General features: G+C 41.0%; 2 protein-coding genes across 2 annotated transcripts; both read left to right on the top strand.

The window, feature by feature from the left end:
* Nucleotides 1-15,469: 15,469 nt before the first annotated feature.
* Nucleotides 15,470-52,290, top strand: LOC134475022 (zinc finger protein 69-like; the record flags this gene model as incomplete). Its single annotated transcript, XM_063244388.1, has 2 exons — nt 15,470-16,225; nt 52,246-52,290. Coding segments are annotated over 2 exons (801 nt in total), but the record flags the coding sequence as incomplete, so codon positions are not given.
* Nucleotides 52,291-68,049: 15,759 nt separating this feature from the next.
* On the top strand, nt 68,050-69,051 carry LOC134475040 (zinc finger protein 709-like; the record flags this gene model as incomplete). The annotated part of the gene is made up of 1 exon (XM_063244406.1): nt 68,050-69,051. A coding segment is annotated over one exon (1,002 nt), but the record flags the coding sequence as incomplete, so codon positions are not given.
* Nucleotides 69,052-72,089: the final 3,038 nt, after the last annotated feature.

The raw sequence follows: 72,089 nt of genomic DNA, 5'->3' as shown, positions 1-72,089 counted from the left end.
CCTTTAGCTCTCCCTAGTTCCCTTTTAGTTTTCTCGTCTGAAACAATCCAGTCCCCATTCCCGGGGTTTACAATTATAATCGAGCACCAAGCCAAATACCATAGTACAGACATAATTTTATGGCTGAGAGTCCTTTACAAACTTTAACTTTAACGGGTTACCAGTCCGTTGTACTGTCCATCGGGGACCCTTTTCGTCGTCTGTAGCTTCCAGTTGTTTGACTTGTGTGTGGTGGATCCACGCAGTCTTTCCTGCTACCTTGACGGAGGTGGGAGTGCTGAGCACCACGGTGAACGGTCCCTCCCAGCGCGGCTCAAGCGAATCCCGGTGGTGTCATCGCACCAGGACCGACGTTCCTGGCTCAATTGACGCTTGGGGCAGCGTTCCCAAGGGGGGGTTCGGATGTTTTTGTCTGAACAGCCGGTGAATTGAGGTCAGTACAGGCTGGAGACTCTGTAAGGACTTAATGATATCTTGGTTAGTTACTTCGGCTAATTTGTCTTCTGACAACTTAGGAACTATAGGTGGGGGTCTCCCGAACATAGCCTCAAAGGGGGAGATCCCAGAAATATATGGGGTGCATCTGGCCCTCAGCAATGCAAAGGGAAGAAGGCTCACCCAATTGTCACCAGTTTCTAAAGACAGCTTAGTTAAAGCGTCCTTAATGGTCCGGTTCATGCGCTCTACTTGTCCCGAGCTTTGTGGCCGATAGGCACAATGGAGTTTCCAACTGATTTTTAATACTTGGGCTAACTTTTGGGTAACTTGGGCTATAAAAGCCGGGCCATTGTCGGACCCCATTGATAATGGGAGGCCAAATCGGGGTATAATCTCATGTAGTAGCTTTTTAACTATAACCAGGGCTGACTCAGACTTAGTGGGGAAGGCCTCTACCCAGCCAGTGAATGTGTCTACCATCACCAGGAGATAGCGGTGTCCCTGTAAGCCAGGTTTTACCATATCCGTGAAGTCCACTTCCCAGTGTTCTCCTGGGGAGGTTCCTCGATACCGGGTGGTTTCCAGTGGAGGTTTCCTGGTTGGGTTGACCAACAAACACTGTGGACATCTAGAGCTCAGAGAGGCAGTTAGTTTGGAGAGCTTTGGAATGAAAAATCGATCTCTGAACAATTCTGCAAGTTTAGTTCCTCCTAAATGAGTAGCCTGATGAGCTTGCTGCAAAAGCTCTCGTCCTAGTGCTTCGGGTAACAGCACTCGCTTGTCGGGCAGCTGATACCAGCCCCCTGGAGTGCGGGGTTTGGCTCCAAGTTGAGATGCTAGCTGTAAATCTGTCTTCGAATAAACAGGCTCTGACAAGGCTTGAGGGACTAGCATCAGGGCAGTCATTTCCTCTGCAGGCCCCTCTGATGTGGTTGCTATTTTTCGGGCAGCCTGATCGGCCAAATTGTTTCCTATGATGATGGGGTCATCTCCCACTTGGTGTGCCTTGCAATGAATAAGAGCGACTTGCTGAGGTAGCCAGACAGCTGCTAGCAAGTCTAGGATCTGTGGGGCATTTTTAATCTTAGTCCCGGCCGAGGTCAAGAGACCGCGTTCATGGTAAATAGCTCCATGTACATGTACAGTAGCAAAAGCATATCTGCTGTCTGTGTAGATGTTTACCCTCTTTCCTGAGGCTAGCTTTAATGCCTCTGTCAGAGCAATGAGCTCTGCCTTTTGGGCAGAAGTGCCAGGCTCTAACTGCTTAGCCCAGAGTACCTCTTTCTTGGTGGTCACTGCTGCGCCGGCCACTCGCCTCCCGTCCTGAATGAAACTGCTTCTGTTGGTGAAATAATTGTAAGCGTCCTTAAAAGGCTGGTGGGTTAGATCAGCTCGCAAGTTCTGCTGTAACTCGAGAATGTCAGCACACTCATGGAGAGGCATCTGTTGGTTTTCTGGGTTATCGTCGGGCATAAGAGTGGCTGGGTTTAGAGCTGAGGAGGTCTTGAAAACTACTGATTCTGGGTCTAGAAGCAAGGCCTGATAGTGTAGAATTCTGGCATTTGAAAGCCATTTTTCTGGGGGGGTTTTAATAAGAGTCTCTAGGCTGTGGGAGGTTACCACAGAAATCTTTTGTCCAAAAGTGAGTTTCTTAGCCTCTTTGAGTAGCATTGCCACAGCGGCCAAAATTCTCAGGCACGGAGGCCACCCTCCTGCCACTGGGTCGAGTCTTTTAGAAAGATAGGCTATAGGTCTCTTCCAAGGGCCAATATCTTGAGTTAGAACCCCTTTTGCTATGCCTCTGAGTTCATCTACGAACAAGGTGAAGGGTTTAGTAACATCAGGGAGCCCCAGGGCTGGAGCCTCAGTCAGAGCTCGCTTGAGCTGTTGGAAAGCCTGCTCGCACTCATCTGTCCAGTCGAGCGACTTTTGAGTCTCTCCCTTTAAAGAGTCATACAATGGGCGAGCGATTTCAGTAAAGTTTAGAATCCATAGTCTGCAGTATCCGACAGCTCCCAGAAACTCCCGCACCTGTTTCTTAGTTTCTGGGGATGGGATTTGTAATATGGCCTGGATTCTTTCTTTTGATAAAGTCCTCTTTCCTTCTTGTAATTTATAGCCCAGGTAAGTCACGGCCTGGCGACACAGTTGAGCCTTTTTAGCCGAGACTTTATAGCCTAATCGTCCCAAAGTCTTTAACAACTCCTCAGTTGCCTCTTGACATGTTTCTAGGGACGTTGAGGCTATCAACAAATCATCTACATATTGAAGGAGCACTATCTCGGGGTGTTCTTCTCTAAATCCTAAGAGATCTCTTGCTAACGCCTCGTCAAAAAGGGTGGGAGAGTTTTTGTAGCCCTGAGGTAAACGTGTCCAGGTCAGCTGTTCCTTTACCCCTGTATCTGGGTCAGTCCACTCGAAGGCAAATAGGGGTTGACTCACCGGAGCAAGAGGCAGGGTGAAGAAGGCATCCTTCAGGTCCAGGACAGAGTACCAGGTGTTCTCCGGATTAAGGAGGCTGAGCAGGGTGTAAGGATTTGGCACTGTTGGGTGTAGAGTCAGAACTCGTCTATTAACCTCTCGGAGATCCTGTACAGGGCGATAGTCATTTGTCCCCGGTTTTTGAACTGGGAGCAAGGGCAAGTTCCAGGGAGAGACACAAGGAATGAGAATATCATTGTCTCTTAGTCTCTGTATGTGGACTTTAATTCCTTTCCGGGCTTGCAGGCTTATTGGGTATTGCCTTAAGCAGATGGGACGTGCCTGAGGCAAGAGTTCCACCACATGGGGGACTTGGTTGACTGCTAGCCCTGGAGGGTTGTTTTCTGCCCAGACTTCTGGAATCTCCTGTTTCCATTTGTTCAGCAGTTCTAATTCTAAGTCAGTCCGTGACAACTTGGGTGCACCAGACAAATTTCCCAGCAGGCGGTAACTTTCTCCTTCTGGGACAAGAGCCAACACTCTAATACCCTCCGATTTTGAGGGGGTATCAGTCCCTAGCTTCAGTCTAGGTTCATTCGTAACAAAGTCAATTTGCACCTGTAATTTATGTAGAAGGTCCCACCCTAAAAGGGGGTCCGGGCACTCAGGGACCCAAAGAAAATCATGTTGGACCAGTCTATGTCCAGGTCGAGCCAGACTAGCTGTCACCTTTGGGTACAATTTTCGGCCCCCTGTAGCTCCTATCACATTGACAGATTGCTTGGTCAGTTTTCCTAATGGTTGAGTCAGCACAGAATAGGTAGCTCCTGTATCGACTAGGAAGTCCACCGGTTGCCCCCCCACTTGGAGAGTTATCCAGGGCTCGGGGGGTGGCGGCGAGCCCTGACCTCCTCATTTCTGAGACAACAGGGCCTTAGTCTCTCGTTCTGTCTTAGGCTTTAACTTTGGACAATCCTTACGCCAATGTCCCATCTCCTTACAGTACGCACATTGCTCTTTGTCTAGAGGAGGTCGCTTACCTCGAGCTTCCTTTTTCCTAGGGCTAGCTGACCTCTTGGCTTCTTTTTCGCAAAGTAATTCCAGTACTTTAGTCATCCTTTTGGTTGTTGTTTCTTGCAAGGTTTCCCTATTGTTGAAAACCTTTTGTGCGACCTCGACCAACTGGCTGAGAGGCATTCCCTCGAATCCCTCAAGCTTTTGTAACTTTCTCCTAATATCAGGGGCCGACTGGGACACGAAAGCAATATTAATTGCTCGTGCGTTCTCGGGTGCCATCGGATTGATTGGAGTATATAATCTATAGGTCTCTAAAAGGTGCTCTAAGAACACCGCTGGAGACTCATCGGCTAACTGCTGCACTGCACTCACTCGGGACAGGTTGGTGGGCTTCTTAGCAGCCGCACGAAGTGCATCTAAGAGCCTCAGGCGATACTCATCGAGAGCCTTCTTACCTGCATCCATGTTAGGGTCCCACTCAGGTCGGGAGGAGGGGAACAAGTGCTCAATTCGTTGCCGATCAGTGGATGGAGATCCATCCGGTTCTCGGACTCCCTTTTGCCCCAAAGCGCAGATTCGCATCCTTTCCTCAGCCGTGAAAAGGATGCGTAAGATCTGCTGGCAGTCGTCCCAAGTGGGAAGGTGGGTGGAGAAAACAGACTCTATAAGGCTAATCAGAGATTCCGGGTCCTTCGAGAAAGGGGGGTTCTGACTTTTCCAGTTATAGAGGTCAGAGAAAGAGAAGGGGGTGTACACAAACATGGAGCCCCCACTCGGGGCTGGGACCTCCCGCAGAGGACACAGTGGCGCTGCCTCGTGGCCCTGTTCCAGAGGTCCCTCTGGTCGAGCGTGGCGGCGGGTTCGAATGGGCCGAGGCGGGGAGGGCGAGGTGGAGTCAGGTTGTGGCTCAGGGGCAGGATACGGGGGAGGGGGTAAGGGAAGGATGTCTAGCGGGTCGGAGAAGTCTTCGCTCGGAGGTAAGACTGGAGGTGCGTTGGGCTTGGAGGTCTCCTCTTCAGCCTTGGATTTCGGTTTGAGGGCTGCTAGGACTCCATTCGGAGGTGGCTCAATCCAAGGGGGAGCATCATAGATTGTATCTATCCAAGCCTGGATATAGACAATCTGATCAGGGTGAGCGGGGGGCCCAAATACATACTGGCGGACCGCTCGAGCTGTCTCCATATCAAAGGACCCAAAAGGGGGCCAGACTCCTTGGGTCCCCAGGGGCCACTCCTGTGTGACAAAGGTTGTTAGTCTGGCTTTGCAAACCTTTTCCCCATATCTCCCACCTCGCCTCTGGAATTCTTTAAAATGGTCAATGACAAGGCTAAGGGGAGTGCTGGGAACAGATTCGTTCCGACCCATAATGGACTCGTTCTGACCCATAGCTGGTGGTGTCGCTGGTTTTGCTGGAAAAAAAAAACTTAAAAGGCAAAGTTAGGGTTAAACAGAAAAGCTACAGAGACTAGGCAAACGGTCGGAATCACCTTTGCCCACTCCGAATTCCAGGAAGGAGCTCCTAAGAGAGAAGGCTCTGTTAGAGTTAGGTGACCAAAAAGGGGAACAATTAGAACAAATGAACACACAGACCGACACACAAGACGAGACAAGACAAGACAAGCTGCAGCAGAATGGCCTTTGCTCAAAAATTAGTCAAATTTTGGGATCTGGAGGAATTAACAAATTTAACTAATGAAGTGGTTCCCCACCCAGGCGGAGTCACAAATGGCAAAAACCAATTGACTCCGTCCTCGGGGGCTTCACTTCCCAAATTAAGGGCGTCCCCTTCCGAACGGAGTGGTTCCTCACCCGGGGCAGATTCACAGATGGACAGAATTTGTCCGACAAACCAACTGACTCTGTCCTCGGGTGGTTCCCACTCCCAAATTGAGGGCGTCCCCTCAAAATTACAAATAGACCACGGCCCAAACAAAACCTCCAGAGCACTTACTTTCAGATGTTCGGAAATGAGTCTGGAGTCTTGCTTCCATCCAGGGCGAGCCCCCAAATGTTATAATGTAGGCCCCGGTATAAAGTCCACAGAAACAAGAGTCCAAAACTTAAGTGGCAAAGGCTTTATTGAGCCAGTCCTGGCGGCACAGTCTCTCCTGGATCAAACCAAAGACTGCGCGCCCAAGACTGGGGAAAGGGGTTTTTAAAAGTAAGGGAAAGTGGGGAGGAAACCTGTAAGGCCATTAAACCTGTTGACCCGCATCTGGAAACTGTATTGCTGTCCACTTAGCTCTGACAGTCCCGGGAGTTCCTGGTGTTGCTCAAATTACTCCCATCCTGCAGACTGACATTATCTCAGAGTGGCACATCTGCAGCAATATTTGGAGAAGAAAGTGGAGAGTTAATTATCCTAGGACAGCTTGTCTTCGCCAGTGAGTGCGAAGGGGTCACGAGTTATGAGATGCTGGAACTTAAGTTTTACAAAGATCTGATATCTAACCCATTGATACATACAGAACAAAAGGAAAGCACCGATCGGGGTTTGGGCCACAGTATTTCCCGGTAATTTCTTTGAAGCTAAACAGTTCTTAAAATTGGGGCAGGCTCATTTTATGACAGATCATCACCAGGTCGGGGAGAGGTCACCAGAAACCCAAATTCTTTATGGCCCAGATAGGTGGGTGGGGGGAGGCAATAAGGCGCGCTACAGAACAGGAAAACGGCGAGTATCTATCTTGTGGGAAGAGTAACTAAGGTTAGGTAAAAAGGTTAAACTCATGGGCAAATCTCCCTGCATATAAACACACTACTTCAAACAATGTGTAAATTAGTGGGCCTTCTTGTCTTCTTTAGTTCTTTAGCGAAGACTAGAGGCGCCTACCCGTGATTAACAGCCCTTGTTAGCTTGTTTTAGCACCACTCTTCTTGTTTGTAGAGGGCCGCTCCGTGATTAACATCTCAATTAAGTGAAATTCTTGCAATTCTTTACAGGGGAGAGTATTGCTCAACATATCAATTGGGTCACTTAACATATCAGTTAAGAAAAGAAAACATTTAGTAAGCCGCGGTACAGGTTTGCTATAATACACAAAATGATGAAGCTACTTTCTTAGAGTACAACAGGTATGAGTTTGTGTTCTCTAACGTGCAAGAATGAATTTTAGGAACAACAGAGTTGAAGAGCAGAATATATTTATTGAGAGATAGAAAGTGAAAGTATTTTGCTCTAAATAGGATATTTTGGAATTGGGAGGTGGAACCAGGGGACTTTTACCTTGAAGTCACTTTCCTCTCCCCTATTCAACCTACCTGTGGCCAGAAAAGAATCTCAATCAGCTACTTGCATATCAGCAATGCCACCTTTAATTAAGCACCACCCAAGTCACAAACTATATGTATGCCACCCACATATTTCCAGAAGAAAAAGCAAGACCCCCAGTGGTCATAGGATTCTCCCCATATTCTTAGAACAAAGGCCATTTTGACTTTGTATTCTCTTCTTTACTACACCAAAAATCCTATCTGAAAGCTTCTATCTGAGAAAAACAGTAGGGATTCTACCAAAAGACTCTGTCTTTTCTAGAGACCTTATAGAATAAAATCATGTGATGAGATAGGTTTAAAGTGGGTTAGATTACTGAGACTACCAAGGAGGTAAATTAGCACAATAGAGAAGCAAAATATAAGAAATGTAAAAGTGGCCTTTTATTTATAGAATGTGGAGAGGAGCTCACAGCCACCAAGTGTTTGGCTCCCCCCCCCGAATGACAATGGGGTTATAGGGTATTTGTGACTTTTGACTGGATGTGGTGCTTGGAGGGGACATTGATGTCATGCTAGGAGCTGATGGGAATTTTCTTTAGGCCCCTGGGAAAGAAAGAGGAAGTTGTATTCAAGGAGAAAAGAGGAAGTGGCCATATGAGTAAGCATCCCTGATTTCTCATTCTTCCACCTTGAACTACAACCATGACGTCCTGTAAGTGTTTGAAGGTCAAAGCTCTTTCAAGTACATCCTTCGGTTTGAATGAAGAAATCAAAACAAGAATTTTTGCTATCTGTCTTCCTCCATGGTTGTTGGTAAACCATTCATAAGAAATAGTTTGAGTCAATTCCTTAATGCATGGTCCATACCATAACCAAAATTACAGATCAGTTCAGTTTCAGAAAAAGAAGCAGCACTTAAAGGCAGGGTTAAAGCCTTCAATGCAAGTATCCATGGCATGGTGAGATCAACAATGTGTGATACAAACTACTACTGATTTCTCTGACTTCAAGAAAAGAAAAGTTTGTACTGATATTGATATACTGGAATGAATCCCCCGGTCTACTATGTCTGATGTTAGGTTTTTTTCCTGTAAAGTCAAAGAATGAATTTTAGGAACAACAGAGATTAAGAGAAGATTATACTTATTCAGAGAAAAAAAGCTGCCTGAGAGAGAGAAGGTATCCTGAGCAGGTTGCCAAACACTGTCCATTCTAGGGACCTTTATAGAGTAAAATCATGTGGTGAAGTGAGTTTAAGGTGGGGAAAATTAGGAACTCACAATGCAGATGGGCATAAGATGGGACAGAGTTATGGTAGCCAATTTGATTATAAATTCTGGTAAAGTTGATTTAATTGGGAACAAAGGGGGAAGGGAGTCACATAGAAAGCAGCCATTCTTAGGCAGCTGTGTCTCTTCCCTTAGGGGTTTGGGAGGGTGACTCCTGAGTTTCCCAGGATGATAGGAACTATTTATAATGTCAGTCTTTAGGATAAGGATACATTTCTTTAAATGGTGACTCCTGACTTCCTCAGAGTGCTAGGGAAGTATTTAGAATATCAATCCTTAGGATATGGATGAATTTGCTTATCATTTGTCTTGAGCCTTGGCCCATAGCATGAGGTGTCAGTCTTCCCCATAGTTGCAAGGTATCTGGTCTCCTGCATGGGCTCCTTGGGGACCTACCTGTGTGTCATGCCAATGGTATTTAAATAACTCAGGACCCTGTAACAGCACTGTTTAGAAAATTGAGTACAGATGTCTTGTGCTCTGGGTGAATGTTCTGCGGATGACAGTGTACAATGTATATACCAATGTTGCCCCTTGATTGACATGTTTTGGAATTTAATTTTAGTTGATGTGTTCTTTTTTCCTTGAAATCAAATGGATTTGAAAATTAAAAGCCTGAGGTAAAGCTCTTCAGTACAAACACTCCTCTGTCGAGCTGAGATCACCACTGTAGAAGAATGGCAGCTCCACAAGTCTCTGCACTAAAGTCTATCATTTGGGATCCTCTCTTGCAGGGAGGGGCTCCTTTCTCTGTTTATTCTTGACTCAGAAAGAGGGCAGTAGAGCAGGAGTCAATCAGTGATGAAGGGGCAGGCTATATGAACTGTCCAATCAGGTGGGCCACTGCTGGCTGTGACTTTTGTCTGTTCTGGTGTCTCAGCATGATTTACCTGTTCTGAGTACAACAATGGTAGCAAAATGCTTGCTGGATCTCATTTAGTACATTTGATGTCCTGTGGCCTGCTTGGCAAAGAACCTGAGAGATCCTGTAGCCATGGAATGGTGAGGTTGTGGATAGGCGCCCAGAAATAGCGTGGATTGGGTGAAACCAGTTACAAGTGTTTAGGAGTAGTTCCGGTGTCTGGAGCCTCAGGTATTTAGTTAGCTTCAGCTCCTGAGTTCCTCCAGGTTTGGCCATGGGTCGTTCACTATTTCTTTTGCCTCTTGCTGTTGGCAAGTGTAATTTGAGGTCCCCAGAACCCTAGCTTCACTATGACAGCAGCAGACTCAAGTATCATCTTTGAAATTCACTGCTAGCCTGGTAAGTCCACCATCTAAGTCATTGGGTGGAGCTTGGGAAGACCCTGACTATGATACTTTTGTAGTTTGTAGAGCAGTAATGATCTAGGTTTATGCTCTCTTTCCACAGAGTAGCAGATCTGGAATGTCCAGAGTTTATTAATGCATGCAATGCAGGGCCTCATAGCCACAATGGCTCAACTTAAACTTGGGCTTTTTTTGTATTTATAGTGATCTCCTAAATTTATAGTATGTTCTCCTATTTCCAACCTCATGACAGATAGTGACAAAGGTCCTGAGAATTCAGAGATATGTAGTACTGTGCCTCAGCAGAGAAGGGCTTCCCAAACAACTGGTGAACTCCTGTGTATTATACAGATCAGTGCAAAATAATTTCTGATCATACTTAATTATTTAGGTGGCACGCCTGCTCACACACTAGGTTTGTGAGAACAGCCATAGAGTTCTGAAGTCTCAGAAAAATGAAGCAAAGATGAAAATGTTATCAAGGACAGGGTAAAAATTTGTGAAGGACAAATTCCAGAAAGGGCTACCTGTTAAATTCTCATCGAAAAATGCCAAAATTTACGCATTTGCATGGACATATACATATGATATCCTTCCAAATGGAAAGGAATAGCGGTGTCACCTCTGAACTAAGAGCTGATTCAGTAGCTTGGTTGTTAATAGACAGTTTAAATATGAAAATTCTCTACAATGGAGTTATCTAAGTGGTGTAAATGAGAAGCCCTAAATAGAAATTTAGCAGTGATATCGATAGTTAGGCATGAAGGGTTTTCTGCTTAGGATGGATCAGAGGAGTGTGGAAACGATGTGGAAGTGACTGACAGGATGCCGGCAGCAAATAGCAGGACATACAACAGAGAGCATCTTCACTGAAAGTCAGGTAGTTTTTAGAGTAAGTATGAAGTAAAGTTGGGTTCTGATTGCTTCATTGAGGTGATCAACACCAGCTCTGGCAACAAACAATCAGTATTCCACATCCCTGTCAACCCATTATTTTTGTGTTCCATACTTGAGATCTAATTTGATTATCTCTAATTATGCCCCAGTGTCATGAAGCTGAAATTTTCAATTTTTTTGTACCAAGGATCAAACGCATGACCTATGCTTTCCAGGCAGGTGTTCATGCCACTGAGCTAAATACACAACTATGAAAATGTTTTCTGTGTTGTATGGACAATATCCACATTGTTTCTGAGAAAGTGTTGAATATTGTTGGAATTTTTCAGTATTGTATGGCTATAATTTTTTTAAAAACAGACCAAATATGTCTTATGCAGTCTCTTTTTAAGTTTCACTTTATCTGTTCGGTGTCTCAATCAGGGTTTGTCTATTTTAGACAGCTCTGTAACTTAGGATAGCCCCAAATTCAAGGAAGAAATCCTTCACCAGCCTACCAAGATTTATTTCTTATATTTGAATTGAAAGTGATCACTTGGTGACAGTGAGGTATAATTTATAGCTTGGGCCTGGTTTCATTTTATATACATATTTTTAAAATACAGCTGTTTTCCACTAACACTTGAGTTATTATTTATATACCATATTTGATGTTATTTATGTTTTGTTTTATGAAACCAAATTCATGTTTCAAAATGCTGCTTAAGTATATTAAGAACAAAGTATTCATGGTCTAAATGAGATTCGAACAGACATCATCTGTAGTCTATCAAAGTGATTGCTGAGATTTTTTATTTAATTTTGAAATTGGTAAAATAGAACAAAAACAGGCAGCATAAGGCCAACTAAGATCACACAGTGAAATTGGTACACAACTTCACAACAGGTTACTGGGATAACAGTAATAGTAATCACAGTATATTTTGTTATCTTTGTCATAGTTGTTCTTTAATCACGTATATCAAAATGAGATGAAATACAGAACATTATAGAACTTATGAAAACAGAATATTCAATTGAGCAGTACCATTAATCAGAATGGAGTGAAACAATAATAAAAACATTTTCCTTCAAAGAGATAGTAGAATGAAGCCCCCTTATTTGCTATGGTCTAATTCCCAGCAGATGCTCAGATTTCTGGTTCCCATTTGCTAATGTGGGGTGACAGGAGAAGAGGGGTAGGGAAGTGGGATGTTTGATTCCAGGTGGTGCATCAGTAGTTTCACTATTGCTTAGTAGGGAGACAGGCTGGTTGTTTGGTTTCACAGAGCCCTAAGTTCCCACATAGAACAGACCTTAGGAGCTGCTGCTGGTTATCCCCCTGGAAGGGCTGCAGTTTTCCAGTTTGCCACTGCTGACTGGGGAGGGGAGGTGCTTGCTTGGCTTCCCAGGCAAATGATGACACATTTATCTGCCTCTGTGCTTTGTGGTTGCTGGTCCTGCAGGCTTCTCACTGTGAGCTCTGCGTTAGAGAAAGTGCACAGGGAATCTTGCCATGACTCAGCACAAGAATCAGTGCTCCAATTTGGCTGTTATATTAGCAGTGAGTTGCAATCTAGCATCAAATTTGCTGTCTTCAAAAATGTGTATAGACATAAAATTAATGACCAAGACATGGATTTAAATTTGAACAAATCAGTCTTCATTCAGCTGTTTTGTTTGGCTTTATTTGTTGAGTTTAGTTTTGTTTTATTGAGACAAGCTTTCTGTATGTATATCAGCTGGATTTGAATACCGTATTGAGCCTAGAATTGCCCTGACCTCACTGATGCCTTCCTTTCTCACCTTTTGAGTGCTGGGATTATAGATATGCACCACCGCACTTTGCTTTTGATTCAGATTTGTAGGAAAGAATTTAAGATATCCCAAACCTGGGGTCTCAACCTTCCTTTGAGAAATATATGTATGATCCTTTAGGAGGTGGTGACCTTTGAGGATGTCGTTGTAAACTTCAGCAGTGAGGAGTGGAGTTTGCTGAGTCCATCCCAAAAGAACCTCTACAGAGATGTGATGGTCGAAACCTTTAGTAACATGGCTGCAATAGGTAAGGAAGAAATGTTTTTGGCACTCATGCTGTCAGAATATTGTTTGTTGCTCATTAGTGCTGTTTCGTTAAAAAGAATATGAAAATATTTTTAAAAGTAGCTCAGACCTGGACACATTATATCATAAATCTAAACAAAATCTCTTAATTTGTATGCATTACTCAACTGAGTCCTGGTATTTCTATGTCTACAATTCAGGAGGACTTGGGGATATCCAGGAAGCTGAAAAAGAATGCAAAGTTTACTGGAGATACTTAAGGTAATTCACACTCACAAGGAGAGGAATGTTCCTGAGTAATTAGTGAGTCAGCAGAAAAATGACCACCAAAGAAATGAGGCCACCAAAGAAATTCAATTTAATGTCAGTAATATTCTCCAAAGATGTATAAGCTAGTGTATATATGAGGGAATTAAATAATGAAAATGTATGACATTGCATATAGATGATTACAAAAGGCATACACTTTGAGTTATGACATTCTGCCTTCAGCTTTTCTACCCATATATACATGTGAATACAACACTTTCATTATCTAACAATTGCTAAGATTGCAATAGAATTTGAAATAAAACTGAGTGCTCATGTTTCCAAGCCATGCTCTAGACAATTGGCGATTCTGACTAATATTCTTAGTAGGCTGGTGGAATGTTAGTGCACTCATTTTGAATATCAGTATGCAGTTGTCTCTAGAAATTGATCCCCTCATACTTGTCCTGGATATTTTTAAAATCTCAAAATCTGCATAAAATACTGATACATGCTTACTCATATACAAAGCAGATCAAGTTATAACAGATAAGGCCTTGAAGCTTATATATTTTCACTGGATTTGTGGAGAAGGAAAATGTTAATAGACTCTCTTTGATTGTGCATTCTTGTATACTCAGCACACTAGGAATCAGATTTTGCGGAATGGCAATTTCAAATTTATTTTATTTTATTTTATTTTATTTTTGTCTTTTTCGTTTTTATCGGTACTAGGGATGCAATTTCAAATTCATACTTCACAGCTTAATGATCTATGAAAATCTCTTAAAATAGATTTTTAAAAAGATATAGATTTATGCTAATACCTGTTGTTCATTCCCAGCCCAGAATGGAAAAAATGTGTTATATAATGTCAAAAAATAAATAATATAATTTCATTTGCTATAAGAATTAGATGGGTCTTTCACCCATCAATTCAGTGAAATAGCTCAGCTATAAAAACTAAAAGGTCACTGGCTTTCTTTTAGATGAGAAACCAAAATACAAAATGTGGAAAGAAATGAAACAGAGTTGTTAGAGAAAAGTAAGACTGACCATATGGAAAAGGGAACTACAGGTTAAGGACAGAAGGAAGATTGTGATGGGGAAACATATGAGAATAATTTGCATGTGATACACATATGTACCCATGCCCAAAGTGAAGCTAAAGATTATGCATTTCAAAGTACCAACTTTTAAGATTTCCAAATGTGTACCAGTCTTTTGGGAATGGTTGTTTTCAACATATCTTATAAGGCCTTTCTTTTGCTTCATGGTCACAATTTCTTAGCAGGCATTAAAAACAGAACTTGATATTAATGCAGTTATTCAATGGAGACCAATTTCACTGTCAATTTTTCTTTTTTTAAATTTAATATAAGTAAAGATTAAATAAGATAAAATAAGTATAAATAATACTGCTTTCAAAGTGAAAAAATCAGTAAGAAATTGCAAGATGATGATTACAAATGCTGATCATAGAAATAGTTATGAAATAAAAAAGTGAAACATATGAAGTGGGGATTCAAATAGTGAGACTGCAAACAGTTTTGTTCAACTCTCCAAGAAAAGCTTAGTAATATGGTTATAAATCCTATATGTGATTTTTTCTTTCCAGAAATGACAAGCTAGGGAAATCTTATGAACATACTTGGAAGCAGTATAAAGAAGTATTCCTTTGTACTGCAGAAGGTAATGTGAATGTGAAAGAAACAGAAACACACCACGATGTTCAGATCCATGAAAAATATTGCAGTCGAGGGAAACCCTATGTATGCAAACAATGTGGGAAAGTTTTTAAAACACGTGCATATTGTAAGGTTCATGTAAGAATTCACACTGGAGAGAAACCCTATGTGTGTAAGCAATGTGGAAAAGGTTTCATGCAACCTGGAAATTGTAAGGAACATGAAAGAATTCACACTGGAGAGAAACCATATATGTGTCAGCAATGTGTAAAAGGATTCACCAAATCAAAACATTGTAAGCAACATGAAAGAATTCACACTAGAGAGAAACCCTATGTATGTAATCAATGTGGGAAAGCTTTTACCAGACATGAATGTTTTAAACAACATGAAAGAATTCACAGTGGAGATAAACCATATGTATGTAAACAATGTGGGAAAGCTTTTAACACACGTACAAATTGTAAGGTTCATGAAAGAATTCACACTGGAGAGAAACCATATGTATGTAAGCAATGTGGGAAAGCTTTTAAAACACAGGGAGATTGTAAGAATCATGAAATTATTCACACTGGAGCGAAACCCTATGTATGTAAGCAATGTGGGAAAGCTTTTAACACACGTACAAATTGTAAGGTTCATGAAAGAATTCACACTGAAGAGAAACCATATGTATGTAAGCAATGTGGGAAAGCTTTTAACACAAGGCGATACTGTAAGAAACATGAAAAAATTCACACTGGAGCGAAACGCTATGTATGTAAGCAATGTGGGAAAGCTTTTAACACACGTACAAATTGTAAGGTTCATGAAAGAATTCACACTACAGAGAAATCATATGTGTGTAAGCAATGTGGGAAAGCTTTTAAAACACAGGGAGATTGTAAGAATCATGAAAGAATTCACACTGGAGAGAAACCGTATGTATGTAAGGAATGTGGGAAAGCTTTTACCAGACCTGGACATTGTAAGGAACATGAAAGAATTCACACTGGAGAGAAACCATATGTATGTAAGCAATGTGGGAAAGCTTTTAACACACGTGTAAATTGTAAGATTCATGAAATAATTCACACTGAAGAGAAACCATATGTATGTAAGCAATGTGGGAAAGCTTTTAACACAAGGGGATACTGTAAGAAACATGAAAGAATTCACACTGGAGAGAAACCCTATGTATGTAATCAATGTGGGAAAGCTTTGAACACACGTACAAACTGTAAGGTTCATGAAAGAATTCACACTGGAGAGAAACCGTATGTATGTAAGCAATGTCGGAAAGCTTTTACCAGACCTGGACGTTGTAAGGAACATGAAAGAATTCACACTGGAGAGAAACCATATGTATGTAAGCAATGTGGGAAAGCTTTTAACACACGTGTAAATTGTAAGATTCATGAAATAATTCACACTGAAGAGAAACCATATGTATGTAAGCAATGTGGGAAAGCTTTTAACACAAGGGGATACTGTACGAAACATGAAAGAATTCACACTGGAGAGAAACCATATGTATGTAAGCAATGTGGGAAAGCTTTTAACACAAGGGGATCCTGTAAGAAACATGAAAGAATTCACACTGGAGAGAAACCCTATGTATGTAAGCAATGTGGGAAAGCTTTTAACACACGTACAAATTGTAAGGTTCATGAAAGAATTCACACTGGAGGGAAACCATATGTGTGTAAGCAATGTGGGAAAGCTTTTAAAACACAGGGAGATTGTAAGAAACATGAAAGTTCACATTCAATATAAAACCAGTGTATATAGGCATCATGAGAATGGTTTTAGCACATGTACATATTGCATAATGCATGAAAATCTTCACACTGGGCAGATAACTTACATATGTAAGGAATGTGGGAAAGGTTTCAGCAGAAATGCTCATTGTACAATACATTATAAAATTTACATGGTTGAGAAACCCTGTGTGTATGTGAAGAATGTGGGAAAGCTTTCACCACACATGGATTTTGTAAAATACATCTATGACTTCACACTGGTGAGAAAGCCTATGTATATAACAATGTGGCAAAGCTTTTACTGCATATAGTCATTGCATAACACATGAAAGAATTCACACTGGAGAGAAACCATATGTGTGTAAGCAATGTGGGAAAGCTTTTAAAACACAGGGAGATTGTAAGAAACATGAAAGAATTCACACTGGAGAGAAACCATATGTATGTAAGCAATGTGGGAAAGGTTTTAACAATTCTGGACGTTGTAAGCAACAAGAAAGTATTCACACTGGAGAGAAACCATATGTATGTAAGCAATGTGGGAAAGTTTTTACTCAACATGGACATTGTAAGCAACATGAAAGTTCACACTCAAGATAAAACCAGTGTATATAAGAATCATGAGAGTGGTTTGAGCACATGTATATATTGCTTAATGTATGAAAATCTTCACACTGGGCAGAAAACTTATATATGTAAGGAATGTGGGGAATGTTTCAGCAGAAATGCTCATTGTCCAATACATTATAAAATTTAGACTGTTGAGAAACTCTGTGTATGTGAAGAATGTGGGAAAGCTTTCACCAAACATGGATATTGTAAAATACATCCATGACTTCACCCTGATGAGAAACCCTATGTATATAACAGTGTGGCAAAGCTTTTACCACATACAGTCATTGCAAAACACATGAAAGAATTCACACTGGGAAAAATCACTGGCTATGTAAGCAAGTGGAGACACTTTCAGCAGCCAGATTGTAAGTGAAATACATGAAAAAACTCACACGAGATAAATCCTATGTGTTATGGGAATACTCTCCGCATACTTGATCATTGTTACATATCTGAAAGAGCTCACTAGGCAGAGATGATATGTGGATTAACAATGTGAGAAATATAGCAATGCATGTTTCTTGTTAAATACATAGAAAAAGCATCACTGTTCAGACAGTTTAGATCTAAGTTTACTTTAAAAATCCCAAGGAGACCTGAAGAAATAATCGATACAGAAGTTAGATGTCAATATTTCTTCACAAATATTCCAGAAATGACAAATCTGTGGTGCAGCTCTCCTTAGGTGCACATGTTGTATGGTTTTCAGTTAATCACTTGTACCTCTCTAGATTTATTAATCTAGATGTTTTTGTGCTTCAACATGGCATCTTGTAATTAAACATGCTAAACTGAAATGGGCTTTTCACTTTCAAGTATGGACAAGTGCCTCCATACTTAATATTTTGTCTTTAAAACTTAAATTTTGTATTTTCTGAATTGTAATGTTGTTTATTTAAAGAGAAAAAAGTGTAGAAATAATACAGAATTTCAGAAAAATAAACAATAAGAAATTACTAATTGATTAGTATTATATTGTCATCTTAGAAGTAGTTGTTCAAGTTACAAATTTAAAGCATACAAAGTGATATTCAAATAATGACACTGTCACGGTTTACCTCAATGATCCACCAAAAAGTTATTAATATGCCTATCTGTCCCACACACTTTTTTTTCTTAAAGAGGGTAAAATTAAACATAGCAAAACAGAGCAAAACAGTTCATAAGGAAACAAGTTAAGGAAACACAGATTTCAAAACAAGTCCACTGGAAATGTTCACTGTCTATCTTATTGTCTCTAGTTTTTTTCCAAATAGTTGTTCCCATCCTCACACACATTGAATATATACTGAATATTATAGAACTAATCAAATAATTACAGGATGATGCAAGCTTTTCGATCTTCAAGACTGATTTTGGGGAAGTCGATAATGACTACCATAATGTGTCTCATGGTCTTTGTAGTAGCTGTCTTTATCTTTATGTATGCTGAAATGGAACATAAGAGACTAGACTACTATCACTCTGAACAGTGAATAATAGTATCCTGAGAAGGAGAAAGGTGAGGAATTGCCTAAAAAAAGAAGGCAGAGGACATAGTTAAAAGTGTATCAGGATTTAAAAGCTACAGTAGTCTTGTTGCTCTGTATAGTTTGGTTGTATTTTGTTCTGGGCTATCTACTCATATTAGATTTGAGGGCACAGAGAGATAACCCAAAAATAGCTGGTTATACCATGGTAATTATCCTTAATTTCCTATTAACTAAAACTGAATCCCTATATTACTTACATTGTCTTCTATGACTGATCTTTGAAGCTGGATTGTTTCAGTGTTATTTGGCCTTGACTGATTTTATTCACATTTGGTATGCTTGCTGATATCAAGTTCAAGAGCACAGGCAACTACTCTGAAGATGACAATGTGTAAAAGGTATCCATTGGTGGGCTGGGGATTTAGCTCAGTGGCTTAAGGCACCTGCCTGGCAAGTGTGAGGCCATGATTTTGATCTCCAGAGCCAAAAAAATAAATAAATAAAAGATATCCATTCCAGGTTTGATTATTTTTTAATTAAAGAGAAGAAAGGAAATAAAAAACAAAGCAATAAAAGGGTACAATTAATACAGAATTTCAAGAAAAAATACAGTAAGAAATCACTAGTTAATAGGATACATATTGTCATTGCTAGGGTTATTTCCAAAAGATGAAAATATTAACAAAAGATGAGAAATATAAAATAAAAAGTGGCCTTTATTCTGAGAACACAGAGAGAGATGCCCAGCACCCCCACCGCTGGCGTCTGGCGATCTCTCAGGCGCAAACGTGACGTGGGGGCCTGTAAATAGGCTTGGTTTGGGGTGGAAACTAAGGCGGGCATTAGGGATACACAGGAAGCCCATTGGTCCTAGGTTTGGCGCCATATGTAAATTTCCAGGGGAAGGAAGATGGCGTCACAGGTAACTTCCTAGGGGAAGGGGAGATGGGGCTTCCTGCTTCCGGTTGTGGCTTTCCTGGCTACAGTGTCCTATCTGGGCCAAAACCCTTTCAGTCATCTTAGAAACAGTTGTCCAAATTATAAAATTCAGGCATATAAAGTGGACATTCATACAGTGAGATTGCAGAAAGTTCTGTTCAGTGATCCAACAAAAGCTCAGTAATATGATTTTCCATCCTACACACTCAAGCATGCAGTTGTATCCCTTAGACCACCTTCCTTTCCTCTCCTTTTTACAATAACTGTTACACGTTTTGAGTTTTTTTACTCCCACAGTTCTTATTACATTTTTTGAAGAGAATACATCCTAACATGACTAAATAAAACAGAGACAGTTAGAACAGAAGGATGAGCATAATACATGATGCAAAAATAGAATATCAGATGATCAAAAATGGTTACCATTGTGCCTCTTGCTATTTTTAAAAAGAGTTACTATATCATCAGGTATAATAAAATTGATCAAAACAGTACAGAACAAGACCAATAAAACCTACACTGGAAACCTGGCAAGACTTCAAAAAAGATAATAGTCAAACTATAATGGGCATCATAATAAATCTTATTGTCTTCAAAGTGGTTGTCTATACCCTCAAACTTGATACTATCAAACAAAATACAATATAGTAAAATCAAACACAACAAGATGTGGAGAGCAATACTGGGGACAAATCAGGTTAATAGGAAAACAAATAGTTACTATAATATATCCTGCTATTTTTAAATTTAGTTTTCCCTTAATTGAAAAAAAATAAAAAAGTTTAATTTAAAAAAAGGGTGGAGATTGAGATAAAAGAGGATATTGTAATAGAACAACACTTGTGTTTCACTCCCAGATAATCTAACATAATAGTAGTCACCATAGTGCGTCATTCCTTGAATTATTTAAGTATAACTTCATATATGATAGCATCAAGCATATCAAGACAGTGTAAAGCCATTCAACAGAATGAAAGAATTACAGGGTATTTAGAACCAGTTAACAGAAAACGAACAATGGTTTCTATATTATCTCCTTGCCTATAAAAATTTTTCTTTATACTATCACATATAGTAACATATAGTAAGATACAACATGTTAAAACCAGTGGAAACATATAGTTTGTTAGAGAGGGACCATTCTTGCACCACTGAGATTGAGCCCAGTGTTGATCACGTTGGTTAACTTTGAATATGCTGGTGAGTTAACGTTGTAAACATTTAGCTGAACACTTTTGTTTATGTTTGGTAGGAATATTAGCCAACAGAGTGTTTTCATTTATATTATTTTTAACACATTATTGTCTGGCTTCATTCTCAGGATAACTTTAACGTTGTCACTTAAAAGAAGTTGGTGGTGGGTTTTCCTTCAACTTGATCAAAGAATTGAAAAACAATCAGTATATATTCTTTATTATATACTGGATAAAATTCACCAGTGCACTTTTTGTATCCCAGCTTTGTTGTTGTTAGTAAGAAGCTGTGATTTTTACCCATTGCCTGTGCTCCTTATTGCTCTGTTCATCAGACTATTTCCTTCTGATGCATGTGGTTTGGGGACATCACATATCCATTAAGGGTCACATCTCATTTTACTTATGGATGCTACAATTCATTTTGTATCTTCAAACTATCTCTATAATATATAATTTTGTGAGTAACTCCTTTCAGTTACTCAGATTTAATGCACATTCTTGAATGGTGTGGTTACTGCTGGAGGAAACTGGGCCTGGTGAGGGCCTGGTCTCTAATTTAAAGCTTCATACACTGACCTGCCTGCAGTGTACCGATCTCCTGACCTGCTCCCTGTAAACACCTGTCCTGCTCCATAACTACGGTGATTCCACATGTGGCAGTTCAGATCTGCACCTGGGTGGAAATCGTTCAGTCAAGTTGGGCTCTGTAACAGACTGACCTCATACAGAGCTCCCCTGAGTGAGAGATGGGACCTCAGGCATGTAGGGAGGAGCTCTTGAACCATTCCAGCTCTATCCTGTGCAGTGTACAGTGTGTGATGCTTTCCTGACAACTTACTGATGGATGAGGAGGACTGAACCAGGCCTTTTTTAGCCATGGTGTCCTACACCTCTGCCTGGACCATCTCTCTGACTTTAGATCTCCACATAGATCTGAGCAGACTCAGTCTTCCTCTACCAGGCTCTAACTCTATGCTGAGGTTTCAGGTGAAAAATCTGAGACCCTCAAATTAATCTTATATACATTTAACTTGGAAATTCCACTTCTAAGAGTCATTATAAAAATGAGATTGACAGACACCGTATTCTCTTCTTAATCAGCTAAGATGTGGACTGTTAGAAACCATGAATGTTCCACAGCACATCTGCTGAATTAATTATAAATTACAGCCACTGAAAATGCTGAAAGAAGGCCATGTCCTAGGCCATGTCCCTGATATTTCCTGAGATTGAAGAGAGCTTGTGTCCTGGCTCTCCACCCAGTAGTGAAGAGACTGGCCTGCACAGCAGGTGAGGATAGGAGAGAGGAGCTGGTCAATAGCAGATTTCTCGTCCTGGGAGGGATGCCTTTATGGTTGTTCCATTTTATTTTCCATTGCATTATTTATAGTGCTCCACTCAATATTACTTCTCTTCTGTTCAATTCACTTAAGAATAAATAGTTGGTATTTTCTTGAATAGGTGAGTGGATTTGGATGACTTAATATTTTTATGTGTAATATAGGATAAGCATATAGAAGAACATTCAAGCATCACTTTATAGATATATAAAATAAGGAGTCTTTTTATTCAGAAAGGCAACACATCATTCATGACTAACTTTTAAATCCCCAACACATGAAGCCATGCAAATCCCGCTGTGGTGGGTGTCCTGCCCTCCCTACCTGAGAAGTCACTGTGCTCAACTGTGTCTGGTAGAGGACACCCAGAATCTTCTTCAGAGTCTCTTTTTCCAGCAGGGAGGACTTGAATCTTCCTGTGCTCAGGTCAAGAAGGGAGTGTGCAGCATGCAGAGGAGCCCAGCACCTCCTGAATTATACACACTTCCACCACTGCATCCACGCTGCAGCCCTGCAGGGCCAATAAGGCAGAGCCATGAGGGTGCACCAAATACTCTGCCACCTCAGCCCCAGGGGCCTCAACTCCTGGGTCCTGGCCTCAGCCTCCACCAGGCTCCAAGCTCTGCTATGGATTAGACATTCATAGTGGGCCAGACACACCATCAGTGCCTTGGGGCAAAGTCCATTTTCTACAGTGACCCTTCCATTCTGCAAATTTTGATCCTTTCCTTTCTAAATGGGGCTGAGGCATTGGAGACAAAACCCCACACATTGGCATTACTTTTTGTTTTTCTTTCTTTTCCTCCTCCTCCTACTCCACCTCCTCCTTGTATTCTTCTTCTTCTTCTTCTTCTTCTTCTTCTTCTTCTTCTTCTTCTTCTTCTTCTTCTTCTTCCTCTTCCTCTTCCTCTTCATCTTTGTCTTCTTCTTGGTTTCTTTGGTGCTTCAAATACTTATTAAGGGGTGTGTTTTGCCAAAAAACTTTCCTTGTATTTTCACAACCCAGTTAACTTAAGTTTTTGCAGATTTCTGCTGCAGTTCACACCCTATGTGTTTGAACACTCAGAGTCCATTCTGCAGCTTAGTAGAATGAGTGAAGCAAAGCAGAAACTGAACTTGAGGATGTTACTGTCAAACAGTAATAGCATCCAGTCTCCTCCAGGAATGTTTGGCCAAACCGAATCTGATGCACTGATATGAAAAACCTAGGTTAGTAAATCACAGTGAGAGAAAGGTCAGCGGTGGGTGGGGGCTAGCAGGAGAGACCAGGGGTATGGATGGGTCCAATACTGAGCAGAAAGCTGGAACTAGACAGATGTACAGGTTTAGATTGTGCCAATTGACAATGTGCTTACCTGTGACTCAACTGAACATGTGGAAACTAATGAAATCTTAACTTAAAATTAAATAATCTTAGAATTTAATGTTTCAAAGAACTATAGATTTAAGAGTAGAAATGAAAACTGAGAGAAATAGAAGAGGCAAAGTGAAGGTGAAATGAAGGGCTGGTACTTTGCTAGACTTGAGCCCTAAGTGGAGCTGAGGACACCTGCCATGGAGCCAGTGACAGACCTGCCTTGGAATTCCACCAGACCGGGTATCTGACCTTGATTTTCAGCTTGATCCCAGAGCTGGTGAGGTCATTGGAGGTGAGGCTGGCACAAGATCTATAAGGAGACCTTGAACTCAGTCTGGTACCAGACCTGCCTTAGAAAAATCCCCAACTGTCCTTGCTCCTTGCAAGCCCCATAGCCTCCCAGGGCCAGTCAGGGACAGCTCTGTGCACTAATGCACCCAAGGAAACCTTCCTATTTTGCCTCACTCCACTCACTTCTGCATGACTCTGTGTTGCAGGAGGCCCCTGACAGTCTTTCTCCCACTAAAGTGTCCCATGTTCTCCTCAGAAACCAACAGACCCAGGCCAATTCCTTCTCACTGTAGTTCTCATTTTCAGTGAGCTAGGCTTGCCCCAACTCAATCAGATTTGGTTGGGCTGGTTGTCCCACCTTCCTCAGCAGCATCTGCCAGGAGCCAAGAAGGGAAACTCTGATCCTGAGGAGGACAGTTGTAAGCAGCACTACAGGTCTGGCCTCCCTCCCAAACTGCCCTCCCAGTGTATCCTGTGCACTAACCAAAATCAGCCCTCACTTGCTGACAGAGTTCCCTGGAGAGTGCTGTGACCACCTGTCCTCCACTCTTCAGGAAGCCTGAAATGCATTTCCCTTTACCACCCTTGTGGCATATTGCCTCTATGGAAAGAGGGTGGAGTCTGCAGTGTTACTTTAAAAATGGGGGCTCAAGAGGGTGCTGCTCTATAACTATCTGAAAAGTGAGTGGATAGTGGGAGTGCTTCCTGCCTGTCTTTCCTCCAACTTGAGTTCATATATGGATGCATCACTCCATTCTGTGTGCCTTCATGAGTCTTCCATTCCCCTCCCCTATTCAATGTCCATGTGTACAGAGGCCAAGAATTAGGGACACTCACAGTAAGGTGGGTAGTACCTGGTCACTTCTCCAGGGTGACTGTGTGGCCTTCATAATATGGAAGCACAAGAGACCAGCATTTGCATCTGCTCTGGTCATTGCATCATGGTCAGTGCCTGGTACATTGATGATTTAAGGCACCCATCAGCTCACTCCATGATGTCTGTGTGGAACTAGGTCATCTGGCATCACCCAGAGATTCTTGCTCTGGATACCATGGAAGCATATGGAATACTGCCCACTGTCCTTCAGAGTGAAGACAACAGCTCCACCCAAGTGATGGATCCTTGGCAAGAGGCAAAGCTTTCCCATGGGAAAGGAAAAACCACAATGAATCCAAGGTCCCCGGTCTGAGCATACCTAGTTTTAGACCCAACTCCTCCTTCCTACTTCCCTTGCCAACTTAGACAAGACACCATGCCTCTCAGTTCCTTTCCAGTGTGTCCCCCAGAACTATGGCATCTGCTTCCTAGGGACATCATCAGAGGTGAGAGATGACACTTTTAAACCTTGTGGGCTGGTGTCATGTGTACACAGTATACAGAATTAGAGGTCACTTCCATGAAGGGGTGGAAGGGAGGTGAACACAGTGCACACAGGCCTGGCTCCTGCTGTATGGTGGTGGAGATTACACTCAACTCCTGGACATGTTTCCCTGGTGGCATCATGAGGGGGCAGAAGTTCATTAGATCAGCCATCATTATGTTCCCTAAGCATCTCAATTTCTTCTATGTATTTGTGTTGTGGCCTCAAGTCAGGACTTCACACAGGCTAAGCAAGCACTATGGATGCAGATGCACCCTCAAAATCTATCAGCACTGTGCCTACCTTCACACCTGTGTGAGTCACCACACCCATGGCAAGGGTGCTCAACCGATTACAGCTCACCTTCTGATGGCCACCTCCTGAGTAGCTCATTCCTTGAGCGTGGTTTGTTCTGGTTTCTATTACCCAGGCTGAAACTGAGCCCAGGTCCTCAGGCATGGTAGGCAAGTGCTCTGTCTTGAGCTCTCTCCCCAATTTCTTACTTGTTCTTAATAACACAACATGGCAGATGTAATTGGATGTGACTACCAAGGTTCACACATAAAATGACTGTGACCAACCTCCTGCTCTCTCCCTTTTCTGTTCTTCCTTCCTTCCTCTCTGTTTCATTCTGTCTTCCTCTCTAAATCTCTGACTATCTCTGGATTCTCCTTGAGGAGAGGCTGACTCTTTGCAGAGAAAAAGGTTAACTGACAGAGGTGACCTCAGACCTCCATACTAACTGAGTTCCTGCCTGTTAGCAAGAGAGAGAGAGCCTGAGAACAGATTCTGCCACAGCAGTGTTTCCACTGAGACTGCAGCGTGGTCAGGAGAAACTATGGTGGATCCTGCAGCAGCACCTCCTGAATTCCTGACCCATAGAACCTGAGAGAACTGAAGTTTACATGTTGTACCTAAGTTTGCAGCCATGCAATCATCAGTGGTCACTGGTGCGCTACAGCAGATGTGAGGTTCTGCCACCACCCCTGTCCCTCGCCCATTCCTCCCCTCCCTTATTCTCGCCAGGCCTTCTGTTATCCCTTCTCATCTCTTTCTTGATTAAAAAAATTGACTTTGAATCTCTAAATGGTTGGTCCTCTATTCTGCCACACAGACTCAACACTGTACAGCATTAGGGCCTGCATGTCTCTGGTTTAGGCATCAGTTCCATCTCAGTGAGGCTGTTCAGATGCCCCCATGTAGTGACCTTGATCTCTGTGTGCCCTTGCTTTATTGGGATATAGCTCTGGGTCTTCTCTTCCACTACATTCTGCAGTGATTTGTCCCTCTCCTCCAGCCTTCCAGCTTCTGGGTGGCCAGTGACATATTGTCCTGTTCTGTGTTGGTGCCAGCCTGGTTCAGCCCAGGAATAAGGTGAGAATTTGAGGCATGTATATTGAATGAATCATATCACTTTTCCTTTGAGCTAACCAGTGGGTGCCCATGCAATCACTGTGTGTTCGTGTGTGTGTGTGTGTGTGTGTGTGTGTGTGCATTTGTGTGTATATCCCTTGGGATGCTGCTTCAAATCAGTCCCATATGTTTAGGCTCAGGTCCCAAGAGCCTGGGGGCTGCTTTTCTAATGCCTATGGGAGTGGGATGGGTCTTATGCTAAGAGGTTTTTCTCTTTTGGACTTCTCCCCCATCCTCTTTACCCTCCTATGTCCTGTGCCTTGGGCCTGGCATTGTCACTCTCTGGGCACTGGTTCTGAAATGTCCATTGGGAATGGAATAACACACATAGTCCTTTACTGTAGAGATTCTAGCACGCTTGGGTGTGAGACACTAGAGGGACACATGGGGTTTTCTTCACCTGGGCACTGTCCCTATCTACACATGCCTGTAATTTGATACCATCCCTACTAATGCCATCATCTTTCGGTTACCTCACATTGTCACTATCACATGCAGTCCTTTGGGAAGGGCAAGGCCTGGACTTAGAACTCACCACTCACTGTCACTGATGCCTTGCCCCAAGCCTATGACACATTATAGGCCTACTTGGTTCAAAGACCATGGGAAAATTTTTATCATCCATCGAATTCAGGACCTATACCTTAACTCATACTGGGGCACCCACGTGCTCAGCTATTTCTTTGTGGGAAACCTAGTGGCTGCTGAATCAGTGATCTAAACTCTCCTGCAGCCCAGCCCCAATGGCAGCACAGTGCAGCCAGGACTTGGGTGAATAACTTCAGCCTGGTGCATTTATAGCTTGGAGCAACCAATCAGCTGGCCTCTGTGAAGGCTGCAGGGGTTTACACCATAACACAGCAGATCTGTGATTGAAGACAGCACCCTAGGCCTGAGGAGTCATGGAGAGCTCTTGGGTCCCCACCATCTACCCCAGCCTGGCCAGGAGCCTGGTGGATTCGAGTTCTGGGCTGGTTTTTACTACCTGGGACTTGATGCCTCTGCTGTTTCCCAGTGCTCATTTCTCCAGCTTGTTTGCCTCATTGAACAATTATGTTTCTTTTCTTATGAACACAGCCCATTCTTAATTGGGCTGTGTTCATGTGTTTTGTTCTTTGAACTACTGGTTAAGAACTAAAACTTATAGGTGGTGACATGCTTTGACTGACTTTCTATAAATTTACTCTGTCCAGAGAAGAGGACATAGGCAGCCATATTCATGACATTGCATGGAGATAAACCACAGGGGAATTCAATGGACATGCTGCCTGTGACACTGCACTTTCTATACAGGGTTATAGATTTTCCTTGGAACACACAGTGCCTCACATTTTAATGGTTGTATTACAACTACAACACTTTACTTTTGTGATTGTTTTCATGTTAAGCACTCATAAATTAAAATTAATAATTTATCATTGGAAATATCTAAAGAATAAACATGGGTGTGACACTCCCATGGTGCTGCTCTGTAAGAAAAGAAAGTTTGTTAGTCTCTTTCATATGAAATGGATATGAAATGACCTACATGTAATTAAACATGGAGCAGTTTTGATGTGTATATGGCTATAAAGCCAGGAACATAATTAACAAAACAAAGAATCCTAAGAATTACAAAGAATTCCTGAATTCTTCTACAATGCCCCGCCAAGAGTCCATGAATACATGCATGACAAATTAATGCAATCTGTCTGGATTTTCCCTTCTCAGACAAGGCGAGAATAAACAGTTACTTACAGCAGGGTAAGGGAGAGGAGAAACACAACTGCTGTGATGTGGAAAAGTAGGAAAGGTAAATTACAAGGACTTCGGAAGAGTGGTGGCCAGGTTATAGTAGGAAGGAAAATAAAAGAAAATATATTTGCGTAGTGAGTTGATGAAAATTTTCTGCAAGAGGACACTGGTGAAGGTTTAACAATATGGACAATGCACTAAATCATACCAAACTCGTCAACTGAAACAAGAATAAACCCTTAAATTTCATTTACAATAATTCTATCACTCACATCCCAGAATAGAATAATAATAAATAGAATGATATGTAAGTCTGGAAGAGAGGGGAATGGCAGGTGTGGGTCAAGAGCTGCGGACAGGTAGAGGTCAAGAGATGACTCCTGCTGGGGAGCCACCAGGAGATCCAGCTCTGCAGCTGGTGAAGAAAGGAAAACATGTGCCTGCTCTTGCTGTGAGGCCACAGCTGGTGAGGGAGCTGTAGGTGGAGCTGGCATGAGCACTGCGGGTGCAAATTCAGCATGCACTGGAATTGCCTCTGCAGTTGCAGGGGAAGGAAACATCACTGACTTTCCAGGGACTTCTCAGGGTCAAACCTTGCCACTGCCATGCAGAGGCAGCTGTGTGCATGAATACAGCCCCATAAAAGCCTCCCAAACTGCATCCCCACATTGATGGCTGAGGTGATCATGTTTCTGTGTCTCCCATCATCTGGGCACATTGCTGAGTTCCCTAGCACATTCATCCTCTCAAAGTCACAACCCATATCCCAGGGCTCCTTACCCTGTGACTTAGGCACCAGGGACTTCGGAGGCTCAAGCTGGTCCATGAGAAGCTTAGCCTGGGAAGCCACCTTGGAGTTCAGCTCCAGTGAGGATTCAAGGACAGGAGATGCGGACCTGGAGCAAACAAGGAGGTAGCAAAGCGAGAGGTCTGGCCTCTCTTCTAACATTACCTATACAGGTTACCTTAGGGAGAGGCACATGGGTCTCTAGCCCAGCAAGTTCAGTGTCTACTCCCACCCTCTCCCACCTACAGTGTGGCAGTGCTGGCCTTGGGATCCTGTGAGGCTGACAGAATGCTCCATTGGAGGCAGTCCTTGCTTACGGGTATGACACCACTCCCTTCTTTAGGGAAGCATGACAGTTTCTCCCTGCCCTTCCCCACTGCAGGTCAGCTCAACAAAGGCAAAGACTGATATCTGCCATGTCTTTGCTCTCAAGGACTCAGGGCTGGTGCTCCATGAATATCTGAGAAGTGAGGAGTCATCAATGTCTATCACGCCTTTCTGCAGTGTCTAGGTCAGGCAAAGATCTGCCCAGTTTTCTTGGTCTCTGTAGAACTCCTCCTTACATGGTCTGTAACCACTTCTAAGGTTGGCCTTGGACACAGAAAGACTTCCTTGAGGTGAACAGTATCTGTTCTGCTGCCAAATCTGATGCTGTGGCTTTCAAAGAACATCAAAACTCAAAAGGGCAGTGGTTGCATCTGTTCTTCTTACAAGATCATGGACAATACTCAGAAAAGTGTCTTCACACAGGGTGTCTTCATGTGTATTTTGGCTTGATGACACCCACCCACTTTCCAGTGATACCTGTGGGCCATGGACACTTTGCCATTCCTAAGAATTCCTACCCTGAGCATACCTGGAAACCCGTAGAGTGACTCTCCAATCTCCTTTCCAAAGAACAGAACAGTTTTCCCCATGTGTGTGTGTCAGTGAGGTGGGTGGAAGATCATCCCTGGGAATCAGGACAGCAACCTTAGCAGGTCTGCATGGGGCCAAGGCCACAGCTAATCCCTTGCCATGGAGTCCCCTTTACATCCTCAGTGACCCTGCACTCTGGATCCACTCAGCACCCCACAGTTCAGTGTTGTAAAACGAGACTGAGGCGCTTGCACATGGCCAGGACTTGAATACATAGGGGACCAAGTCTCATGGGGCTGCTCAGGTGAGAACTTAACTTCCCTGTATCTAAACTAGTCCTGGACTCATTGTCACTGAGTGGCTGGTGGTTGAGCCTAGGGATGTGTGTTCTGCACTTCCTCTTGTCTCTGGGTGCCTCTGAGCACCTCTTGTGTGCCAATGAGTCCTGGCCTGAGATGCTGTCAGCAGCTGGGTGTTTCCAGTTGAGTTTCCTGAAGCATCTGGACCAAGTGAACCATCCTCTCCATATGTTCCCACATGGTTCCCTGATACGGGGTCCTGATGCTGGGGCCACTAGCCCAGGGAAAACAGAGTAGCATGGTCCTTGTTCACTCTTTCGAGCCAGCCATCTATGAAGGCCAACTATCACCGGAGCACAGTGCATGGTGACCAGAGTATTCAGAGTTCTGTTTGGACATACCACCAAGGAAGTGAGGTCATATGCTGGGGTCCACAGTTGAAGCTCCCCCTCTGATGCCTCCTTTGTTTTTATTGTGAGCTAATCTGTGTCCTCCTTAGAAACAGCAAGTTAAAAAACTAGCAAAATGTGTGTGTTATTAGACTTTTCCCTCCAAACGATTCTTTCCCTAGAGGATGAGGTGCACAGTTTTTTCATTTAGAGATTTCTCAAATTTTATTTTGACTATCTTTTCTGGACTTATGTTAGTTTCATTTCATTATCACTAAGGAGCATGGAGATGTTCCCATAATGCCCATAATAATTTTACTTGAAGGATATGAAATGTTTCATGTTATAACACCCATGTGTCCAAGAAAGGAGGATTCATAGCAAGTTTTACTCATGTTTACCTCAGCCACACACTGTAGTGCTCCATACTCTGACCTCCTTTGAGGAGAGGCAGCAGGTGTTAAGGGCATGGGGAGACTTTGCAAGGCCATGGACATCATCACTCCGTGCTGATGAGGACACGTGGGCATCCCTCCTGGGGAATCTGTCTCCTAGTCACTGTTTTCACTTCCTGTTCTCCCATCCCAAACAGAGCATGGGCTTTGTGTCCCTGCTGGGTAGTTTGCCTTTCCTAGAGGTGATGGTGCTTAGCTTGTTCACTTTCAATGCTCTTGGTTGGTCTGTTTCAAGCAGCGTCTCTGTGCTAGGCTATCCACATACTGCTGCTTATTGGTAGTGGAGCCACCACACACTCTCATGTGGCTGAACCCGCCAACTGCAACTTGTTCATGCATCTGTCACCCATCTACTGATCCCATTTGTTCTGTTTCCGGGTTGGCCCTGGAAAGCCAGCTGCCACAGCCATTCTTATACATGGTCTTGAGTGGACATAAACTTTTATTTCAAAGAAAAAGTACTTAGATGTCAAATTGCCAGATTATATGTCTTGTGTATGATTAGCTTACCAACTGTTAAGGTACACTTGCAAGCATTTTTTAAAATCAGAGTTAGGTGGTTGTTTTCTTTTTGGTACTGAGGATTGAACTTATGACCTCAGGTTTGCCAAGTGGGCACTTATACTACTGAACTAAATCTCCAACCCTGTTTTCTTATTTTGTTTTGCTTTGTTTTGTTGTGTTTTTTATGCTATTATATGTTATGCTATGTTATGTTATGTTACACTAGGTTTAGTGTTGGTGAGGATTTTGAGTCTTCTTCAGAGCATTTTCAGTGCTTTCTGATTTCATTTTGTATAACTCGCCTGATAAACTATGACATATCACATAATCCTGGGTAATTTAATTTTGGAAAAAATTTAAGAAGCAAATGACAACCAGGTTTGGTAGTAAACACCTCTAATGCCAGAAGTTACAAGGCTGAGGCAGTGAGACTGCTATGGTTGACGTCAGCTTGTGCTACAATGTGATTTCAATGAAAGCCTAAACTTCATAGAAAAATCCTGTCTCAAAAATAAATAAATAAATTGAAATAAATAATACATTATAAAAAGATTTAAAAAGACAAAAAAATCACCTATAAATTGACAAACCAAATTTGATGAATTTTTCTTACATATGTACATTAGTCAGCACACTGAGCATTAGGTTTACCATGAGGTAGACATTGATCTACTGCCAAGAAGTTGAACTGTTTCAATTTTTTGACCTTTTAACTGAGATGAATGTAGATATGCTACTGAATATACACCCATAGGATTTGGAGAGCATGGTATAAAGAGAATTTGATGGTTCTTTTATTTTAGTACTAACTTTATATATGGAAGTAGGATTTGAGCATAGGATTACTGTTTTTTGGAAAGACTTTCTTGTCTTATTTTAATGTAACTCAAGTACACATTAATAAGGACCACATAAAAGATGGTATTGTTAAGTCTGTAAAAGAATAAAATACAGAAGAACAATGAGAGAATAACATTGGCTACTGTATTGTGCACAATGATTTCTTAATGATATATATTTTCATACATTTGTAAAATTTGTGAATCTTTTTACAAATTTTAAGGCATGATCTCACTAAGATTGTGAGTACCCAGGTGAGGCATAAACCTTTCCTTATTCAATCTCCCTCCCTCTCCCAGAGTGCTAGGATTGCAGATGTACATTATCTTGAGTTGGTAATCAGCAGTAATTTTGTGCATTCATAGAATGAAATATTTGGCTTTCATCTTTAGACACTTTGCAGAAAGAGTGGATCTAGTTAAGCTATATATATCAACCTTCTAAATGGAAGTTTTTAAAAAGTAATTAAGATTGAAAATCCCTTTAACACTGTTTGTAGATTCTCTGTTTTGTAAGTGTGGGCATCATGTCCTTCAGAATATCACTGCAAATGCCTTCAGCACCTGGACTGAGACTTGATGTCCTTGAAGCAATTTCTGTTTATTTTTTTTTTATCCCTCATGGATTTTGATGATTTTTTGAAGTCAAACCACATGGAAAGTGTGAAAGCTAATGCCACTTGGGGCACACTGCCCTCCAGAAAGCCACAACAGTGTAAAATACTGTTTTTTCTCCTGCCGGACTTCCCAAGATTTTTTGTTTTGCATTCAGTTTCTACAGATTGAATACTGAGATTTGCACTTAGCTCCATGGCCTTCCACATATAACATTCTTTTCATTTTCATCCAGGTTCTGGATAAGTGGCTATATTGCTTAGGCTGTCCTTAAATTTGTGATGTTGCTGCCTCAGCCTTCCGGACTGCTAGCATTACAAGACACTCCACCAGACCTGGCTTCACCATAGTGTTGTTAAAAACTCATTGGCTGAGCATGGAATGTTGAAAATGCCTGCAATGCCTGCACTCAGGAGACTGAAGCAGCAGGATTCCTGGGAGTTCCACACAAGCCTGCAACACACTCTGAGTTCAACTTAGGCCAGAGCTACACAGGAAGAACTTGACCAAAAACTGAAAAAGACAAAGGAAGAAAACTAAAGGAAAGGGAAATGAAGGAAAGCGGAGGGGGAGGGGGAGAGGAGGGAAGGGAAGGAAAAGGAGAAACAAAACAAATTTCCTAGTGACTGTATGAGTTTTTCTCTGTTGGGCTGGCCTTTTTAATCTGTGGTCCAGTTCTTGCAGTATAGGACCCTTTTGACTGTTGTCACTTTATTATATACCAGAAAACTATGTTTTTTGTTGTCTCTAACTTTAATGTTTTTTCCATCGCTATAGGATGACTCTTTGTCCTTCCCTGTGCATTAAAATTTTGTTTTTTCTATCAGTGCCAAAATGGAACTTATATTTTGACAGGAATGGCATTTAAACACCGGGTTGCGCTGGGTAGCATGTATATTATAACAACATGAATTCTTCCCATCCACCATCACAATCTGTCTTTTCTTCTCTTAGTGCCACTTCACTCATTGCTTCAGTTTCTACAATTTTCCAAGAACAGGTGAGTTTGGTTTAAATTTTACATGAGTATTAATTCTTTTGGATGAATTATGAAATTGTGTTCCTTGTATTTGGGGTTGCAGTTTGTTTGAAGCACATAGATATGAATTGATTATGACATATGGATATTGTACCTTGAAACTGTCATTATTTATCCATTTGTTCTACAAGTTTTTCAGTGGAGTTTTAAGTTTCTTATACGAAATGTTGTGTCCTCAGGAAACATAGACATCTCTTAATTCTTCCTTTCTGATTTGGTAAACTTTTGGGTTCTTATTGTTGACTAAATTCTATGAGTAGGACTTGAAGTAGTGTGTTGAAAAGAGTCCAAAGCTTGGCCTTGTTCCTGACCTGAGAAGCAAATCTTGCAGCTTGTCAGTCTCTGAGCATGATGTCAGTGCTGGGCTTGTCATGTCTGTACTTTGGTGTGCTGAGATTCATTCGTCCTGCACATGGTGTGTGAATGTTTTTAACATGAAAGGATGGTGAACTTTTGAATTTCTCTAAGTGATTTTTCCAAATCTCTTGAGGGGTTAGCTGGGCCTCATGCTGTGAATGTGGCAAGTGACACTGAATGATTTGTGCAAGTGGAACCATTCTAGCACCACTGAGGGTGAACCCAGTGTTCATTGTGGTATTTAAAATTTTCATGTCCTGGTGAATTTAGCTGATGTGCATTTGTTGAATATTTTTGTGTATGTTCATTAAGAATATTGGCCATTAGAGCATTACCATTTTTTTAATGCATTATGGTCTGTTTTCATTATCAGGGTGACTTTGTCATCTAAAAGGAATTGGTGGTGGTTCCCTCCCCTTGAAAGACATGAAAATAATTAGTATTTATTCTTTTTAAAAATTTTATTTTGAAGATAGTAAAATACAACAGAGAAAATAGAACAAAGAAAATTGAGACAATGCAGTGAAATTGGTACAGAACTTCACAGCAGGGTCCATGATAACAGTAATAGGGACCATAGTATATCTCATTATCTTCACAATTGGTTTCCATTCAATTAGTTATAGTGAAATCCAAACAAACACAGAACATTTTAAAGCCAGTCAAAAGATAGTATTGAATAGAGCGAACAATCAGAACACAGCAAAAAATTAAAGACAATGTTTGTTTTCAAACACAAGATAGAAAAGTTCTGTATTATGTGTAACCCCATATTTTCTATATTGCACACAGTCATCTTCCCAAGAGATGCTCAGAATTCTGCCTCTCCTTGCTAACCAAGGGTGGGTAAATGAGATGTATGGCTCTCAGTCCATGCACCAGTAGGCTCACGGGAGATGTTGACTGGTTCTCCTCCTGGCTTGTCAGGGAAGCAGGAGAATTGTTTTCTTGTTCAGCTACCTAAGTCCCAACATGGCCAGATCCAGTATTTATGCTTTACTATACACTTCATACAAATCATCAGGACATTTATCATATCCTGGCATTTATTGTTGTTATTAAGCAGTTATGATTGTTGACTCATTGCCTGTGTTTGTTAATGCTATGTCAAATGGTGTGTTTTCTTCTGAGGGTGTGGGTCAGGGACAACATAGGAGATCATGTACTGATTAAGGATCATGTCACATTTTACTTAGGGATGTAGCAATTTACTTTTGTATCTTCAAACTACCCTACAGTATATATTTTTGTGAGTAATCTGTTAAGTTATTTAGTTTTATAAAGCACACTGTTGCAGGGTGCAGTTACTCCTGGAGGACACTGGGGCAAGGCTAGGTCCAGGTCTCTTATTTCAGGCTTTGTACAATTACCTGCCTGCAGTGTTCCTACCTCCTGACCTGCTCCCTAAAAACAATTGTCTCGCTCCACAGCTGTGGTGAATTCACATGTGGCAATTGAGATCTCACCTAGGTGGAAGACATTCAGCTAAGGTAGGCTCTGAAACATGCTGATATTCTTGTACAGAGTTCCACTGAGTGAGACATAGGGCCTCAGGACTGCAGGGAGGAGCTTGGATAGCAGGGCCACAACAGCCCTGTCTTTTTCAGCTTGCAGTTTATGCAGTTTACTGAGAAGCTGACTGGTAGATTAGGAGTCCTGGACCTGAGACTTTCTTGCCCATGGTACACTACTAGATGCTGTGGTGTCCTCCTATTCGATATGGTCCATCTTCCTCCTATTTGAATTTCCACAGAGATCTGAGGAGCCCTGGGCTTCCCCTTCCAGGCTCCAACTCTATGGTGAGTTTTAGTGTGAATTTTATGATCAGGAAATTCTATTTATATACATTTAATCTGGAAATTCCACTTCTTACAGACTCATTATAAAAAATGAGATTGAGAGATACCTGTGATCTCTTCTTATTCAGTTATTAGTGTTGATAGTTAGAAACCATGAATGCACCATAGCAGAGCTGCTCAGTCAATTATACAATTACAGTCACAGAAAATGCTGAAAGAAGGCCATGTCTAGGCCATGTCCTGGATCCTACCTGAGATGATAGAAGTGTTCATAGCCTTGCCCTCTCTCCACTCAGCAATGAAGAGGCTTGAATAGCAGGTGAGGACCGAAGAGAGGAGCTCCTGGAGAGCAGAGCCCTGAACCTGGGAGGAAGCCTTTTTGGTGTTTTTTTCCATTCCATTGCATTATTTGTAGTGTTGTTTTCAATATTCATTTTATTCAAATAAGTTAGTATTTAATTGTGGCTAATTTCTTGAATATGTATGTGAAAATGGATGATTTAATTTCATTATATATACTGAAAGTTATGCACAATACAGACACTTCAAATATCACTGTAAATATAAAATAAGGAGGCTTGGTATTCAGCAAGCCAACACATCGCTCACGACTAACTTCTAAAAATTCTAACACACAAAGCCATGAGGATCCTGCTGTGGTGGGTGTCCCTGCCCTTCCTACCATAAAAGCCACCATGCTGACCTGTGCCAGCTACTGCCATAGGACAACAACAGATTTGCTTCAGTGTCTATTTTTCCAGCAAGGAAATCCTAAATCTTCCTGCTTTCAGGCATCACAAGGAATGTGCAGCTTGCCCAGGAGCCTAGCACTGCCTGCCTTACACCCTTTTCCCCCACCTCATCCATGCTGGAGCCTGCAGACAAGGGAAGGCAGAGCAGCCAGGATACAGCAAAACCTCTGATTCCTCAGCCCCAGGGGCCTCAGTTCCTAGGTCCTGGTCTCAGCCTCCACCTGGATTCAGGTGCTATCCTGAATTCATCTGGCTTAGTGGGCAGGGCACTCAGTCTGCACCTCTGGAGATCAAGACCACGAAGGCCACTGTCTTCAGTGACCCTTCTACTCTGCAAATTTTGCTTCTATCTTTGAGACTGAGGCAGTGGCATTGGAACAAAACACAATATTTTCATTACATTTCTCTTCGTAGTTATTTTTTCTGGCTTCTTTGTTTTTTAAAGCATATATTTGGAACTGCATTTTGCCAAAATAACATTTCTTTGTCTTTTCACTCCCCAGATAACAGAAGTTTTTACAGATTTCTACTCTAGTTCAAACTCTATGTGCTTGAATGCTGAGAATCCACTCTCAAGCTTGGTAGAATGAGGGAAGCAAAGCAGAAACTGAACTTGCGGATACTGCTGTGCCTTCCAGCATTTTGTACAGCAATCCCTGACTCATGCCTTTATACCCATAACATATGGGCTTCAATACCATGTGAATCTGCCACTGACAAATGAGTTTCCTACATTCATTTCAAACAATCGCATTTCCCCTCAACTTGCTAAGCACATGGTCTAAGGATTCTTACACCCAAACTTCAAAAATAATTTCCAGTAAACAAGAGACTTCTACCCATCCTGAAATCATGGTGGGGTAGTATGTAAAGACATAGTCTGATCCACACCCAGGCAATCATGAGCTAAGGGGGCAAAGATGGCTTGTGCAGATAGAAACACCTTGAAATTGTCAACCAGCAGCTGCATCAAGTAGGGAGCAGAGCTGCTGAACACTCACATTTGGGTGATGGAATCATATGTTGGGTTTTGCCTTGGGTTTACTGAGGTGGTTCAGTAAATCTAGGTTGCTGTAGTGCAGTGCCAAAGGGAAGTCATGTCCATGTTGCATTTATTTAGAGTTATTCTTTTGCAAATGTGAAACCTGCATGCATGAGGTTTCACACCTCTGCCATTGCAGACTCACCCACAGGCATTATTTCCATGACTTGTAAAGGTCACTTTATTTACACAACATGCAGAATGCTGTTCTCAGCCTTGTTTTTCTCACACTTGTGCACTTTCAATCATTTCTTCAAAAGGAAGCTAAACGATTTAGTTTGAGCAAACATCAATTGTGTTGCCATGCTCCTGTGTGATGTCCTTGTTGACAGACCTGAAAAGGAAGTGAGGTGGACCTGCTGGGGGTTCAGCTCCAGAGGGATACTATGCTCAGGGTGTCAGTCAGGGCTGCCTCTCACCTGAATGGCCACCCTGGCATCCAAATGCCCTTGCTCAGTGTTGTCCCTGGTGTTTGGAAGAACTGGTTTGCATTGTAGACTCCCAGCGCATGGGTTAGCCCATAAAAAACCTTGCTGTGCTATGAGTTTTTCACCCCTAGACCTGCACCTCAAATCCCCTGGCCAGAGTTCCCTCCAACAATCATGCATGGCATTCCGCAAACAGCTCTCCTGTGCATGCTCTACGTGAAGGGAGGTTCCCAGTTCCTTCCTGCTTCAAACAGTACTGTGAAACAATCTCTTGAAAAGAAATCTTGAAAATTTGTGTAGCATTCTCTGTTGGAGAAACCTCTCTTCTTAGTCCTGTGAGGTCTAATGATGGCTCTGTATATAGCTGTGATGGGAGCTATGGGACAGGACTCTGTCTCCCATGTTCTCTTCATTGCTGTTCTGCTGCTGCCTTAAAATGTACCATTGGATGGGGACACAGCACATCTGAGTGATTTGTGCCTGGGTGACTCAACTTTGGGAATGTTTTCTGCACCTGTTGGCCACAGTTGGTGATTTCCTTTTGAATTACAAGACTTTCTCACTTCTCTCACAAATGAACTGGTGAGACCTCTTTTACTCCGATAATTCAAACCCTGGGAAGGTGAAGCACTTTCATCACCAATCACAGCACTAAACAATGAACCAATCACAGATGCTAGGTTTAGCTGCCTCTTTGACTTCATGAGGGTTTGGTGGGGACACCCAGATACAAATAACACCTTCGAAAGTAAATCCTCTGAAGATGCCCATGCTTTGGACTAGAAGATAATTCCTTGCCTTAGTCCAGGGTTTATCTTATTTTATTTTATTGATTTATTTTTTATTTTTTATTTTTATTTTTATTTTTATTTTTTAAATCTCTCACTAACAGTTTTAAAGACATAATTGGATGAAACTTGACATGGGTCAGAGATGTAGCTCATTGGCAAAGTGCTCCCTGGCAATCACAGGGTACTGAATTTGGTTCCTGGTACCAAAAATAAACAAAACTGAAACTAAAAACAAACAAACCTCTAGGAATTTTGTCATACATAAGCCCCTTGAAACTCATCACCGAAGTGGTGATGTATATGTCACCTTCACATTTTCCTTATGGTTCCTTATAATTGCTTCCTTCCATCCTAAGCGATGTGTCTGCTTTTTGTCTCTGGGAAACACTTTGTATTTTCTAGAGGTGACAGGTTTGTAACCACACAGGATGCTGGTATACTAAGATGCTAAAAATTAAAATAATTGATTAAAAGATGATTAACAAATAGTTACTTTAAAATATAGTTATTTGTAATATTGTCATTCTGTACTGAGCTCATTACCCTAGTAACCAAGCACCAACCACATAGTTATAAATTAACTGACCGTGTAGTTCTGCTGTTCTGTAATGCGTCACCCCCCACCTTAGTGACCTGTGTGCTATGTCAACTTTTTTCCCCCTTGTAAGAGACAAATGATGCTGTGTCAACCACTGTTCCCTTTATGAGAGACAAATGTTCCTGGAATTGGCAGACCAAGGGCTATGAATTGGCTAACCACCCACTGTGAAATGCCTCTTACCTCTGCAAAGGGGAACAAAGGCCCACCTTATTTCTGTTTCTCATCACTATGTACCTAATGATCAATGAGCTAATCATAAATGAACTATAAAAATCAGTCAAAACTCTAACTCAGTTGCAAAGCTTTGCAAATTCCATCTGCACTGTGTCGCTGGGCCAGCTAAAATAAAAGCGCTTCTTTTGAAAAAGACAGCTTGTGCCATTTGTCATCTTGGGGTCTTGCCCGTTTTTCATCATGGGGACCTGTTTTTTGAGTAGAGTACAACATTTGGGTGTGCTCTGGGATTACATGGGGACCCCTCCCCACATTTTTTCACCAATCGATCAGCTTGAAACATCGGTAAGTATTTGGATCTTTTATTCTTTGTAATTTGAGTGCACACCTTTGAATTTGCAGAGAGCTTGGCTGGTTCTTTCTGCACCGGAGCGGGATGCCCTCCGGAACAGGGCTTCTAGGCCATTTATGATTTGGGATTTTTTTATCCATTTGGTTTTGTGCTTGGCATATGTTTACGGTGGAGCCATTTGTTCATTTGAATGTGTTACCTCAGTACTAACATTTAGATTTCTTTTTTCTCTTAAACTACTGTTGCAGGTTCCATGTGGCTTATTGGACTTAAGGGTCATAATGAAAATTTATTTCCCTTTAGGTCGCCAAACCATGGACAGAAAATACTTTGTTTGTGTCTTTAACGTTGGTCTTGTCTTTTGTGGCACCTTGTTTAATGTTTTAGTTCTCAACTGATTATGTACAACCTTGGCATGCCTTTAAACATATTTTTCTGGTTAAAATGTAAATATATAATAAGACATATATATTTACACACACACACACACACACACACACACACACATATATATATATATATATATATATATATATATATATGGCTTTTAAAATCATATTGGCATTACCAAATAAAGCCAGGTCATACTGTTATTGAGCCAGTTTAAAAAGTTACAGTTTTTGAAGTGTAACATTTTAAAATGGTAAAAAGCCAAAAAATGATTTAATATATTTTAGACTACTAAGAAAGTCACTTCAAGGAGTTTGTTAAAAATTTTAATGTTGTCTAAAAAGCTAGAAAAAAGGTAATTGGTAATAAACAGAAACAGAAAAACAAATGTGTTCAGAATTTGACAGTATCGGATTAGTAAACTTTTACTGCAAAATGTTTCCATTAAAATGAGATTGTATTCTAAAAAGGGGAGGACAAACTAGAGCCCTTTGTCATCCCAAGTTTATATAATGATAAAAAGTCAGTGTTGACCATATATAAAATATATTTGCCTTTGAAAATAAAAATTAAAAAGGACTGTAATTCTCAGTCCCATCCGGACTAGAAGCCATCAGCGTTCAGAATTCCTGTACTCCTCTTCCTCATCCCCCTTCTTCTAAGGACCCTTGGGGCCTTATTTCTCTTTTGAAATTTGTCTTCTCCATTCATCACCCCACTTGGGATGACTGCCAGCAGATTTTACAGGTTTTGTTTACATTAAAAGAGAGAGAGAAAAAAAACCTTCATGTTGTGGGATAAAAAGCAGTGTGCATTCCAAATAAAAACCTGTCTTCTGATCCCAAATGCCAGAACCATGTTTTCCCTTTATCCTGCCCCGATCGGACAACCAGAGGTAAGAACTCTCTCATTCAGTATTGCCAGTTGTACTCAGAAGCCTTTAAGGGCTGCCAGAAAACCCACCAATTTGTCCAATTTAACAGAGGTGAGACAATGAGATGATGAGTCTCCCTCGGGGTTTCTGGAGAGATTGCTAGAGGCCTATTATATTTGTACACCTGTAGATCTGGTAGCACCTAAAAAGGCAAGGACCATTAATAATACCTTTGTAACTGTCAACACCTGATATTAAGCAAAAGTTGCAAAGAATTAAGAGATTTTAAAAAATGCCCCTCAGTTAGTTATTAGACTTTTCTTAAAACTGACTCTTTCCTCCATCTGGTGCAAGCCATTCAACAGATTCCAGTTCCTGTGACTAAAAAACAAATATAAAAATTTCTAGGAGCCATAGGATATTGCCTGCTTTAGATTACAGACTCACAAGACCAGGCTTTTCAGCAATTGAAATCAGCCTTAACAGAAGCTCCAGTTCTGGCTGTGTCAAAGTTGCAAAAACCTCTTTCCCTCTATGTTGATAAAAAACAAGGGATAGCAAAAGGAGTACTGACCCAGAGTTTAGGACCATGGCAAAAGCCTATTGCCTATCTTTCCAAGAGACTTGATAATGTGGCAGCCCAATGTCTGCCTTGCCTGTAGATGATTGCCTTGGTGGCCCTCCTGGTGAAAATGGCCCAAAAGGTGACATTTGGACAAAAACTTTTAATTATCTCCTCTCATTCACTGGAGACTCTCATCAAAGCTTCACCGGACGGATGGCTGCCTATCAGGCATTACTTCTAGATCTGACTACCATCAGTTTCAAGGGGACAGTGTCTTTAAATCCAGATACTCAGCTGCCTGATGATGACCTCTCTTTGCCCCTCTGATCATTTCATGGGGCTTTGACCAGACTTGACAGATGAGCCACTGTCCGAAGTTCCATCATATTTCTCTGATGAAAGCAGTCACATATATCAAGGTAAGCAGGTCATGGGAGCCACTGTCACAGACTCTCAGATTCTATGGGAACAAATCTTAGAGCCAAAAACATCAGCCCAATGGGCTGAACTCATTGCCCTCACTGAGGCCCTCAAGTTGTCAGACTGATAGCGGATATGCATTTGCTACTGCTCATGTTCATGGGGTCATTTATCAGGAATGAGGTTCATTGACTTAAGGGGGCCAAAAGATAAAAATGCTCCCCAAGTTTTGGATTTGTTAGCTGCCATTTGGATGCCAAGGAATATGGCTATTAAATAATCTAACAGATGCAGCTCCCTAAAAAGCAGCCACAAAATCAGTGGGGATTGAGACAGTCCCGGCATTGCTACTGATTCCACCCACTCTGCCAGAGCCCTTTTGCACTCAAAAAGACTTACATTTGGCAGCTCAACTCCAAGCAAAGTCTGATATCCCTGGGGGCTAGTACCAACTGCCTCATACTCAAGTCCTCCTCTGCGAGGCCTTGAGATAAAAACTCATCCAACAAGCTCATCAGTCCACTCACATGGGAGGATCAAAACTCACTGCCCTTTTTGAGATCATTTCTTTATCCCTCAGTTATCAAAGCTTACTCAGTCTGTGAGCCTTAGAGGCCCTCAGTGCCAGTTGGTAAATCTTAAGCAGCCACAACAAATGAAAACCACTTGGTATCATGGGACTATGCCTGAAAAACATTGAGAATTAGATTTTACAAAAATAAAAAAAAGCCTGGACTTTAAGGGAATGAGTACTGGTAGATAGCTTTTCCTACTAAGTCTTGAGTCAGCCCTGATAGCAGTTTTCCCAATTTGTCCTCCCTTTATCCATGGGGTCTGACAATGGCCCGGGTTTTATAGTCCAGATAACTGAAAAACTAAGCCAAGCTTTGCAGATTGATTAAAAACTCCATTGTGCTTCCTGGCCTTAAAGTTGAGGACAAATAAAAAGGATAAACCAGACTTTAAAAATGGTAGTAACTAAGATGACATTCAAAACTGGCGAGAACTGGGTGAGTCTCCTTCCTTTTTCCCTCTTGCATGCACAATGTACCCCCTATGTTACAGTTGTTTCCCCTTTAATGTTCTATGTGGGAGACCTCCTCCTTTTATTCCTAAGATTTCTGAAAAAAAATTAGCGGATCTGGCTAATCAAGATCTTGCTAAGTTCCTCCAGGCTCTTCAACTAGCTGTGACTTCCATCCATCAGTTATTCTGAGAACAACAACCTCTGCCTACAGCCCATCCTGAGGATAAACGTCCTGCTGTGAAACCTAGGACACTACTTATCAAGAGACATCACCGTGAGTCCCTCAAACCATGGTGAGAAGACCCTTACACAGTGGTCCTCAGCACTCTGACTGCCTTCAAAGTCACAAAAAAGCCTGCCTCAATTCATCATTGCCACCTCAAGCCAGTTCTGGCCTCTGACAGCAATCAACCTACAGGTAAGTGGACTGTTGTTCCCTCCAAGGATTCTTTAAAGCTTAAGATTGCCAAATGTATCTGATAATCTTGTTGATAGGTGTAATTCCTTATGGAGACCCCAAGGAGATACCTTGTAACCCACTGTTTAAAACTTACAATTACTGACTATTTCACTGGTAAATTATTGGAAGCCAATGCTACTGTCTATAAGATAATTAAGATAAATTTATGTTCCCTATTAGATAACATCCCAGCAAAAATTAGACAAAAAATTGTTGTTGGGTGTGCATGTCATGCTGCCTGATTGGTTGCTAATCGAGACTTACAGGGACCTATGTATTAAAAAAAAATTACCGTCCACTTACTGGTATCTTTGTCCCCAAAAGCAACAGCCAGCCTCTGATTATAGGTGTTCACAATCCATAGAGACAAAATATTTTGTAGACATTGGGGTTGTAAATTTGTATCTCCTTGACAGGGAAGTAAATGGGGTCTTTAACTTTTTCCTCACTTTTGAGACCCAATCTTCTGTTCTCCTCCACTAGACTTCCTGCTCCTGAGACCTTTTTGCCCTCTGCGATTTCTGTGACATCTCTAGCCCCTTCTTGCCTCTGGACATTGCTTATGGCAAATCAACTTTTAATTCCTGTACAGATGAGACCTTTGTTGGTGGGATGCTAAGCCCTGGCTCACACTGGACAATGTACAGGGTGCTCCAGGAATCTGTGTTTACTCTGCCTCCTACTCCTTGCACACTTCCCCTAATGCTGCACTCTGTAATCCTACCTCTTCAGCTTTGATTTATACTTTTTCCTATCCTGCTAATCAACACCTTGTTGCTCCCAATGGAGCCTGATTTGCCTGTAGTTCTAATATAATTCCTTGTTCCATGCATCACCTGTTTACCCAGTGCCCTGAGCTTTACATATTAGTCCATATCTTTCCCCAAGTGTATTGGTACCCTAGAGATAATGGTAAGAGTCACTTGTTCCCTAGCTTTGACTTAAAGAGTCCAGTAAGAGCAAAAAAAATCCTGCATTATTACCTGTATTACTAAAAATTGAGATAACAAGGTCAATAGGTTTAAGAGTGTCCAGCGTAATAGTCAAAAGACCAAAATTATAGACACTTATGTGTACTCATTGACCAAGATTTAGCAGCCCTTAGTGACTCTGTCTCCAAATTAGAGGATTCTTTAAGTTCACTGACTGAGATGGTTTTACAAAACTGGTGGGGTCTAGATCTCCTGTTCCTAAAGGAAGGAGGCTTTTGTCTGATATTAGGAAAATATTGTTGTTTGTATGCCAATCATTCTGGGGTTATCAGACAAAGTATGGCCAGCCTTAAAGGGCAGCTACAGGATCAAGAACAAGCCAGACAAACGGAACAGAATTGGCTTGAGGGATGGTTTTCTCTATCTCCCTGGTTGACAACGTTAATCATAGCAGCCTCCAGACCTCTGTTAATCTTACTTACTTGTTTAACAATTGGACCTTGCATATAAACAGATTAGTAATGTTATACTAAGATGCTAAAAATTAAAATAATTGATTAAAAGATAATTAACAAAAATATTTACTTAAACGTAGTTATTAGTAATATTGTCATTCTATACTGAGCTCAGTACCCTAGTAACCAAACACCAACCACATAGTTATAAATTAACTGACCACGTGGTTCTGCTGTGCTGTAATGCGTCATCCCCCCACCTTAGTGACCTGTGTGCTATGTCAACTTTTGTTCCCCTTGTAAGAGACAAATGATGCTGTGTCAACCACTGTTCCCTTTATGAGAGACAAATGTTCCTGGAATTGGCAGACCAAGGGCTATGAATTGTCTAACCACCCACTGTGAAATGTCTCTTACCTCTGCAAAGGGGAACAAAGGCCCACCTTATTTCTGTTCCTCATCACTATGTACTTAATGATCATTGAGCTAATCATAAATGAACTATAAAAATCAGTCAAAACTCTAACTCAGTTGCACAGTTTGCAAATTCCATCTGCACTGTGTCGCTGGGCCAGCTAAAATAAAAGCACTTCTTTTAAAAAAGACGTTTTGCGCCATTTGTCATCTTGGGGTCTTGCCCCGTTTTTTCATCATGGGGCCCTATTTTATTTGAGTAGAGTACAACAAAGAGCTGAGTGCCAATTAGTGACAAGGGAACTATGTGGCAAGGGGAACTTAGAGTGTGAAGTCCTTGGGTGTCCCTGCCTCACCAGAAGGAAATGTTTAATTGGATTAGGAATTTGGTTCCATTTCAGCAATAATTGTCACACCCATGCTTGGCAATATGATCACTTTCAGAATTCAGAAATTATATGAGTCTGAATGAGTAGCAAGCTTGTCTTGGAGAACTGATGCTAGCTTTTATTTCATCCTTACTCTGTGGCAGACCATTACTATCATTTAAATGTAATGTCTTCACTTTACACGGTAACTATGCTCCTTTTGTTTTCACATACTGGGTTTCTAGGTGGAAAATTAATAGAAACGAGTGAAAATCATTAAGATGAAGTCTGCTGCCTCTAACACAGACTTCCGACTCTCTGTTCTGTTGTGTCCTGTCCTGGCCTGTTCTCAGAATATTTTCTGACATCAGTGGATTTTTTATTCCTGGAGGATTGAACCTTAATCCTGAAAATATTTGCAGCCCATTATGGAAAGAGTCCACTGATCCTTGAAAGAAAGCAGGGGTAGCCATGAAATGGCAGGGATAAATAAGAAATTTAGAGAAGACCTAACACCACCACTTCTCAAAATTCAATGAAATCGAATGGGAAATTGTTCTTCCCAATTCATTCCTGGAAGCAAGCATTACCCTGATACCAAAACCAGAGAACAATCCAAATAAGAAAGAGAATTACAGACCATTCTGCCTAGTGAAAATTGAAGCAATATCCTCAATAACATACTGGCAAACAGACTGCAGAATATCATCGAGAAGATTGTACAACATGATCAAGTGGAATTATTCCCTGGGATGCAAGGGTGGTTCAACATACATAAATCCATATATATAATACACCGTATTGACAAATCCAAAAGCAAAAATCATTTGATCATTTCAATAGATGCAGAAAAAGATTTTGACAAAGTCCATCACCTATTCATAATAAAAAACCTACAAAAATCAGGAGAGATGATCTTTATCTCAATCTGATAAAAGCCTTTTATTACAAACCAACATTCAACCTCATACTAAGTAGACAAAAACTGAATTCTTTCACTCTAAAATGAGGAACAAAACAAGGATGTCTACTGCCTCCGCTCTTATTCAATATAGTCCTGGAAACTAGCTAGAGCAATTAGACAAGAGAAAGAAATAAAAGGAATAAAGATAGAAATGAAAATGTTAAACTATCATTATTTGCGGAAGACATGATACTCTACTTAGAAGACCATAAAAATTCCACCAAAAGAATTCTAGTTAAAGAAGAAAATTCAGTAATATAGCTTGTTAAAAAGACAACACTCAACAATCACTAGATTTCATAAACAAGAATAAAAAACTCATGGAAAGAGAAATCAAGCAAACAATAACTTTTACAATAGCATCCAACAAAATGAAATACTTAGGAATGAATCTAACAAAGGATGTAAAGGATCTCTATACTGTAAACCACAGTACTCTCAAAAAGGAGATTGAAGAACAGATTCTAAAATGAAGAGCTATCCCATAGTCTTGGGTAGGGAAATTCAATATAGTGAAAATGACCATACTTCCAAAGCTATTGTACAGATTCAGTGCAATCCCAATCAAAACCCTGTAGCATATCTCAAAGAAAAACACAAAATAATTCCAAAAATTCATCTGGAACCAGAAGAGACCTAGAGTAGCAAAGGTGATGCTTTGAAACAAAGGAAAGATAGGGTTCATCAAAATCCCTGACTTGAAATTATACTATAAAGGTATCATGATTAAAAAAATAAGATGTGGTACTGACAAAAAACAAAACAAACAAAACCAGACCCAAAGATCAAAGGAACAAATTAGAAGATGGAAAAACAACCCCAGACCACTAAACCATCTTATCTTTGACAAAGGTGCCAAACAAAGTCATTGGAAGAAAAGCAGCCTCTTTAATAAATGGTGCTGGAAAACCTGGCTCTATACATTATGAATATTATCTTTCAACGTGTATTAAGCTAAGATCAGAATAGATCAAAGATCTTATATTAAAACAGAAACATTAAATCTGCTGCAAGATAGAGTAAGTAAAACTCTTGCAGACATTGATGTACGAAAAGACTTTATGATGAAAACTTGGATTGAACAGCAAAAATCAAAGACAATTAAGTGAGAATCTCACCCTACTGAAAAACTTTTTAACAGCAAGAGAAATCACTAACAGAGTGAAAAGACAACCCACAATGTGGGAGAAAATATTTGCCAACTCTTTCTCAGACAAAGTATTACTATTGAGAGCACGGAAAACTAAAAAATTTCAGTCTTCCCAGATTTAAAGACCCAATCCAAAAATGTGCATCTGAGGTGAAATTCACAGTTCTCAGATGAAAAAATAGAAACAGCAAATAAATATGTGATAAAATATTCTGCATCACTCGACATTTAACAATTGCAAACTAAATAACACTGATATGTCACCTTGCCCCAGAAAAAAAATGCCTACTGTCAAGAAATCATGCAATAACGAATGCTGGAGAGGTTGTGGGGGAAAAAGGAATCCTTCTCCATTGTTGGTGGTAAGGCAACCACTGTGGAAATCAGTGTGGAGATTCCACACAAACTAGGTCTACAGGTCCCACTCAACTCAGCTATTCTCCTTCTGAGTATCTACCCAAAAGAATAAAAATCATCATACCACAATGATATATGTGCACCCACGTTTATAGTAGCACAGTTTGTGGTAGCCAGATCTTGGATGGAATGCAGGACCTCTAGCTTGCCAGGCAGGCGATTAAGCTAAATCCCTGGACCCTTTTTTTACTTTTTAACTTTCAAATAAAATGCATTTGGGAGAAAAAACAAGGACTGAGGTAAAGACTTTCAGTGCAAATACACATCAGACGAGCTGAGGTCACCATTCCAGAAGACAGCCAGCTCCAGGAGCCTCCACCATCTTTCATTGGGGACCCACAGTTCCAGGGTGGGGTTTTTTCTGTAATTATTCTTGGTGGGGAAGGCAGGCAGGAGAGCAGGAGCCAATCAGTGATGAAGAGGCTGACTGTAAGAACTGTCCAATCAGGCGGGCCAAGGTAGGCGGTCTCTTCCAGTGTCATGGCGTCAATTGCAAAGCCAGGGCAAAAAAGGGAGCGCTAGATGTTTGCTAGACCACTATTTTTTGCTTCTATTCACTGTGGACTGCTTAGAAAGAACCTGGGAGACCTCCAAACTATGCAATGGTGATGTTATGGGATGGGAGCAGTTAAATGGGGTGGAATCCACTTGAGACCAGTTAGAAGTGGTTTGAAGGGGCTGGGGTTTAGCTCAGCTGCATAAGTGCCTGCCATAAAAGCAGGCAGTCATAAGTTCGATCCCCGGTACCAATAAAAAGGAAAAAGACCAAAAAAAAAAAAAAAAAAAGAAAGAAAGAAAGAAAGACAGAAAAAGAAAAGAAAAAAAAAAGTGGTGAGCAGCAGCTGTGCTGTCTAGAGCCTGTGTGCTTAGCCTCAGACCCTGAGGTCGTCTAGTGCTAGCAGTGAGTCAGCCTCTGTCCCTTTTACCTCTCACTGGGGCCAAGACAGTTCTGGGTCCCTAGAACGCTGTCACCACTGTGATACAACCAGGCCACAAGGCCATTTTTGAAATCGCCTGCTGCTCTTGCTCCTCCAAGTCTGGGCCCAGGACGGGGCATGAGGAGAGCCTGATTCCGATGTGTTTTCAAGCTGGGTGCAGCTGTAATAAGCCAGGTCTCTGCTCTCATTCCTGTCAGCATCAGATCTGAAAGCCAGAAGCTTATAATTGTCTTTGCTGCAGGACCTCGTAGCCACAACTGCTCTCCTTAAAGTTATGCATTTATGTATTTTGTGATCACCTAAATTTATACTATGTTCTCACATTTTCAACCCCATGACAGGTGTTGGCAAAGATTATGAGAATTCAGTGGTGTGTGGTGATATACTTCAGTGGAGGAAGGCTTTCCAAACACCTGGTGAACTCCTGTGTATGATAAATAACAGTGCAAAGAATTTCTGAGCATTCTTTATGTGACACATGTGCTCATAATCTATGTTTGTGAGAACAGCCATAGAGGTTGGAATTTTGAGAAAAATGAAGCAGATATAAAAGTGTCATCAAGGCCAGGGTAAAGTGTGCTTGCTAAGGATAAATTCCAGAAAGGGCTGCGTGTTAAATTCTCTTTGAAAAATGCCTAAATTTAGTCATTTGCATGAACATATACATGTGATTTCCTTCTGAATGGAAAGGAATATGGGTGTCGTCTCTGAATGAAGAGGTGATTTAATAGCGTGGTTGATCATATACATTGTTTAAATATGGAAATGCTCTGTAATGGACTTTACTAATTCGTGTAAAGAGATGCCCTAAATTGAAATTGTGCAGGGATATCAGTAGTTAAGGCATGAAGGGTTTTCTGCTTAGGGTGGATCAGATGAGCATGGAAAGGATGTGGAAGTGACTGGCAGGACACTGTGTGCAAATAGCAGGACATACAACAGAGAGGGTCTTCACTGAAAGTCAGGTAGTTCTTAGGGTAAGCATGAAGTTAAAGTTAAATTATGATACCTTCCTTGAGGTGAATAGCACAAGCTCTGGTAAGAATCAGTATTCCACATCCCTGTCAACCCATGAATTCTGTGTTGTTCACTTGAGATCTAGTTTTGATTATCTTGAATTATGACCCAGTATCATGAAGGTGAAATTTGAATTTTTTTTGTACCAAGGATCGAACTCATGATCTCAAGCTTGCAGATTAGGTTTTCATGCTGCTACCTAAATACCCAGCTCTGAAACTGTTTTCTGTATGTTATAGATGATATCAACCTTGTTCCTCAGAAAATGTTGAATATTGTGCAATTTTTCTATATTGTATTGCTATAACTTTTTAAAGCAAACCAAAGGTGTCTTATGCAGTCACTTTTCAAGTTTCACATTGTCTGTGTAGTATCTCAGTGAGGGTTTCTCTATTTCAGACAGCTCTGCAACTTATGCTAGCCCCAAACTCAAGACAGTTCTCCTGCATCAGCCTCCCAAGATATATTTCTTATTTATGAATGGAAAGTGATCATTTATTGACACTGAGCTATAATTTGAAGCTTGCACCTGGTTTCATTGTTTATACGTTTTTTACCTACAGCAGTTTTCCATGAACATTTGAGTTATTATTTATGTACCATATTTGATGTTATTTATGTTTTGTTCTGTGAAACCAAATTCAAATATCAAAATGCTGCTTAAGTATATTAAGAACAAAGGACTCAGTTGCCTAATTGAGATTTGAAGAGATATCATTGGTCTTACATCAAAGTGATTGAGGAGATATTTGTCTGCCTCTGTGCTTCAAGGATGCTGGTCCTTCAGGCTCTCACTATGAGCTCTGCATTAGAGACAATGCACAGCGACTCTTTTTTTTTTTTGTCTTTTTTTGAGACAGCATCTCACTATGCAGTTCAGACTGGCCTTGAGCTCACTTTGCAGCCCAGGCTGGTCTCAAACTCGCAAGGATCCTCCCACCTCAGCCTCTGGAGTGCTGGGATGACAGGCGTGAGCCGCCAAACCCAGCACAAAGGGACTTTTGCAGTGACTCAGCAAAAGAATCAGTGCTCCTATTTGGCTGTTACATTAGGTGTGAGTTGCATTATGGCATCAAATTTGCTGTCTCAAAATATGTGTATGTACAAGCAATTAATCCCCAAGATTTGGAATTAAGATTTTAAGAAATCAGTCTCGATTCAGCTGTTATGTGGGTTTTATTTGTTTAGTTTAGTTTCTTTTATTAAGACAGGTTTTCTCTACGTACATCAGCTAGATTTGAACACTTTATGGAGTGCCCAATTGCCCTAAGCTCAAAGCAGCCATCCTGCATCAGCCTCTTGAGTGCTGGGATTATAGATATGTGTGGTTTTACCCTAGAAAATATTGAGGCTTATAACTTAGCTGTGTTGTAGATTGGCATAATAGATGCCATCTTGAGCTTTGCATTTAACTTGTGCCCTGTATTTCACCCAGAAAATGGAAAAATCACTCAGGGTAGAAGACCCAGGAGAAAAGCAAAATGAGTTGTACCCAAAGAAAAAAGTTAACCTGCTCAACAAAAGAAGCTGAATACAGTTGTCATCCAAAAATTATTATAAGATTCTAGCTAAATGATTTCCAACAGGATCTTTTTGTGATTCTATCTTTTAAAATATCTGTAACTTTCCAGTTCAAAGCCTCTTCTTTAGATCCTGAAATGGGGATAGGGGTTTTTTATACAAGTGGTCCTGTTAGACCGGTGTCGTGAGGAAGACTCCAAGGGCCTCGCTCTCATGTAAAAACAAAAGGGGTTTTTATTATTCCGTGTACACGGGGTCCTCCAAACAGGTGGAAACCGAGAACCCCTTACTGGAGCAGGGCTGTGCCTTTTAAGGCCTAAAACAACAAAGCAAGCAAGCGTTGTTACAGAAGCCAATCATAGGGGTTAGAGCAGAGCTGATGGTGAGCTGTCCTTAAGGGATTGGGTTTTTTAGTGGGGCAAGGGAGTGTCTCCCTAGAAGGGGTGGCATTTCTTAGGAATGGGCGTTTGTCTCATGACTGAGAGATCTGCCTTAGGTTAAGACTGTTTGTCTTAACTGTTTAAGAACACTGGTTCCTGTGGGGGTGGAGCTGCACATAGTTTGGAAACTTGCACCACAAGGCCTCCTGAATAGAAAAGTCTAAAAGCAATTAACAACCTTAATTACCTTACTTTAGCACCACAACCGTTCTATTTTTAGAGGGCAACAATGGTTAGCATATCAATTAGGTAAGATTTTACAACTCTTTACAGAAGAGAGCATTGATTAACATATCAATCTTTTACCCAGAGAAAAAGGAAGACACACATTTACAGTTACAGGTATTACTGTGATACAATACCAAGTTACAGGTATTACTACGACATAAACGAAGCTATTTTTGTGAAAAATGTACAATCTAATACAATCTGATGTAATTAACACAATTTGTGATGGGGCTTCTGGATAGGGAAGACCCAGGATGTCAGGAGCTATTACCTCAGGCCTTTGTTTTGTGGCCTCTAGGAAGTTAAAACTTAACCTAGTTGGATTTGAAGGGAGAAGGGGAGGGGAAGCAGCAGATGGAACGAACTTTCTTGGTCTCTTCAGTCCTGAGACCAGCTAATGAAATTCCACATTTCTCAATTGGTTTATTTGTCTTCCTATATTGTTGTTCACAAACTCAACTCAAGCTGCAGAAACCTTTACTAACACAAGCAAACAACAGGATTAAATGACATTGCCACTGAAATGAAAGAATAATAGTGAAAAGTAGAGGAGAAAAAAGACAAATGCCATGTGTTATAATGCCCACCTCTTTTCCCTAGTGATGAAGAGACTGAAACAGGAGAATGTCCATGTATTCAAAGACAGGCTAACCTACATAGTGAGTAGGCTGGCCAGAACTCCTAAGTGAGACTATGTCTTTAAATCAAAATACTAAAATGAAAAACATAAACAACCAAGGTGACAGAAAGACTACTAAAAAAATTATAGAGCTGAGTGAAAGTTGACTTCTGCAAAATGGGATTTATTGAATGATGCTGCAGAGGAAGGAAGGCTATGTAGTGGCATCCAGGAGGCTGTGGCAAAAACAGATTTAGGAATGGCACCTACTGTGCTACAGCACAACAATGACCTCCTTCCTCCAATACATTTGCAGTTCACTAGAATGAGGACTTTTAAAAGCTCATGGAAATCTTAAATTCATGGCAAACAAGCAGCTTGAAATCCAGGCTTTGGAACATGGCCTTTAGCAGAATTTCATATTTAAATTGAAATAAGAAAAATATAATCCTGCCCTGTTTGATGTCAAATGCACCAAGTTTTATGGCTCACAACATTGAGAAAGGAAGTCACAAACCAAAAGAGGTTCAAAAATTTTCTTAGAAAAAAAGAGAAAAGAATAGCCTTGAATTTTCAGGAGTGGTCTTCAGTGTTTTGTCCACAGACCTATTGTCAGGGGTCATTTATACATGAAAGCCACAATGTGGGTACAGTGTGTGTCTCAGACAACATTCAACCTATAATCTTATGGCTGCTTAACTAATATTATTCATAAGGAGAACAAGTCAGCCAGAAAAGGTATGTGGGAAGAGCCAAGGCATTTTGTGGGAACAATAGTCCAGTTGTTCTGGTCATTGATTATGGTAATTGATGCCCATCTGAACTTCCTGGAGGAGGTGGTGGTAACTGTAGTACATTTCAAGCTGTTGTTTCTCTCTTCAGGAGCATGTAGACCTGGTCACTTCATCTTCACCTTCAGGTCTGGCTTTCTTCAACTGTGCCTGTAGCAGTGATTGTTGTATTAGTTTTTTGCATTGACTCTTGAAGGTTCCAGTTCCTCTATGATTGTATATCAATTTCTGTCTACATTGACATCCTTTGCTAAAATCACAATAGTATTTGAATGGATAAAGTGATGTTAATACATTTAAAATATTCATTAATACAGGCCAGGGCTTTAAGCTCAGCAGGCAGAAACGTCTGCCTGGAAAGTGCTAGGTGTAACTTTGATCCCTGGTACCTATAAACAAAAGTAATTTAAACTGCAAGGAAAGAAAATCATTTCATTTGTGAAAATGTAAGTTTACAAAATTTATAACTAAATATGTCAAGGGCAAATTAAACATTGATAATAGTCATATTTAGTATCTAAAGTTGTTGGTTCTGGGGATTGAGGTCAGTTATACAAGAAGCTGCCTGGAAAGCACAAGGTCATTGAATGGTTTGGCCCAGACAGGACACTGTAGCCAGGAAAGCCACGACCGGAAGCAGGAAGCCCCATCTTGCCCTGCCCCTAGGAAGTTACCTGTGACGCCATCTTCCCGCCCCTGGGAATTTACATATGGCGCCAAACCTAGGACCAATGGGCTACCTGTGTATCCCTAATGCCCGCCTTAGGTTCCACCCCAAACCGAGGCTATTTACAGGCCCCCATGCCGCGTGTCCACCGGAGAGATCGCCGGACGCCAGCGGTGGGGGTTGCCGGTCATCTCTCTCCGTGTTCTCAGAATAAAGGCCGCTTTTTATTTTATATTTCTCATCTTTTGTTAATATTTTTCATCTTTTGGAAATAACTCTATCATTTGTTGCCGTGACTCTATCGGCAGGCAACTGACTGTTGGGCCACATACCCAAAGTCTTCTAGCCGATAGCCAGATAACATCCTGGATTAATCCCGAGCTTTTTCCTCTCCCGAGACCTTCCTGTCGCCAGCCGCCTGCACTCCGCATCGGCCAGACTGATTTCAGGTGAGCACTCCCCGGGGAACTTTTCGCACTGGGCAGCCCCAGTGGAATGTTCTCCCCGTCTGCGTGGGTCTGTGCATTTTCACGTCCTTAGGACCGCCCAGGGCAGGGTTCTTTCTGGGCAAACCTGCGCCCACAAAATCTCTCACGTTCTTTGGGTTCGGATAGCCCAAAGCAGAGATTTTTGGGAGCGCCCACACTGAAAGACCCTCACTTCCCTTAAAGCCTTGCGCTTTCACGGGCAAAATTGTTACTGATCCCACGTAGACTCCATTCGTAAATCTCAGTGACGACTGGAGTTTACGGTTTGGAACCGTTCCGCCGCGGGGTACCACAAATAAGTGACGACTTTTTTCTGGACCTCCGGTTTTTTTCTTGCCTGAATCAGTCATGGGGAACGTATTTTCTAACTCCCAAAAGACGCCTTTAAAATGCCTAATTTCCAATTTACGTACTCTAAAACTTAAAGGTACCATAAAAACTAAACAACTAACTTTTTACTGCCAGGAGGTCTGGCCAACCTACCCGCTTATCGGCAAGCCTTGGCCTCGGCAAGGAACATTTGACCCCTGCATTCTCAGGAACTTGTATGATTTTTGTCAAGCTGGCAACAAGTTATTGGAACTCCCTTATGTCCAAGCCTTTCTTATTCTGAGAACACGCCCATCTCTCATTAAGTCTTGTGCTCCCGCTGAGATACTTTTAGCTAAGTCTACTGCGCCACAAACTTTTCCGTCCTGCCCTCCATTGTTTTCCCAGCCGCCGCCTGCCTACCACCAAATTCGTTCCCTGCCGTTACCTCCCGCCGGACCGCTTTCTCCTCCCCCTGTGCCTGATTCTCTCAGCAGCTCTAATCCCTCTCCATTGCAGATACCTTCCACTGTACGATCGTCTCCCTCTCCGCCTTCCAGGACCCATAATTCTCCCAGCAGCTCTAATCCCTCTGTGTCGCAGTTATCTCCCGATGTTCCATCCCCTCCCCCGCCTTCTCCTGGGACCCATAACTCTCCCAGTGGCTCTGATCCCTCTGTTAGTGCTTCCTCACAGTCTCCAACTTCTCCTGAGAATTCTCTATCCCCTACAGCATTCTCACCGCCTGCCCACCATACTAGGTCTCGCTCGCTATGTCCTTCCAGCAGGTCGCGTGATTGTTCCAGCTTGCGCGGGGAACAGTCGCCATGTTGCAACCCTCTGCCACGTGGCATGGCGCCGCCATGTTCCGGAGGGCCACATGGCGACAGGGCGCCGCCATGTTTCGGGTCACGCGACAGGGCGCCGCCATGTTCCCAGGCACCGCCATGTTTTGGGTCACGTGACAGGGCGCCGCCATGTTTCCAGGACCCTTACTGTCAACAGGCATCTCCTTGTGGCTCCTCTTGTGAACTACAACAGCCGCCCTGTTGCAGTGCACATGACGCTTCATTGTGCTGCCGACAGCAGTCCTCTAGCTGCAAGGCACACAGTGAGATGCCATCTGCTCGTGTTTCCCAGGGTGACCGGCAGCAGCTCTGTAGCCGCTCTACAGATGATTGCTCACATGCGCCTATCGGAAGGATGGCTGCTCAAAAGCCCTCTGCTCCGGAATCTCCTCAGGCTCTGCTACCGCTTCGGGAGCCAGCTGGCCCCAAGGAGCTTGTTAACATCCATGTGCCTTTTTCCCTTTCTGATCTATCTCAGATTACCCTTAAATTAGGTAGCCTCTCTGTTGACCCACAGAATTATATCAGGCAATTTAAATTTATTACTAATTGTTATGATTTACATTTTAAGGACGTTTATAATGACTCTGGGCCTATAGCTGTGCCAGAGCAGGACAAGCATACTAACTATAACAAACTTTTAAAACAGGTCCAGGAGGCTAATCAAAACCCAGCTGTGTTCCTAAATTGGCTTTCTAATCCTCGAGCCCTGCAAGCAGTTCCAGCTTCGCGCGCTATGTCGGGCCGCCTCCCAGCCCCTCCCCCATGCGCCGTCCCAGCCCCTCCCTCCCCTGTGCGCCATCGCCGCCACCGCCGCTGCCATCTTACACGTTTCCGGGGGCAGTCCGAGCCCGCCCCTGCGCGCTACATTCCAGGGCTTGCCCCACCCACTGTGCGTGCTCTGCCGGAGTGCTGCAAAACAGCAGCTCAGCGGCTCTGCTCAGGCATGCTTTTTTTACAATTTGGCTCCACTCAAAAGATGCTTTTTTATTACAATTCTCAAACCATTTAATCAAGGTTTTTGGCCACCTGATAATTTTACCAGCCTTGTTTATCAATCAAAGCCTTCACCAATCTCCTGTTTAACAACTAAGGTAATAAATTCCTTTTTGCTGGGAACCACTAGCTCTATTTCAAGACAAGGGTTTTCTTCAAAGTTTTATTTTATTTGTCTTGGTTCATACTACTGCAAATAACAACTTTAAAAGTAAATGTGTTCAGAATTTGACAGTATTAGATCAGTTTTGATAGATTTATTCATAAGATTGCTAAACCTTTACTGCAAAATGTTTCCATTAAAGCCTGCTCTCTAATCCAAAATGCCAATATTAAATTCCTGCATACTTACTTAATTCTACTATAGTCCAAATCCCAAACAAAAAGGCAAAACTTGACCTTTAAACCTTATAGAGATCTTAATATGTTTTTTTATATTTTTAACACTTGTGACACTTGGAGTTCTGAGACAGGTAAACCTACACAAGGTGGAGCTGCCTGCCCCCTCCATGGACCACGCTCAAATGCAGCAGAAGATACTGTGCAAGAAAATGCCCCATCCTGGCATTCTTTGAGACCTTACTCCAGGGCTACTGTACTGTCCTAGCCACCAGAGAGTGGGTAAGCCATCCTAAGTTCTAGCCCTCATAGGAAATGTCGACACTGCCAGATTCGTCACCGACAGAAAATCTGCTGCTGAAGACTGAGAAGACTCAGGGCCAGCAGCCCCCTTTGTGGGTGTCCATCTCGGATTCCAAGTCACACTACAGTCTCAGGTAAGACATTCTCTATATTTGTGGACATAGAGGCCATATATACAGAGTTCTTCCTGAGTATTCAGGCTGCTATATTAAGTCCTCAATCTCTATGATGGGGTATTGATGGTCAACCTATGCCATTTACAAACAGGGCCTATTTTGTGCAGGTCCCAGTCCTAAATCTTAAAATGCCTTTTATACAGGCTGACTTAGACACACTGAGGCCTCAACAGCTCCTACCTGTTGTTGCTGGTGGACCCTTCCTCAGTGATACAGACCACCCCCTTCCTTTCTTATTCACTAATTTCTCAGGTAACCCTAGTCAAGACACAGATACATTTTTGTCTTCTCACTTGGTTTATACTTTTTCAGGATGCATAAGAGCCTTTCTCATACTTGCTAAAGTTCTGTTACAGCAAATCATTCCAAGGACTACAACCAGGTTGCAGCGACCCATGCCTAAATCAAAGTTGCTAGACTGCCATTCTGGTTTCACATCGCTCAGGCTAAGAGGTGCCCTTTCAGCCCTAAATCTGATCATTCTCAGTGGTCATCTCATCTTCTGTCGCCTACCCGTCTCCGTCTCACAAAGGCCTCGCAGCCACAGTTAACAGGCTAAGTCATGTTTTGTTATCCATTTTGGTTCCTAACTTCTTACATTCTATTAATGATCATTTTTACAGCAGGACTCTTTAACAGTATTGCCTACAGACTCCAACATCATGCATACCAGAGACAAGCCTCACCAACCTACCGTCTTAACTTTTATGCTTTCAGATGGGGGAGTAATCACCTCTCATAACTCCACTCCTCCTAACCCCATGTTTAATTTTCAGAATTCTGCCTCACCGTTGAAATGTTTCTACCTCAACATGGTCCTGATAGAATGATATGTCTAAATCAAAGGCACCTTTCCCTCTACCTCACCTGGGTCCTTAAATATGACAGTGACATGTCTCCTCATAACATCTTGTCTCTTTGTTTTTCCAGTCTGACATACGTGCATTCACCAGTGAAGCTGTCCTGGCCAAAACACCTGGCACCAGCGTCTACCTGGGCATCAACCTTCATCCCGTCGACTCCCCTAGGCTCCAGTACAGCGCCCTTTGCCAGCAGGAAGTAGTTAAAGAGAGAAATCTTCGCCCCTTTTCATAATAACCATAAGACGGGATATGAAAGGTTTGGCCCAGACAGGACACTGTAGCCAGGAAAGCCACGACCGGAAGCAGGAAGCCCCATCTTGCCCTGCCCCTAGGAAGTTACCTGTGACACCATCTTCCCGCCCCTGGGAATTTACATATGGCGCCAAACCTAGGACCAATGGGCTACCTGTGTATCCCTAATGCCCGCCTTAGGTTCCACCCCAAACCGAGGCTATTTACAGGCCCCCATGCCGCGTGTCCACCGGAGAGATCGCCGGACGCCAGCGGTGGGGGTTGCTGGTCATCTCTCTCCGTGTTCTCAGAATAAAGGCCGCTTTTTATTTTATATTTCTCATCTTTTGTTAATATTTTTCATCTTTTGGAAATAACTCTATCAGTCATGAGTTCAATCCCTCATAAAAAAAAAACAAAAAAAAAACAAAAAAAAACCATGCATTTGTCAGTGATGCAGTGCTATGAGCACATTTATTGAAACTGATACTTGTTAATTAATAGGCTTAATGTTTCCTTTGTGGTCTATGAAATACCTGCAGATAACATGGCAATTACAGTAAATGATGTACTTTACCCTACAGGATTGCTATTTTCTGAGTTGTTTTTATTTTTTGTTTTCCCACATACTTGAAAGTTGAAAATGTTGGCTGATGCTAGCTAGAAAAACTGTGATAATCATTTTTTTCAATTTAGTGATATATTTCCCTATATCCATTAAGAACATTTTATTTGCTACAATTACTCCAAGTCAAATTGATAAACAATTCTTAAAGTTACAGACAGCTGAGTTAGTTAGAAATACAGGCAACCATACCATGATATAGTGGAATGAAATTCCTGAACTTCTATGTCTGGTATGAGTTTGTGTTCACTAAAGTGCAAGAATGAATTTTAGGAACAACAGAGTTGAAGAGCAGAATATATTTATTGAGAGATAGAAAGTGAAAGTATTTTGCTCTAAATAGGATATTTTGGAATTGGGAGGTGGAACCAGGGGACTTTTACCTTGAAGTCACTTTCCTCTCCCCTATTCAACCTACCTGTGGCCAGAAAAGAATCTCAACCAGCTACTTGCATATCAGCAATGCCACCTTTAATTAAGCACCACCCAAGTCAAAAACTATATGTATGCCGCCCACATATTTCCAGAAGAAAAAGCCAGACGCCCAGTGGTCATGGGGTTCTCCCCATATTCTTAGAATAAAGGCCATTTTGACTTTGTATTCTCTTTTTTACTACACCAAAAATTCTATCTGAAAGCTTCTATCTGAGAAAAACAGGAGGGATTCTGAGCTTGTAGCAAAAGACTCTGTCTATTCTAGAGACCTTATGGAATAAAATCATGTGATGAGATAGGTTTAAAGTGGGTTAGATTACTGAGATTACTGAGGAGTTAAATTAGCACAATAGAGAAGCAGAATATCAGAAATATAAACTTGGCCTTTTATTTAAAGAATGTGGAGAGGAGCTCACAGCCACCAAGGGTTTGGCTCCCCCCCCACTGACTATGGGTTTATGGGGTATATGTGACTTTTGACTGGATGTGGTGCTTGGAGGGGACATTGATGTCATGCTAGGAGCTGATGGGAATTTTCTTTAGGCCCCTGGGAAAGCAAGAGGAAGTTGTATTCAAGGATAAAAGAGGAAGTGGCCATATGAGTAAACATCCCTGATTTCACATTCTTCTACCTTGAACTACAACCATGAGGTCCTGTAATTGTTTGAAGGGCAAAGCTCTTTCAAGTACATCCTTCAATTTGAATGAAGAAATCAAAACAAAGAATTTTTGCTATCTGTCTTTCTCCATAGCAGTTGGTAAACCATTCATAAGAAATATTTTGAGTCAATTCCTTAATGCATTGTCAATACCATAACCAAAATTACAGATCAGTTCAGTTTCAGAAAAAGAAGCAGCACTTAAAAGCAGGGTTAAAGCCTTCAATGCAAGTATTCATGGCATGGTGAGATCAACTATGTGTGATACAAACAATTACTGATTTCTCTGACTTCAAGAAAGAGAAACGTTTATACTGATATTGTTATCCTGAAATGAATCTCCCCGTCTACTATGTCTGATATTAGGTTTTTGTCCTGTAAAGTCAAAGAATGAATTTTAGGAACAACAGAGATTAAGAGAAGATTATACTTATTCAGAGAAAAAAAGCTGCCTGAGAGAGAGAAGGTATCCTGAGCAGGTTGCCAAACACTGTCCATTCTAGGGACCTTTATAGAGTAAAATCATGTGGTGAAGTGAGTTTAAGGTGGGGAAAACTAGGAACTCACAATGCAGATGGGCATAAGATGGGACAGAGTTATGGTAGCCAATAAGATTATAAGTTCAGGTAAAGTTGATTTAATTGGGAACAAAGTTGGAAGGGAGTGACATAGAAAGCAGGCATTCTTAGGCAGCTGTGTCTCTTCCCTTAGGGGTTTGGGAGGGTGAGTTCTGAGTTCCTCAGGATGATAGGAACTATTTAGAATGTCAATCTTTAGGATAAGGATACATTTCTTTAAATGGTGACTCCTGACTTCCTCAGAGTGCTAGGGAACTATTTAGACTATCAATCCTTAGGATATGGATGAATTTGCTTATCATTTGTCTTGAGCCTTGGCCCATAGCATGAGGTGTCAGTCTACGCCATAGTTGCAAGGTATCTGGTCTCCTGCATGGGCTCCTTGGGGGACCCAGCCATGTCTCATGCCAATAGTATTTAAATGACTCAGGACCTTGTTAACAGCACTGTTTAGAAAATTGAGTACAGATGTGCTCTGGGTGAATGTTCTGGGGATGACAGTGTGCAATGTATATACCATTGTTGCCCCCTGATTGACATGTTTTGGAATTTAATTTTAGTTGATGTGTTCTTTTTTCCTTGAAATCAAATGGATTTGAAAATTAAAAGCCTGAGGGAAGCTCTTCAGTACAAACAGTCCTCTGTCGAGCTGAGATCACCACTGTAGAAGAATGGCAGCTCCAGAAGTCTCTGCAATACAGTCTATTATTTGGGATCCTCTCTTGCAGAGAGGGGCTCCTTTCTCTGTTTATTCTTGACTCAGAAGGAGGGCAGTAGAGCAGGAGTCAATCAGTGATGAAGGGGCAAGCTATATGAACTGTCCAATCAGGTGGGCCACTGCTGGCTGTGACTTCTGTCTCTTCTGGTGTCTCAGCATGATTTACCTGTTCTGAGTACAATAGTGGTAGCAAAATGCTTGCTGGATCTCATTTAGTACTTTTGATGTCCTGTGGCCTGCTTGGCAAAGAACCTGAGAGATCCTGTAGCCATGGAATGGTGAGGTTGTGGATAGGCGCCCAGAAATAGTGTGGATTGGGCAAAATCAGTTACAAGTGTTTAGGAGTAGTTCCAGTGTCTGGAGCCTCAGGTATTCAGTTAGCTTCAGCTCCTGAGGTCCTCCAGCTTTGGCCATGGGTCGTTCACTATTTCTTTTGCCTCTTGCTGTTGGCAAGGGTAATTTGGGGTCCCCAAAACCCTGGCTTCACTATGACAGCAGCAGACTCAAGTATCATCTTTGAAATTCACTGCTAGCCTGTAAGTCCACCATCTTAGTCATTGGGCGGAGCTTGGGAAGACCCTGACTATGATGCTTTTGTAGCTTGTAGAGCAGTAATGATCTAGGTCTACGCTCTCTTTCCGCAGAGTAACAGATCTGGAATGTCCAGAGTTTATTAATGTATGTAATGCAGGGCCTCATAGCCACAATGGCTCAACTTAAACTTGGGCTTTTTTGTATTTATAGTGATCTCCTAAATTTATAGTATGTTCTCCTATTTCCATCTTCATGACAGGTAGTGACAAAGGTCTGAGAATTCAGAGATATGTAGTACTGTGCCTCAGCGGAGAAAGGCTTCCCAAACAACTGGTGAACTCCTGTGTATTATACAGATCAGTGCAAAATAATTTCTGAACATACTTAATTATTTAGGTGGCACCCTTGCTCACAGACTAGGTTTGTGAGAACAGCCATAGAGTTTTGAAGTCTGAGAAAAATGAAGTAAATATGAAAGTGTTATCAAGGACGGGGTAAAATTTGTGAAGGACAAATTCCAGAAAGGGCTACTTGTTAAATTCTCATCGAAAAATGCCAAAATTTACACATTTGCATGGTCATATACACGTGATACCCTTCTGAATGGAAAGGAATAGGGGTGTCCCCTCTGAATTAAGAGCTGATTTAGTAGCTTGGTTAATAGACAGTTTAAATATGGAAATTCTCTACAATGGACTTATCTAAGTGGTGTAAATGAGAAGCCCTAAATAGAAATTTTGCAGTGATATCGATAGTTAGGCATGAAGGGTTTTCTGCTTAGGATGGATCAGAGGAGTGTGGAAAAGATGTGGAAGTGGCTGACAGGATGCAGGCAGCAAATAGCAGGACATACAACAGAGAGCGTCTTCACTGAAAGTCAGGTAGTTCTTAGAGTAAATGTGAAGTAAAATTGGGTTCTGATTGCTTCATTGAGGTGATCAACACCAGCTCTGGCAACAATCAGTATTCCACATCCCTGTCAACCCATAATTTTTGTGTTCCATACTTGAGATCTAATTTGATTATCTCTAATTATGCCCCATTGTCATGAAGCTGAAATTTTCAATTCTTTTGTACCAAGGATCAAACGCATGACCTATGCTTTCCAGGCAGGTGTTCATGACACTGAGCTAAATACGCAACTATGAAAATATTTTCTGTGTAGTATGGACGATATCCACATTGTTTCTGAGAAAGTGTTGAACATTGTTGGAATTTTTCTGTATTGTGTGGCTATATTTTTTTTTAAAACTAACCAAAGGTGTGTTATGCAGTCTCTTTTTAAGTTTCACTTTGTCTGTGCGGTGTCTCAATCAGGGTTTTCTATTTTAGACAGCTCTGTAAGTTAGGAAAACCCCAAATTCAAGGAAGAAATCCTTCACCAGCCTCTCAAGATATATTTCTTATATGTGAATTGAAAGTGATCACTTGGTGACAGTGATGTTTAATTTACAGCTTGGGCCTGGTTTCATTTTATATACATATTTTTAAAATACAGCTGTTTTCCACTAACACTTGAGTTATTATTTATATACCATATTTGATGTTATTTATGTTTTGTTCTATGAAACCAAATTCATGTTTCAAAATTTTGCTTAAGTATATTAAGAACAAAGTACTCATTGGCCTAAATGAGATTTGAACAGACATCATCTGTAGTCTATCAAAGTGATTACGGAGATTTTTTATTTAATTTTGAAATTGGTAACATAGAACAGAACAAGGCAGCTTAAGGTCAACTAAGATCACACAGTGAAATTGTTACACAACTTCACAACAGGTTACTGGGATAACAGTAATATGTATCACAGTATATTTTGTTATCTTTATCATAGTTGTTCTTTAATCACATATATCAAAATGAGATGAAATGCAGAACATTATAGAACTTATCAAAACAGAATATTGAATTGAGCAGTACCATTAATCAGAATAGAGTGAAACAATAATAAAAACGTTTTCCTTCAAGGAGATAGTAGAAGGAAGTCCCCCTTATTTGCTATGGTCTACTTCCCAGGAGATGCTCAGATTTCTGGTTCCCATTTGCTAATGTGGGGTGACAGGAGAAGAGGGGTAGGGAAGTGGGATGTTTGATTCTAGGTGGTGCATCAGTAGGTTCAGTGTTGCTTACTATGGAGACAGGCTGGTTGTTTGGTTTCACAGCGCCCTAAGTTCCAACATAGAACTGATCTTAGGAGCTGCTGCTGGTTATCCCCCTGGAAGGGCTGCAGTTTTCCAGACTGCCACCACTGACTACAGAGGGGAGGTGCTTGCTTGGCTTCCAAGGAAATTGATGAGACATTTATCTGCCTCTGTGCTTTGTGGTTGCTGGTGCTGCAAGCTTCTCACTGTGAGCTCTGCTTTAGAGAAAGAGCACAGGGAATCTTGCCATGACTCAGCACAAGAATCAGTGCTCCTATTTGGCTGTTATATTAGCAGTGAGTTGCAATCTAGTATCAAATTTGCTGTCTTCAAAAATGTATATAGACACAAAATTAACGACCAAGGCATAGATTTAAACTTGAACAAATCAGTCTTCATTCAGCTGTTTTGTTTGGCTTTATTTGTTGAGTTTAGTTTTGTTTTACTGAGACAAGCTTTCTGTATGTATATCAGCTGTGTTTGAACACCCTATAGAGCCTAGAATTGGCCTGACCTCACTCATGCCTTCCTGTCTCGCCTTTTGAGTGCTGGGATTATAGATATGCACCACCACACTTTGCTTTTGATTCAGATTTGTAGGAGAGAATTTAAGATATCGCAAACCTGGGGTCTCAAGCTTCCTTTGAGAAATTTATGTATGATCCTTTAGGAGGCGGTGATCTTTGAGGATGTGGCTGTGAACTTCAGCAATGAGGAGTGGAGTTTGCTGAGTCCATCCCAAAAGAACCTCTACAGAGATGTGATGGGTGAAATCTTTAGGAACATGGCTGCAATAGGTAAGGATGAAATCTGTTTTGGCACTCATGCTGTCAGAATATTGTTTGCTGCTCATTAGTGCTGTTTTGTTAAAAAGAATATGAAAATATTTTTAAAAATAGCTCAGACCTGGACACATTATATCATAAATCTAAACCAAATCTATTAATTTGTATGTATTACTCAACTGAGTCCTGGTATTTCTATGTCTACAATTCAGGAGGACTTGGGGATATCCAGGAAGCTGAAAAAGAATGCAAAATTTACTGGAGATACTTAAGGTAATTCACACTCACAAGGAGAGGAATGTTCTTGAGTAATTAGTGAGTCAGCAGAAAAATGACCACCAAAGAAATGAGGCACCATTCAATTTAATGTCAGTAATATTCTCCAAAGATGTATAAGCTAGTGTATATATGAGGGAATTAAATCATGAAAATGTATGACATTGCATATAGGTCTGTACGAAAGGCATGCACTTTGAGTTATGACATTCTGCCTTCAGTTTTTCTACCCATATATACATGTGAATACAACACTTTCATTATCTAACAATTGTTAAGATTGCAATAGAATGTGAAATAAAACTGAGTGCTCATGTTTCCAAGCCATGCTCTAGACAATCGGCGATTCTGACTAATATTATTAGTAGGCTGGTGGAATGTTAGTGCACTCATTTTGAATATCAGTATGCAGTTGGCTCTAGAAATTGATCCCCTCATACTTGTCCTGGATATTTTTAAAATCTCAAAATCTGCATAAAATACTGATACATGCTTAGTCATATACAAAGCAGATCAAGTTATGACAGATCAGGCCTTGAAGCTTATCTATCTATCACTGGATTTGTGGAGAAGGAAAATTTTAATAGACTCTCTGGATTTTACATTCTTGTAAACGTAGGACACTAGGGTTTGCAAATCTGTTTGCAGAATGGCAATTTCAAGTTCAAACTTCACAGCTTAATGATCTATGAAAATCTCTTAAAATAGATTTTTAAAAAGCTATAGATTTATGCTAATATCTGTTGCTCATTCCCAGCCCAGAATGGAAAAAATGTGTTATATAATGTCAAAAAATAAATAATATAATGTCATTTGCCATAAGAATTAGATGGGTCTTTCACCCATCAATTCAGTGATATAACTCAGCTATAAAACCTAAAAGGTCACTGGCTTTCTTTTAGAGGAGAAACCAAAATACAAAATGTGGAAAGAAATGAAACAGGGTTGTTAGAGAAAAGTAAGACTGACCAGATGGAAAAGGGAACTACAAATTAAGGACAGAAGGAAGATTGTGATCGGGAAACATATGAGAATAATCTGCATGTGATACATATATGTACCCATTCCCAAAGTGAAGGTAAAGATTATGCATTTCAAACTACCAACTTTTAAGATTTCCAAATGTGTACCAGTCTTTTGGGAATGGTTGTTTTCAACATATCTTACAAGGCCATTCTGTTGCTTCTTGGTCAGAATTTCTTAGCAGGCATTAAAAACAGAACTTGATATTAATGCAGTCATTAAACGGAGACCAATTTCACAGTGAATTTTTCTTTTTTAAAATTTAATATAAGGAAAGATTAAATAAGACAAAATAAGTAGAAATAATACTGCATTCAAAGTGAAAAAAAAACAGTAACCAATAGCAAGATGATGATTACGAATGGTGATCATAGAAATAGTCATGAAATACAAAAGTGAAACATATCAAGTGGGGATTCAAACAATGAGACTGCAAACAGATTTGCTCAACTCTCAAAAAAAGCTTAGTAATATGGTTATAAATCCTATGTGTGATTTTTTCTTTCCAGAAATGACAAGCTAGGGAAATCTTATGGACATACATCTTGGAAGCAGTGTAAAGAAGTATTTCTTTGTAATGCAGAAGGTAATGTGAATGTGAAAGAAACAGAAACACACCACGATGTTCAGATCCATGAAAAATATTGCAGTGGAGAGAAACCCTATGTATGTAAGCAATGTGGGAAAGCTTTTACCAGACCTCGACGTTGTAAGGCACATGAAAGAATTCACACTGGAGAGAAACCATATGTATGTAAGCAATGTGGGACAGCTTTTACCAGACCTGAATGTTGTAAGCAACATGAAAGAATTCACACTGGAGATAAACCATATGTATGTAAGCAATGTGGGAAAGCTTTTAACATACGTGCAAGTTGTAAGGTTCATGAAAGAATTCACACTGGAGAGAAACCATATGTATGTAAGGAGTGTGGGAAAGCTTTTAACACATGGGGATACTGTAAGCAACATGAATTAATTCACACTGGAGAGAAACCCTACGTATGTAAGCAATGTGGGAAAGCTTTTAACACACGTGCAAATTGTAAGGTTCATGAAAGAATTCACACTGGAGATAAACCCTATGTATGTAAGCAATGTGGGAAAGCTTTTACCAGACCTGGACATTGTAAGGAACATGAAAGAATTCACACTGGAGAGAAACCATATGTATGTAAGCAATGTGGAAAAGCTTTTAACACACAGACAAACTGTAAAATACATGAAAAAATTCACACTGGAGAGAAACCCTATGTATGTAAGCAATGTGGGAAAGCTTTTACCAGACCTCGATTTTGTAAGGAACATGAAAGAATTCACACTGGAGAGAAACCCTATGTATGTAAGCAATGTGGGAAAGCTTTTACCAGACCTGGATTTTGTAAGGAACATGAAAGAATTCACACTGGAGAGAAACCATATGTATGTAAGCAATGTGGGAAAGATTTTAACACATGGGGATACTGTAAGCAACATGAAAGAATTCACACTGGAGAGAAACCCTATGTATGTAAGCAATGTGGGAAAGCTTTTAACACACGTGCAAATTGTAAGGTTCATGAAAGAATTCACACTGGAGAGAAACCCTATGTATGTAAGCAATGTGGGAAAGCTTTTACCAGACCTGATCATTGTAAGGAACATGAAAGAATTCACACTGGAGAGAAAACCTATGTATGTAAGCAATGTGGGAAAGCTTTTACCAGACCTGATCGTTGTAAGGAACATGAAAGAATTCACACTGGAGAGAAACTATATGCATGTAAGCAATATGGGAAAGTTTTTAACACACGTGCACATTGTAAGGTTCATGAAAGAATTCACACTGGAGAGAAACCGTATGTATGTAAGCAATGTGGGAAAGCTTTTACCAGACCTGGACGTTGTAAGGAACATGAAAGAATTCACACTGGAGAGAAACCATATGTATGTAAGCAATGTGGGAAAGCTTTTAACACACGTGCAAATTGTAAGGTTCATGAAAGAATTCACACTGGAGAGAAACCATATGTGTGTAATCAATGTGGGAAAGCTTTTAAAACACAGGGAGATTTTAAGAAACATGAAAGTTCACATTCAATATAAAACCAGTGTATATAGGCATCATGAGAATGGTTTCAGTACAGGTATGTATTGCATAATGCATGAAAATCTTCACACTGGGCAGAAAACTTACATATGTTAGGAATGTGGGAAAGGATTCTCCAGAAATGTTCATTGTCCAATACATTATAAAATTTGCATGGTTGAGAAACCCTGTGTGTATGTGAAGAATGTGGGAAAGCTTTCACCACACATAGTTTTTGTAAAAAACATCTATGACTTCACACTGGTGAGAAAGCCTATGTGTATAACAATGTGACCAAGCTTTTACTGCATATAGTCATTGCAAAACACATGAAAGAATTCACACTGGGAAGAAGCACTGGCTATGTAAGCAAGTGGAGACACTTTCAGCAGCCAGATTGTAAGGGAAATACATGAAAAAAACTCACACAAGAGATAAACCCTTTGTGTTATGGGAATACTCTCAGCATACTTGATCATTGTTACATATCTGAAAGAGCTCACTAGGCAGAGATGATATGTGGATTACCAATGTGAGAAATATAGCAATCCATGTTTCTTGTTAAATACATAGAAAAAGCATTACTGTTCAGACAGTTTAGATCTAAGTTTACTTTAAAAATCCCAAGGAGACCTGAAGAAATAATCGATACAGAAGTTAGATGTCAATATTTCTTCACAAATATTCCAGAAATGACAAATCTATGGTGGGGCTCTCCTTAGGTGCACATGTTGTATGGTTTTCAGTTAATCACTTGTACCTCTCTAGATTTATTAATCTAGATGTTTTTGTGCTTCAACATGGCATCTTGTAATTAAACATGCTAAACTGAAATGGGCTTTTCACTTTCAAGTATGGATAGTGCCTCCATACTTAATATTTTGTCTTTAAAACTTAAATTTTGTATTTTCTGAATTGTAATGTTGTTTATTTAAAGAGAAAAAAAAGTGTAGAAATAATACAGAATATCAGAAAAATAAACCATAAGAAATCACTAGATGATTAGTATTATATTGTCATCTTAGAAGTAGTTGTTCAAGTTACAAATTTAAAGCATACAAAGTGATATTCAAATAATGACACTGTCACGGTTCACCTCAATGATCCACCAAAAAGTTATTAATATGCCTATCTGTCCTACACACTTTTTTTTCTTAAAGAGGGTAAGATTAAACATAGCAAAACAGAGCAAAACAGTTCATAAGGAAACAAGTTAAGGAAACACAGATTTCAAAGCAAGTCCACTGGAAATGTTCACTGTCTATTTTACTGTCTCTAGTTTTTTTCCAAATAGTTGTTCCCATCCTCACACACATTGAATATATACTGAATATTATAGAACTAATCAAATAATTACAGGATGATGCAAGCTTTTTTGATCTTCAAGACTGATTTGGGGGAAGTCGATAATGACTACCATAATGTCTCATGGTCTTTGTAGTAGCTGTCTTTATCTTTATGTATGCTGAAATGGAACATAAGAGACTAGACTAATATCACTCTGAACAGTGAATAATAGTATCCTGAGAAGGAGAAAGGTGAGGAATTGCCTAAAAAAAGAAGGCAGAGGACATAGTTAAAAGTGTATCAGGATTTAAAAGCTACAGTAGTCTTGTTGCTCTGTATAGTTTGGTTATATTTTGTTCTGGTCTGTCTACTCATATTAGATTTGAGGGCACAGAGAGATAACCCAAAAATAGCAGGTTATACCATGGTAATTATCCTTAATTTCCTATTAACTAAAACTGAATCCCTATATTACTTACATTGTCTTCTATGACTGATCTTCTTTGAAGCTGGATTGTTTCAATGTTATTTGGCCTTGACTGATTTTATTCACATTTGATATGCTTGCTGGTATCAAGTTCAAGAGCAGAGGCAACTACTCTGAAGATGACAAGGTGTAAAAGATATCCATTGGTGGGCTGGGGATTTAGCTCAGTGGCTTAAGGCACCTGCCTGTCAAGTGTGAGGTCATGAGTTTGATCTCCAGAGCCAAAAAAATAAATAAATAAAAGATATCCATTCCAGGTTTGATTATTTGTTTAATTAAAGAGAAGAAAGGAAATAAAAAACAAAGCAGTAAAAGGGTACAAGTAATACAGAATTTCAAGAAAAAATACAGTAAGAAATCACTAGTTAATAGGTTACATATTGTCATTGCTAGGGTTATTTCCAAAAGATGAAAAATATTAACAAAAGATGAGAAATATAAAATAAAAAGTGGCCTTTATTCTGAGAACACGGAGAGAGATGACAGGCACCCCCACCGCTGGCGTCCAGTGATCTCTCTGTCGGACATGTGGCATGGGGGCCTGTAAATAGGCTTGGTTTGGGGTGGAACCTAAGGCGGGCATTAGGGATACATAGGTAGTCCATTGGTCTTAGGTTTGGCGCCCTATGTAAATTTCCATGGGTGGGAAGATGGCATCACAGGTAACTTCCTAGGGGCAGGGGAGATGGGGCTTCCTGCTTCCGGTTGTGGCTTTCCTGGCTACAGTGTCCTATCTGGGCCAAAACCCTTTCAGTCATCTTAGAAACAGTTGTCCAAATTATAAAATTAAAGCATATAAAGTGGGCATTCATACAGTGAGATTGCAGAAGGTTCTGTTCAGTGATCCAACAAAAGCTCAGTAATATGATTTTCCATCCTACACACTCAAGCATGCAGTTATATCCCTTAGACCACCTTCCTTTCCTCTCTTTTTTACAATAACAGTTACACGTTTTGAGTTTTTTTACTCCCACAGTTCTTATTACATTTTTTTGAAGAGAATAAATCCTAACATGACTAAATAAAACAGAGACAGTTAGAAAAGAAGGATGGGCATAGTACATGATGCAAAAATAGAATATCAGATGATCAAAAATGGTTACCATGGTGCCTCTTGCTATTTTTAAAAAGAGTTGCTATATCATCAGGTATAATAGAATTGATCAAAACCGTACAGGACAAGACCAAAAAAACCTA

This window comes from Cavia porcellus, unplaced genomic scaffold (assembly GCF_034190915.1).
Source record: "Cavia porcellus strain 051 isolate PalLab524CR breed Dunkin Hartley unplaced genomic scaffold, mCavPor4.1 scaffold_50, whole genome shotgun sequence".
NCBI classification, from domain to species: Eukaryota; Metazoa; Chordata; class Mammalia; order Rodentia; family Caviidae; genus Cavia; species Cavia porcellus.
This window is presented reverse-complemented; position numbering and strand designations above follow the sequence as displayed.